Source organism: Ochlerotatus camptorhynchus, unplaced genomic scaffold, assembly GCF_037179485.1.
Source record: "Ochlerotatus camptorhynchus isolate MF236.1 unplaced genomic scaffold, CSIRO-AGI_Acam_v1.1 ptg000140l, whole genome shotgun sequence".
Lineage (NCBI taxonomy): Eukaryota > Metazoa > Arthropoda > Insecta > Diptera > Culicidae > Ochlerotatus > Ochlerotatus camptorhynchus.
The window spans coordinates 229,605-301,693 of NW_027040630.1; the positions used below are offsets into that span (position 1 = coordinate 229,605).

Consider the following 72,089-nt stretch of genomic DNA (forward strand, 5'->3'; position numbering starts at 1 on the left):
AAATTGATCACTAAGGTCTCATGATCAGTTTTTTTTTTTCAAATCAGTAACGTAACTGAACAAATGGAATCAAAATTGGAATTAAAATAAAAAAATCGAAAATGGGGAAAAATTAAGAAAATTGTACACAACTTAGAAGTGTACTAGTAAACATACTAAAACCACAATCAGTTTTCCTCATATTCAAGAACTTTTGCTCGGAAAAGCGTCGGAAAATTGACTCATTCTATGAGTGACCCTAGGAGTGACCTACGTTTTAGCGAATTTGAGTAACCTGATCTCAAATATGAGAAACTATTACTCAATATTGAGTCGTTCTCATTGGCCGTGCATGAAAAGTATGTCAAGTGCTTGTTACAACCTTTGTATTAAGTATAAGAAAAGTACGTTATCTACCCCTACATAGTATTAAAAAGCAATCTGTTGCATTACGTAACATTTTAATGGGCCCTAAGAATTCTTTCATTTATTGAGCATTACACGTTATTAATATGTGGATAGCGATAAATGATATGCTTGTATTACTCTGATATATATTTTAATTTACACGCATTGTAGTCATATAACTTTTTGTTTATGTATTTGAAGATATATTTTGGATATACGTAGAATCCCGCACAACTTGGACCTGTGAGAGATTTAAAAAAGCTCAATATCAACTTGTTGTTGATAAAAGTCTCTTATTCACCTTTATGTAAATCCAATCCAAATGATTCATTCCTGTGTGCTAGATCGAGAAAGTGCGAACAAACGTCAAAAAACTGCACCACACACAAGTTCTAATATCAATGCAATCAAAATGCATTTTACCGAAAAGGTGCTACGGATTTTTCATCGGCGTGACATAAATTTATTCGGCGGCGTGAAAGATTTTACTGCGGCGGCGCGCCGGCTCAATTTCATCGGCGGCGGCGGCGTATGAAAATCGTCGGCGGCAGCGGCGTGGCGCGGCGGCGCACAGGTCTATATCTTTTTTGAAGTTTTGAAACTTCTCTAAAGTGTTTGCAGTTCTCGTGAAGCTTGTTGTACTACCCTGAACTTGATTGAACTGTTCTTAAAATGTTTATGTTTCCGTCAACTTCTGGACTTATGTGAAAACCTCAATAATTTTCTCTAAAGTTATCTGAAAATCTGGGAACATTCCCGCTTAATTAGTGATTCTAATGGAACTGAACTCTCCTGAAATTCCCCTTGTTTTTGAAGCTTTGCCAAACTTAGTTGCAATGCTAGCAAAATGTCCATAAAAGTTCCTGAAGCTCTTGGATCTTCCTTTAACATCCATAGACTTTGATGAAGTTGTCGAAATGTTTCTGAAGATCTCTGTACTTCTGTGAAGTTTTCGAAGTTATTCTGAAATTTCAGGAACTTTTAGTTCCATCGTTTCGTAACTTCTTCATTAGTCTAGAGTTTCCTGACGTTTTTAAAACCTCCCGAAATATTTCAAAATTTCCTTTAAATTATCTAGACTGCTCTGAATATCTTAGTATTTTTTCAAACGAACCCACCATTTTACTGGAATTGATTGAATTGCCTGTAAGTTCTACAATTTTCCTTAAAGTTAATAAAGTTTATGAACACTCACGAAACTTTGCCATAAATCACTAACTTTCCCTGGAAAGCCTGGACATCCCTGAAGTTTTCTATGCTTACCTTAATTTCTGTAATAATAAAATCTTCTATAGTTTTAGGAATATCCCATAATTCCACAGAACTCATTGTAAGTCACTGCAAATTTCCTTTAGTTAATGGTATTTTTTCTGATGTAATCTAATCGTACTCGAAGTACTCGGAACTTCACTGGATATAATGAAACAATCAAAAATATCTAAATTTCTTAGAAGTTCTCATGAATTTCTTGAAAATATCGGTAGGGGAAACAGCCCTATTGTTGTTGTTCTTTATTAGCGACCGTTTAACCATTTCGTCATTCGGGTCGTTTTTGATAAATTACAGTAAAAATTAGTATTTGAATTTATCACTTCTTAACCTATTTCCGGTTGCCTTCTTGGATCTGGTCGGGTCTTCCTTAATTTGTAACGTTGTGCGTTTGTTTTCAATTGAGTTGGCGGTAAAGATTGTGGAAAAGAATGGAATTTGTAAATATTAGGGATGAGTTGTATAAGTTGTAAATATTAGGTAACGTGTGTTGTCATATAGGTTGTAATCTTGTGCGAAGAAGCTGGTTTGTGTCTAAGCTATGTTTTACATTTAGCTTTGTATATACATTTGTAAGGTTTTATAGCAAGCTAGCGTTTTTTATGGAACAATAAATAAGATGGCTAAAGAGGAGGATACGCGAAAGAGATAGGATTCAAATGAACACATAAATAAGATGGCTAATCGACATATGTTTTCGCGCCATATCCGATCCTTTTATCTTGAAGAAAACCTGTGGTTTCTTGGGGAACAAAACTTCTAATCTCGTCCATTTCGCTAACGAATCGGCTGGAAAGCAGATGTGTGTGACGCGGTTTTTAAGTTCGTAAAGTGGACTCTGTGAAAGTAATCTACGTACTCTAAGGTGATTAGTTTAAAAGGAGTTAATTGAGCCAGCTCAGTGATCTAACGTGTGGTTTTTTTGTACGTTTAGGTTAATTGTACTGTTCAAAGTAGTTGCGTCGCAGACATCTGCGATTTTAGTGTTTTATCGTACAAAAAGGTAATTTGTAAAAAATTTAAACATTAGCATTTTTGTAATTTCGTGTTTTTCGCGTTGGACAGCTCGTTCAACGGGCTTTTTTTGTACGGGCTGGATTTTTGACGAGTTCGGCAGTCATCATCGCCGGAACTTTGGCTTCGTGGCGTCATCAAAGCCACATTTTTCGTCCGGGAAGGACGGATCAGACCCGTGTGCACAGCGAAGGCCCGCCTCTCGTAGGTAGTCAAACGGAGGAGAGTGAAGACGCTAAATTTCTGCTTAGCGAATTGTTTCCCGACGGTCGCCAAAAGCCGTCGGTAAGGTCTCCATCCCGTTACAACCCCGGGGACCGTGACATTCGAGAGCTCGGACCGTAGGAGTACGAAGCCAATCGCGTACCTCGGTTCGGATTTCAACCAAAGAGGAGAAGATTTCATTCCATCTCGGGCGGTCAAAGCGGAAACACAGTACGCGAAGCCGTGTGACGGTACGTTGGTCTCTCTCTTCCGCGGAGCGAATCTCCCGGGAAAAGCTCGACTCCGTCGATGCTCAGCTCTCTAGAAAGAAAATCGGAAGCCTTTCGTCCAGCCGCCACTACCTCCGCACCTCTAATTTCGGCCATACCGCACACGGGTCACTTTTCGTCGCTGCACGCCATTTCCGCAGCTAGATCGGCGCCATTCCGAGACCGCCGCCATCATCACAGGTCATCGGAAGGTCGACAGTCGCCATCGCTAGGACCTTGGTAAGGTCTCCGGCCGCCATTATCGCTCCATCCATCGCCATCACCGATCCATCCGTCGCCGTTGCATCGCATCGTATCGCATCGCAGCTCACGGAACCTAAATCCTGCGCAGGTATGTCCGTATTCTTGTTTTCATGGCCATGAATTTAGTTTTTCCGTTGTTATCGGGTTTGTCCAACACAACACGAATGTAATTATCAAATACGTGAATATAGTTTGAATTGGTTGTTTTTTGTTGTAAAGTCTATAGTTTTCCTTCATACCGTTGCGTCTCTTAGCTGGTTTCATACGTCACTGTGTTTTCCATTCGTAAAATCTCTCTCTATTCACACATATTTATTTTTAACCCGATTCGTTGTGTTTATGATAGAGCTTAGCATTTTGGATCCTTTCGGGGTTGCAGGTTTTTCGTGATAAAAGGAAGTGCGGATAAAAGTGTTCATTTGATCTCAGGCGTTAGCGAAAATTCGGGGCTGATTCGTTGAGGGACTTCGAGAATCGTACCGTACGGGAGTCCTCTGAGATTTAGTCTCAAAGTGTCGGGCAAGTTTAACACGACCGGTGGTCTCTCTTCGTGGGAGTGGCGCTTAAGCCACCGTGTTTACAATTATCTCAGGAAGTTTTCCCGCACGGTTACAAATTAAACGTTGAGGACTGCTACAGATTTGGCAGCTTTGAGTGCTGCTTTCTTCCATTGTTTCCTTAGTATGTTGATGATACCGATGATTAGCTGGATTGTGACGAGGCTCGGTAGCTCAGTGGTTACCGTTTCTGCTTACTGAGCAGAAGGTCGGGAGTTCAATCCCAGGCCCGTCCCCTTCCTTGCAATTTTTCACTTTGCCTTATTCTATACCCACTAGATTTTAATGAAAACAAATTTTTCTTGAACACTGATCGCATCACTTACCACAGTGTGGGTCCTGATCTAAAAATAGAAATTTGAGTGCGCGCGCGTGTGTGTGTGTGTTTGTGTATTATAATCGCTCTACCAAAAACGATCCCTGCGTGTGCATGTGCAACCTTTCCCCACATCCAACATCCCAGTGATTTCTCGTGGAAGCGCAGAGGATTTCTCGGTTTCCTTCACAGCGAGTACCACGTCAACACATTCCTTCCCATTCCCTAGTTGACCTGCATTCGGACACGGCTGGCGCTGGTAATGCTAAAATATTAGATCACCAGTTCTTACACATTGAGGATTAATGTTAGTCCCAAACATCATCTGTTGGTTCTCTGTGTAATTGCAGCTGATCTGGTAATAACAGAGCAGCAACCGTGGGCGGTCAATCATGCTTCATGCTTTTTTTTATGCTACCGATGATTAGCTGGATTGACACTATGACGAGGATAAGTGAGAGCTTCCAGTTGTGGTCTTCTAGGTATCCCGTGTGGACTTCTTGATTCTCGATTATGGTGACGTCCTGGTCACCGTTTTGGGTGGTATCTTTGCTGTCTGCGTTTCCCATTGTATGAATGCTGGATGTATGGTTGTACTGTAGTTGAACCGTGGATGATTTGAATATGACTCTTGCTTGATTGCCATTTGTCGGCTTTATAAGTATTGCATTTTGCTGACAGGTCTCTTTGGTGGTGAATTTTGTTGCGTTCTTTTTCTGTTGAATCAGCATAGGTTCGATGTTGATTGTGGTTGTTTATATTAGCGTATGGATTTTGCTATCCTTCAAGAACTTGATTGTTTTTTCTATGGAATTTTCATCGTCTCCTAGTATTTCATGTAAAGAGGAGCTCTTTGGTTCCACCATGGAACGGTTTTTTGGGGGACTTTAGTAGATGTTTTTGGTATTGCTGATGAAGCTGCAGATTTAATTGCGTCTGTTAGTTCTTCTATTGTGTATGATTGATGTGATTTGATTGATTCTTCAAGCTTAGCTTCAAATATGTTCCAGTTTGCTTCGTGCATTTTCCACCAGGCTGGTCTTGATCTTTTGGAAGATATGGTGGTACCAATTAGAATTGGAAAGTGGTCACTACCGTGTTGGTCCTCGTGGATTGACCAGTTAATTCTGTTAGCAATTTCAGCTGAGCATAGAGTAAGGTCAATGTCGATGCGTTTGCCGAATGTATGAAAGTTGGGCTGCCGTCATTCAGTAGCATAAGCTCTTGTTCCTGTATTATTTCGGCGATCATTTTTCCTCTGCAATCATCTCTATTCGATCCCCATAGACTATGGTGAGCGTTGAAGTCTCCCGTTATAATAAATGACTTGGGGATAAGGTTAATTATGTTGTCAAGTTCTTTTTTGTTAACTATCTGATTTGGTGACAGATATTGCTGCAGAGAGTCATTTTTCGAGGTAGGTTAATTTTTATAGCTATTGCTTCAAGACTTGTGTTAAGTTGAATTTTTGAGTATTTTATTCCATGTTTGATTGCAATAGCAACTCCACCTTGTCCTGAAGGATGGTGGCAGAATAAGGTATCGCAACCAGGAATTGAGTGTTCGTTTGACCTGTTTGTTCTTGTTTCTTGTAGACTGATTAGAGATGGCTGGTACTCATTAATCAATATCCGTAATTCTGCGTCTTGTTTTCTGACGCCATTACAATTCCATTGAATAATTTTGGTTGATTTTCGGCTTGCTGTTGGATCCATTCTAGTTGTTTTGATGACGATTATTGGGCTTAGGGTTGCATCTCATCATCGCCACCCTCTTGAGAGCTGACATCCGATTCTGAGTTAACGTACTCAACCGTTTCACATTTTTTCATCTTATCGTTACCTTTCTTTTTTCTTGGGGGAGATTCGATGGGATTGCCTTGGCTCCTGGTGTGTTTTCCTGATGGTTTGTATCCGTAGAGTTTCAGTGTGTTCTCCAGTTTGGAATAATTCTCTTTGAGAATTGCGAGCCCCTTTTCTGCCGTTTTTCTTTTTTGTTTTTCTTCTCTGTGGGCATTAACTGCCTGTTCAAACTGGCTTTGCATTTCCATGAGCTTATTTTATTTTTGTTCGAACTGTTTCTGCAGATCTAACCTTAGTGCTTCCGCGTAGGATTTCTTTTCTTCATTTAATTGTTTGATCTTCTCATCAAATTGTTGGGTTAACGCACTTTTAATGGAATCTGAAAAGTTAATATTTCTGTCCACTTTCACTTTGGTGATAGCTGCTTCTTTCTTGAATGCTGGGCACCCTTTGAAGAATGCTCCATGAGAATCACCACAGCTAACACATTTTTCTGCATTTTCCCAGATTTCATGGAATGCCTCACCGCATTTGTTACACTTTTTTTTTTCACTGTTACAGTGTTTTCCGATATGCCCGAACTTATAGCACACGAACCACCTCAAAGGGTTCGAATACCACGGTCTTGTTTCCAACAGAATGTACCCAATTTTTACTTCTTTAGGTGGAACCGTACCCTTGACAGTGAGGACAAAAATTCCAGTGGGAGTTTTGTTCTCATCGCGTCCATTCATAATCTGCCAAACTTCAGTTATTCGATAGGTCTTCGAGTAAGTCTTGGTCACTGTAAAGCTTTATGGCCTGGCAAAAAACCACTACTTTGCACGAGTTAAGAGTTTTGTGCTCGTACAGTTTGGTGAAAATTCCTTGAGCCAGCTTTTCGATTTTAGCCAGGTTTCTGGCCTGGCTTTCACTTTTAACGTGGACGAGAATTTTCCCGTCTTTCGTTTTTTTTTTGCGCTTGCTACTTCCCCGCAGTAAGCTTTAATTGTTTTATCGACGAGAATCGGAGAGAATCCGTGGAAGGATTTGTCCTCCTCTCCCCTTTCCATAACTAAAATCTTTCCACCACCTCCACCAGAGGTTTACTAGAATTATTCATCTGGTAAATTTAAGCCACTGCGTTAGGTGAACAAATTGCACACCGGGGGTATTTAATTGAACACAAGCGAATTAAAAACAGCGACTGTACTGAACCGTGGTCAAGCTAATACTGAGCCCTATTGTTGCGGTACGTTAGCAGCGTTAGAAGCCTGTTGTTGTGTATGGAGGTCTCCATACACAACAATATGCTTCTAACGCTGCTAACGTACCGCAACAATAGGGCTGTTTCCCCTTCTTTAAAAAAGTTCTCGCATTTTTTTTAATGCATGGAACATTGTTGATGTTCTCTAATCAACTTAGCTAAATTTTTGAATATTTTCAGATCAAGACATTTCCTTGATATAACACGAATGAAATACTCTCACATTTTCCTGATGTTCACATAATTTTTATTGCGTTCTAGAAATTTTCTCTTAGCAAATCGAACTTTCCGGAAGATCCCAAAAAATTTCTTGAAACTTCTTTAAGGTTTCTGTAATTTTTTTTACCTTTCTTTTAATTCACTGATCTGTCTTGATGTTCTCGGAGCATCCCAAAAGGTCTCAATTCTAATAGAGATATCGGTTCTACTTTAAAATAAATGGAACTCTCGTGAATACCTTTAGACTTCCCTGGAATTCTCTGGATTTCTGTGAAGTTCCTGAAATATTTCAGAAGTTTTCATAAATTTTATGAAAGTATATTTACTGAATCTCTTGGAACATCTTAAGGGTTCTCAATTTCTTTTCAGCACATCATGGATTTACTCTGAATGTGTCTAAACTCACGCCTGTAGATTTTTAAACCATTCCAATAGTCTGGGCTCAAGTTTCGGCGAACTCCTCTTAAGATCTTTGGAATTCCCCAAAGATCTCTAGATCTAGTTTTTCTGAGATAAATAGAACTTCTTAAAAGTTACCACAATTTTGCTAGTTCGAAACTTCAATACATTAAAAATTTTGCGATCTTAGACTTACTTAAATGAAGTAAGTGTTCAATTTCAACATTTAATTGATTTTATAGTAAAACTGATTGTCATGTCTTAAAACGTTTGCGTTAATTGCTATTGTTGTCGTTTTACAAAAAAAAAAAAACATATTTTTAACGCATTTCATAAATAGCTTTCGATCACTCGCAGCATGGGATGTACTCCATTTGGTTTTCAAATTAGCCAACATTAATTTCACCGGCGGGAAACCTATCGACGCTAGACCTGTTCCTGTGAAATACCAGCTTTTCCAAACCGGTAGCCTTGAACGAACGCAGCTCCGACCACCAACCGGTAGTGGCTGAACAGGGCTACAACGTGGCACCTGCTCCAAGCCTGCGCAAGGACTACCACCGCGTAAACTAGGCCCAGTTGGAACGCGTGGTAGACATCAGGGCGTCACAATATCAGCTTCAATCGACCAAATCGATGCGACGAAGAGACTGCTGGCTTTCTTTTTCTGTTAAAGTCGAACAGCTTCGCAGCATTCTAGAACCTCAGTCGGCGTGCACAAACAAATATTCAATCGCTTGTCTCTCTTTCTCCCGTCGCTCCATTGGTCTTCCTTTCAAGCTTCGTCGAAATGGATGAGCGAAAGAGCGCTCGACTTTGATAGTTTTCTCTTTCATGAAACACATCAACAGAGGTTTCATGACGTATATGACGGAAAATGAAATAACACATTTAAAGCATTTCTCACGTCAAAACACTTGAAGATTACACGTCATATTTCTAATTTATCTTCCATCCATATATCTATCTAAAAAAAATGATCGAAAACGGGACATAACGCATTTTAAACAAATTGAAAGAGCGGTGATAGAGTGTTCGTGAAAGGGGATTGAAAGCCATAATGAAGTTCGTTTAACTAGAAAATCGACGTTATTTACATTGAAAGCGATGAGCAAAGCAACGACGAGAAGTTCCACAGCCAGCCTTTCCTTCCAAGCGTCCTTCTTTTTTATTTTCGTTTCTTGCTGATAGTCTAGCTAGGCGTTATAGAAATGAAGCGTCGAACACGTATGTATGAGAGAAACAAAACACGAGTTCATTTTAGAGCTTCGAAATTGTAGAGCCCTGGTAGCCATACACATCATCGACAACCTGCCGCTTGACACCGTGAAGGATATCGACCGAGGGACTCCACCAAGCCATAACCGTGACTGACAAGGCGTGCGTCCGATGAGTTCCTGTGAAGGGCAAGTTTATTGCTATTGATTCCCACACCCAACTCTTGATTCGCCTGAGAAATGTTCGTAGACGCAGTTCCAAAGAACCGGAGCTCTAGCGAGGAAACGTGAAATGGCCGATCTGACCAAGAAGATTGCTTCCAGAATGGTCTCACTCCGGAACGAAAGTTTCGGGGGCGGCTCGTTCTGGAATCTAAATCTGGACGACCGCTCCAGACTATTCTGGAAGGTAGCCAAGGTCTTGAAAACTCATCCCAAACCAATTCCACCACTCAAAGATGAAAATGTTGACGACCGGCTCTTAACCACCCGTCAGGAGAAAGCAAATACGATTGGTGAGCATAATGCCAAATCACACTCGCTTGGCTCCAACATCCAAAGCCCGCACGAAGAACAGGTTGAGCAATGCGTACTCAACATTTATTCCTTCCCTTGTGCTATCCGTCCAGAGGATAGAATCGCAGTGGACTCAGCGCTGAAATGCACCAAAAACATGAAGGCCCCTGGGTTCGACGGAATATTCAATTGAAACATCTCAGCATGAAGGTTCACTCTCTGCTGGCTGCTGTCTTCAACAGATGCTTGGAACTGCACTACGTTCCAAGTATTTGGAAGACAGCGAAAATCATACCTATCTGCAAACCCGGAAAGCATCCAACATTGCCTTCAAGCTACAGGCCAATCAGCCTCCTTTCAGTGCTGAGCAAATTGTTCGAGAAACTTATTCTCAATCGTTTGCTCAAGTTTGTCGAGGAACACAACATTCTCCTTCCGGAACAGTTTGGATTCAGGAAGGGGCACTCCACAAATCACCAGCTAGTACGGGTGATGATTAACATCCGAAGTAACAAGGCTGTATCCAAGTCTACAGCCATGGCATTGTTAGACGTTGAGAAAGCGTTTGACAATGTTTGGCATGACGGACTTGTGTACAAGCTTTGTCGCTTCAACTTTCCTTCACATCTGGTTAAAGTCACCCGTAACTACCTCCAGCAAAGGTCGTTTAAGGTATCGTTGAATGGTTGTCTTTCAGACACGTTTTCCATCCCAGCAGGAGTCCCGCAAGGCAGTCTGCTGGACCCCTTGCTATACAGCATTTACACTTCCGACATTCCTCCCCTCGGTGACGGTTGCGTGTTTTTCCTGTTCGCAGATGATACCGCAATAGCCGTCAAAGGAAGGATGCCTCGAGAAATAACGAACAAACTTCAAAAATGCCTTAACGCCTTTGCTGATTATGCCACCACGTGGAAAATCAAAATCAATGCCTCCAAAACACAAACAATCTTGTTCCTCCATCGACAATCGCCCAAACTGAAACCGGCTCCATCTTGTACTGTAATCATGGATGGCACAAGGGTTGAGTGGTCTGCAGAAGTAGCCTATCTCGGGATGTTGTTCGATGAAAAGCTCCTCTTCCGTTCGCATGTAGAGAAAACTGTAGTCAAGTGTTCCGCCTTCGTTAGGTGTCTGTATCCGCTGATCCCGCCTCTCAAGGGTGAACAAACTGGCTGTCTCCATACAAATTATAGCACCTGCGATCTTCTATGCAGGTGTGGGGATCATGTGCAAAGACTCAAAGGAACAAAATCCAGGTCGCTCAGAATAGGGTGCTGAGGATGGTTCTTGATCGTCCCTTTGACACAAGAATTTCCGATCTCCATCGGTAAACGTTTCTAAATTAGATTTCAAAATTGATGACATTAAAATTAGGTTTGTGCAGAAATGCAACTCATCAGAACATGCTTTGAAAAGCAATTTGTACATAGTAGGTTGGGTGTATATAGTAGTTGTAGGTTAGTTGTAGTTGTAAATAGTAGTTATAAGTAGTCTCCTTTTTCGAATTCAAAACGAACCAATCCCACCAAAGTGGTCATACTCATGCCTAGTAGGACTAGGAACTGTAAATAATCATTAAAATTTCAAATGTACTAAAGCTGAAAAGTCGCATCAGTGTCATTTTATAATTCATACATGTTAACCAAACAAACACAAATACATTTTTTTTAAACGGGGAGAAATTAGAATTTAAGTGTAAAAGTAAAACCACGCTGCTTTAACTGGTTCAGACAAAAGTGCAGCACAACTGAAAGATTAAGGAAGGTGACCTCGGCCTAACTTAACGAAAGTTCGATTTTCCCGTGAACTTCTTCGAACTAGATCGGCAATGGCAGAGATTATTCCGATCGCTGGTCTTTCGTTCAAAGTCGGATGTAGCTACAACTCTCTCTTTTCCGAACTTTCCCAAAGATTTCACTGGATTCGGCCTTGGGAGAAATTGCAATTCATTCTCATTTTCCATTAAATCTATCTGAAGTTACACATAATTTGTTTTGCGTTTATTGTTCACAGAGGATACTGCAGTGTAAAACATGTCTGGTACCTCTATATAAGCATTTAGATTAATATTACAAGAACCTCATTTTTTTCATATTTTACAAAAAAATGCATATTCTGCACACAAAATACTTTCTAAGCCCCGCCCCTGACAGGATTTTCAGCATGTTTTATGAATGGGGTGGGTCAGAAAGTACCTTTTGTGCAGAATATGTAAAACATGTAATCTGAATACACATTTAAAGATCCCACAGGTTTTTTGCAATGTCAGGTAGTCTATTTTGAAGTCTGTGAAAGGGGAATCACAAATCATGTGTCATCAAAATACATGGCATGTTGAGAGATTGAGCTCATGAGAGATTATTTTCTCTCTCAAATTTGATTTTTTAGGCTCTAATGAGTAAAGTGTGGGGTTGTGTACAAGACACGACCGCATGGTTGACGTAGACTACGTTAAGCTGTTTAGTGACATTCATGTGCATTTTTCTTGATATTGATTTGAAATACAGAACAAGTAACCTTTCGTTAGTGGCACCACTGGTGTATTGGTAAGCATGATTGCCTCTCACTAAAAAAGGCCTGGGTTCAATCCCAAGGATCTTGTGAGGCATACAATCTCTGATCTCGCGAAGTAAAGTCGTTGGTTCATGAGTTGATGGGTCCAGGTGTGGGAGCTGCCTCTCTGGCGTCGGTAGCATTGGTACTCAGTACGGAAAACAAAAAAAAAAGCAACCTTTGATTTCGGTCCTGTGTTCATATTTTGGATTTCATACTTAGTAAAACTTGGTTAAATTCAGGACCTCATAAAAATGCGAATACATATTCTATTACATTTGGTTCCTAAAGTTCAATCAGATATGAAGGTAGGGCTTTCTTCAGGTGATTCCTTGAAGCGTCCGCAATGGCCGCCATGATGGCTGATATGCCCTGTCACTTGGACACTGTTGGTAACGCTAAAAAATGCACATTTCGTAATTGATCGCTAATATCTTGATTAGCCATAAGCCCCTCCAATCAATTATCGGTCACCACCGAATAAGAAACCGTTGAGATGACCCCTAGGCTTTATAGACGGCCCAATACAACTTAATTTTTTTCGGCCGAAGCATACGGTACTGGTCGCTTTTGACGAAAAATCGACTTGACACCAGGTTTGAGCGTGAACGACACCTTTTTCTTGATACAGAGTCCATAGATATTCGATAAATACGTTGTTGTACTTCTCCTTGAAATGGTTCTCCAAATCTACCTACTTTGGATATGACTTCATGGAATCTTGGTTGCACACCGCGTTAAACGACGCGTCCCATAGTCCAAAGAGCTCGATCCACTCAGTTCCAAATAGATTCAGATCGTTTGCTCTGGAGACGAAACACCTTCCTCGCTTGACAATGTATTTAAGCGTGATGATAGGTCTTATCTTAATACTATAATTAAATGATGATTAAATGACGTTATGCACATAAAAATCGTAATTTCTGAGAATTGAAAAAAAATCTTGAAAAAATTGTGCATCTTACATTGGACCCCAATAAATGTGTAAACATTGTTAAAGGGTTGGGTTACACTACATTTTATTGCTTAAGAAATATTTGTTCTGCTATGACTATGAAAAATCGCCTTTTTTTCGAAAATCACTTCGGGGCTTCCTCTACATCACGTTTTTCAGAGTAGCCGCCATACAAAAACCTTTTAACATCCTCCTTGGCTATCATTTGCACAGTGTTATCATTCTACGAGGTTAGGCAATTTTATGATATTCATATTTAAATTTGCCTCAGTATTATGGTTCTTTAGTTCGATACCGACCTGACGAGTTGTGAAGAGTTGACTATTATATCAAATAAAAACTGTTATGGGAAAAATACGCCAGCCGGCCCAGAGCTGAGTGTAGCAATTATTTTCACTCATTGCTGGTCGCTTGCTGGTTGGATTAGTGTCCTTTCTGAACGAAACAACTACAGGAGAAAAACTAACGGGACATCATGAAAAATGGAAACCATTTCTCGAAGTCCTTTCCAAATGCCACCACAACGACAAACCTTCCGGTGGACGCAGCTTCATCCGCATTTTTTCCCAAGTAAAAGTTTTGAGGTTCGTTTTTCGGGTTCCTTTGTCCGTTCTGTTTTTCTTGCTGTCCCACAATTCGGTTTGTGGTTAATGTCACACACTACTGTTTCAAGAATGCTTGGAAAATGTAGCGTAGATTCTGTCTGTCTCCACGCGCAAAAAAACGGGGTGGACAAAATTAATTACCAACCCGTAGCAGGTAGTACTTGTGACGGATGTTTTTCGCTTCTTACGCCGTGCTTTTGGTTGCACGGTTCGGGACACAGAAGACGTGAGATTCAAAATGCACTTGCTGTTTTCAAAATATTGGATCAAATTTCGACCTATTCTATTTTATAAAACCAAAAAAAAAAACAGGAAGATCCAATCGGAATAGATTTTTAATGATGTAGGATGAAGATATATGTTGAAGCTTGTAGAAAACCCTGCTAAAGATCATCGAACCTTCTGTGCATTTATTCTCCGAATGAGAACTAGGTTCTCAGCCACAACATATGCCACTTGCAGGCGCATTCTCTCATCATGTTTCAGGGGCTTGTTTCGACTAGAAAAGAGTGAGTTCCAAAACTCCTTAACTAATGCGACCATCGAACCCCTTCAAATCATCAAATTTCCCGGCTAATGACAAATTGACTAATGAGGCATAATGTCCATTCCACTTCGATGCAAACATCCTAAGTATTTTTTGATTTTGCTCTTATAAAAGTTACTGTGGGATCAAAGTAAAATGAAGGAATTTGCATGCCAAAATAAATTTCGTCCCTAATGCCAATGTAGCAATATAAGCGAATTTTATTGATATGCGTCTTTCATCAAACAACAGCGTTCAGTGCGTGAATCTAATATTACATAAGTTCCATCATAAGGAAGCCATTACCCGGAAATTTCCCTGACTCGTTCCCAAACCAACGCAACGGGTCTAAGTTTCCAATGTTTTAATAAAATCCAATATCTCCGATGAAAATAACATCAATATGGCACTTCTTGGAAATGGCTTTTTCCAACATGCTGTTCCGCACCCGGAAAGAATGCCAACCGTAGAGTATGCATGTGTAGTTCAACTTGACAAACATTCAGAAGCAACAGGTTTTTTGACTTAGGACTACGTCTGTGATTTCTATATGGGGGTAAGCTTTGTGAAAACCGAATATTCAACATGTAACGAAATTATGAAAGATTTTGAACGTTAATAACTCAGCTGCCCATGGATCAATTTCAATAATTTTATCACTAATCGATCAGAAATATTTCTGCACATCTGTTTAATTTAAGACTTTATCATTTTTCAAAATGTCACTATTGATAAGTGCACGAATGTGCAACTGTTGCTATGATAATTAAAATTATCGGATCGAAAGACCCGGGTTGGCTAAAACGCACTTCAACACCTTGCTGACGATCCCTGATTCCAGTTTTTTCGTAGGTCTGCTGATTCCTTTCTACACTCAGGGTTTCCTTGAGCACTCGACAAACTGTTGTTTTCGGCATCTTCAGCACTTTAGCCAGCGTGGTACCGGACCAATCCGGATTTTACCGATGAATGTGCACAAATTTTTTTCATCTTTTGAGTTCCATTTGACGTTATTTCTGAACGCGATCGACTACTTCAGGATTATCTCCAAGTTAGCCATGCAAAGTTCGCACAGGAAGGGGAATAGAGGATTTCCCATTGGGACTCCTTTCGTCTGCTTTTAGAAGTTCCCTCGGAAAGCGAAGTAGTTCTCTTCCATAAAAAGGTCTGGTCAGGGTAACTTTCCAAATTATATTCCGTAGCTTGATCCATAATAATCCATGAATATGGACAAATTTACGTACCTTAGAGAGGGAAAGTTACGAGTCGCTTAATCGTCTTATCAGCGACATCGAATAAAACCTGCTGATGTTGGAGAAGGTTTCTGGAAGATTCTGGACAACACGCCCGAAACTTTTATTTGGGAGTGAGTCCATTCTGGAAGCAATCTGCCTGTTCAGATCGGCCATTTCACGTTTTTGGTCCAGATCTCCAGTTCTCTGAAACTGGCGTCAACGCACATTTCTCAATCGAATCAGTAATTGTATGTGGGAATCAATAGCAACAAACTTACCCCTGACAGGAACTTGTCAAACACATGTCTCGTCAGCCATGGATATGTCCTATTGGAGTCCTTCCAGCGCCCGGTTGACGTCATCTACGGTGTCAAACTGCACCCAGTTGACGTGGTGGTAGTCTTTGCGCTGGCTTGGAGCTGGAGCCACGTTAATGACTTCAACTACCACCGGTTGTGGTGTCGGAACTGAGATCGTTGTGCACCTCCGGCTTGGATAGTCCGATGTTCGACAGGAAAAAGTCCAGTGTGGAGGGATTTCCTGCCGGAGAGATGAATGTTGGTTGGACCGGAAACTGCACAGTGTTCAGCCCATGTTGAGAGTTGTCGAACATCCGTTCCGGTTCCGCTGGTAGTTCCGCCAAGCTTCATGACGAGCATTCAGGTCGCCCCCAACGATGAATCGGGATTTAGTACGTGTGATGGCGGTCAGGTCATTCTTCAATTTTCTTACTAATCCGTTGTTGGTGGCACACGGCCGAGGGCAGTAAACAGCGATGAACCGGACATTTCCAGTTGGTGATTCGACCTCCACACTCTTAGCTTCGATAATAGAAGTGCGGATGTGAGGCAGGGTGTAGAACTTAATTCCTTTCACGAGGACGACCGCAACACGCCCCCCCCCCCTCCATTGTGATCAAGCCGGATAATGTTGTGGTCAGACAGCCAGAAGTTGTCGCCGGACTTGAGATCGGCCTCGGTTAGAAGGCCCACGTCGATGCTGTGCTTGCAATCATTCCAGGTGATGTTAGTTAGCGGTTTAGACTCCATACTGGATGATGAACTTACCGAGGACTTGGATCTGCTCGGGCTTATTGCAGAGCACCGGTCATGTTGACGAAGATTTCCATTAGTTCATCTGCTGGGAACAGATCGGGGTTGTTGCTTTCCGCTTGTGGTTATCTCCAGAATCCAGGGGTGGAGATCTTTGTCCAGCAGAACCACCGGAAGCTTCTTGAGGGGGGGGGGGGGCGGTTTGCCACATGCTTTCGGATGCGTTTGAAGTCCTCGCGTTTGGAGCACTGTCTGTTGGAGCCTTGATTCGCACCACCACAGTCTGCAATGGCGTGTTCCTGACCGCAGTTGCTGCAGCGTGGCTTGATGTTACAGTTGCGGGTACCGTGTCCAAAGATGAGGCACCGCTGGCACTGCGTTACGTCACGATGGCCACCACAGTATAGTGGCTTGCAGCGCATTAAGCGTCACCTCACCGTCCCTTTCTGGAAGTGCACCAGGAAAAGGCAATCCAGGTACGTCTTCAAGTTTTCGTCTCTGCTCGTCATGCCAGCGATTGGGGCCAGCTTGTACCGGTCCTTGATTCCGGCTTCCACCATCTTGGGGTCGAAGTTTGGTAAAACCCTAGTAGGAGAGACTTACAATGCTTATCTAAAAGCAAAAACATAGGTACCTTCCGGATTTTTCAGTGATAGGCAGTGACGTCACATATAAATATTGATCTGTCATCAAACAGATTGATTGAGTTACATCAATATTTAGATGCAGATATCTGTATATACAGATTATTATTTTTAATATACAGATTTTTCAGATTTTTCAGATTTTGTAAATATGCGGAACACATTTTAAACACTGGATTATATTTATTCATTCCGAGAGATAATAATTTTTTCGTATTGAGCACCAAATTCGTTAATTTAGAATGGACTTCTGGTGTTCAGATGTTTTGATTTCTGATTGATCGTTAGAAAGGATGTTAGTTTTTCTTTCTTATTGATTTCTTTAAAATGGTGACATGTACTAAAGTAAATTCAATTTTTTAATCGGTTGAATCAGTAAATATGCCGTTTTATCAACCCACAAACTGATTGATTATAGTTTAAAAAGTGATCAGTCAACTACTTACCGACCAATCAACTCATGGACTGGGGAACAAAATAAATTGTGGAACGTTTGGTAAATTTTATTTCTTCAATAATAGGTAGCCGTCTTCATCCTCTAAAAGTAAAATATCTTTTTAGAATGTCTATTGAACCACATTCAAGTTACAAGTAATTCCTTATCAAATTCAAAATATGTTTATGCCTTCCAATAAAATAATCACGTTAAGGTATTGGATTTCTTATTTGTATATAATTAGAACAACTGGCATATATGCCTCCGCTTACGACTGCGGCTCAAGTTCGAATGATTCATATTTTATTTAGCCTCTGAGAAGAGAGCCTTTTAGAACTTGATAATTTAATTATAGCTAATACACTTTAAATTAAAACTGCTAGAATGATACAAATATAATCTGTATTCAAGTTACTGCAGTCGGTGATATTCTTGAGCATCCTCCACCCACCCCATTCCAACTGCAGTCTGTGTATTTGCCGCTGGACAGAGATTGTCTTGTTTTAAAAAGTAATTTAATCGCAACATCGAAACAACCCATCTCCAGAAGCAATAAAAAGTGTTTGCTTTTTACAACCGAGAATAAAATCAATTTCCCATTAAATTCAAGTCCAAGAAAAACAATCAGCGAACTTTGTCCCTTCCCGAACGCAAAAAGTTGTTGCCTTTAGTGGCAGTTTAAGTTGCTTCCATCGGGTTTTTTTTCTCCCCGGACGATCAGACCGACTCAATTTCATCAACAATAGATTTGCTGAAAAGTGAGTTGAATATTTCCGGCATCAAGGTTTCAAATAATCATTTCAGCTAACACGTGTTTTTTCTCTTTATTATGAAATAATTAGATGCTATGATCATATTTTGAATTGGTAAGATACAAGAAGAGGTTGCAAAGAATGTGTTTGACATATTAAACCTGTTTATTTCACTTCATGAGAGTCACACACATGTGACTCATAGAGGGCAAAATCTACAGGTTTTATATTTAGTTAGTTTAGTTACAAGTAAAACATGTCATCATACCATCTTTTGGTTTTATTATTCCAAAAAACATTATTTTAGCTGAAATGAGTATTTGCAACCTTGTCCGGCATTTCCAGAAAATCAAACTCCTCGAATATGAGGAAAACCGATAGAGGTGTCACTCAGGCTATTAGTATCATCCTAAACTGAGTAAATTTTTCGTGGATTTTCCTCATATTAAAGAAGTCTCGAAAAGCTCGGAAATTTAACTCACTTTTGAGTAAATTGACTTTTGACGACATTGAGACCTTCTGATCGTCCGAGTGTCATAGAAGATAAAAGGAAAAGACGCGCGAGAAAGGAAACCTACAAGTAGGACGATTTAGGGGACCAATGCACCCCGGGCAAAACACCCGATGTGATTTTCATATCTAAATTTTTGAGCATGAGCATGATTGACCGCCCACGGTTGCTACTCTGTTATTGTCAGACCAGCTGTAATTACACAGTGAACCAATAAACGATGCTTGAGACTAGCAATCATCCTCAATGTGTAAAAACTGGTTATCTCAAATTAGGCAATACCAGCGCCAGCCGCGCCTAAACGTAGGTCACGAAAGGAATGGGTAGGAATGTGTTGACGTGACACTCGCTTTGATGGAAGCCGGGGGTGTTGGGTAATAGGGTTGGGTTTGCAGCTGGGTTCGTATTAGCAAACGATAAGCTGATGTCCTAACGATCATATAACGCGAAGAAGCTTGGGATTGAACCCATGGTTTTCTTCTCAGTAAGCAAAAACGTTTGCCACTAGGGAAACGAGTTCCTTTTTAATCATCGAGTTGCTGTTATTACCTTGTAGTCATGTTAACAAATAAAACCATTGTAGAATTTTGAATGTGGATGGACTTGATATTAGACTCATGATGTTCTGCTCAGTAAGCAAAAAAGGTTGCTCTAAGGCCACCAAACCCCTCATATCACATTATATCGTTACTCAAGTTGTTATAACTATTCAAACCCGGAACCGTCGACAACGAAAAGTTTTACAAAATACACGATTAACTAGCGATCTTACCATACATTTTTAATATGAAAGGACCTGGGTCCGCATTTTTCTGCTCAGTCAGTAAGCAACTGCAACCGACGATCTTTCAAATCCGAAAACTAAAAGCTGCGAAAGAGTACTTAGGCCTTCATTAAGTTCCACTTTCACGCGACGTTCAATGTTTCGATTTGCTCTTTACGCATTGTTCAGGCTATCATAACAAGCTATGACCGGCGTGACGATTGTTTAAGCCCTGGTTAAACAAGCTATTCAAAAATTACGTCCTCGAATTTCACTTCGTATGTTATGAACAACAGAAATGCGCGATAATTCATATAGTTTCAGCGGTTGATAGTTAATTTTAAATATACTAACGGTACTGCCTACGGCGATTTCGACGGCGAATACGAGGATGATAACAGCGAATTTGTAACTTACCATTTGTCTAGGATATAACACCTTTGCCCGGCACCTCCACTTGAGCTTAATGTCTGCTTGAATGGTTTATTGGGTCAAGTTGGGACATATCATCGGGAAAAGTTCCTCCGAGACAATTGGCACCGTTAGTTTATTTGGAATGCATTCTGGTCCTTCTCACCCGCATTTGGATTGTTTGCCTGACTGGCGACGTCGACTTATTCCGTGGTGATGAAAAATTGTCACGGAGCAAATACTCAAAGACACACAAACGTGTTCCATTGCAGCGTCTGATCTCCAGCGCCGAAAGGTGATTAATTTTAAAGTACAATGGAGCAGTTTTATGCCGCGTGAGAGTTACGACGAACGTGAACCCATTACGCGTGAAACATCAGCCAAATTATGTTTCGCTCCTGGGTTAGGATGCCATTATTGTGGATATACCACTTTGTCGAAGATAGACTGGCTGGCTAATGTAAACACACTGTGCTGGGGCAAAAGTCCCATTAACACTAATATTGCATGAGCTTGAACGAGTACGTGGGAGGCGTTGCGACGGCAATGATCGAGATTATGTTCCTGTTTTGGATCATGAATGTATGCATATCCTCGGGGCTCGTCGTGGCACCAGCGAAAGGTAATAAATATCCAGTGGCACGGTGCCCGCGCCTTCACCGGAAAGACGACATGAATCACAAATTCATGAGATAGGATTGCCTGCCTGAACTTTACCACCTGGAAAAAGGGAAATGACACTTCCTGGGTGTCAGCGTTTTTCAATGAATGTCAACTCTATCTAAACACAAATTTCCACCCGAAAACAGCAGGTGTTAAAATATTCGAAACCATCCATTTATCTCAAAGGCTGCAAAGAATGCTGAAATTAATGCCCTTCGGAGATCGAATCTCATTCCTGGCAAAGTCCGGAAAACTACAAAGACGATCTCCGGGCGCACATGACTAATGGCTGTGCTCCGTCATGGTTTATTGCCACACGGTTCGCATAAATTTGAGCGATGGTGGCGAGATAGTTTTTTATGATAATGAGCGAACGACCTGCTCGTGGGACGTAGGAAGCACATTTATCACCTTCATGTTTGGATCTTTTGGGTGGTGCCTGTTAGGGATAAGGAAAATGTTTTGCTTTGCTAGCATCCGGGGCAGGATTTTGTTCGTAGCTTAGCTTGTTTGGAATAAATCTTGTTTCATTAGTTTTGGCTGATCCTCGCTGGGAGCGGACATTTTCCATTTCAATTAAATTCAATTGCTGTGGGATGAGCTTTGCATTTGTTGGTATGTAAATTAGTACTTATCATCTTCCTTGGCATTTCTAATTATTCCTACATCTAAAGCAGCGCTACCAGTCTGTGCAAACGCGTCAAGAAATTGCAAGTTGCTGGACCTGATGCTTGGCTCCGTTCAATCGGATCCACCAATCGACTACAGCCGAATATCTTTTATCCCAAGCCGAAGGATCACTACATTTGAACACTTCAAACTGGTTCTACATAGGACGGGATTAGTTTATGTTGATCCCCCTCAAGCGAACCGTTTTTGGTTGGAACTACAATGCAACAATAGCACGGATGCTTCCTGTGGATCTGATTTTATCTGATCTGATTCTCATAAATTTGACAGTTTTCTCCACGCATCCCATTTTTTGTGTCTTTGAATTCATCATTGAACGCCAAATGGATTGTCTGCACATTTTTGAGCATGTGATGGAACATTACTGTAAATCATATATGTTAAAACATTATATTATATACTGGGTTGGGGGGCAGCCTAAGGGAATCAAAGGATTTGTTGACTGGACGAGGGTTCGTGAATTTGCCAGTCCCTTGTCACGTGATTACAGGTGTCCATCTGGTCGTTTTGTCAAAAGGTCTTCACTGAAACTGGATCACCCTGCTGCAATAAACCATCAGGCAGAACTTTGCAACCGCTAAAGAATCTGCAGACATTGGTTATCCTTGCATTGATGGTGGGTTCCATTCACATCATCACATCACATCACACAACTACAGCTAAAACAGCGGTACTTGCTTTTTCTCATCACTTAAAATACGTTGTAAATGAGCAAACACTTACCTTTTTTCGGAACACAAATAATGGTAAAAAGTATCCCTCCATATCCCACCATATGAGTAAACCCATCATCCTGAATCATTCATCATCAGTGTAGCACGTGCAAGCGCGAGCGATCCAGACAAGGTAACGACTTTCGATTAACGTACAGCCGGCAAATGGGAGAAAAGAAAACCAACATACATCCCAACCAACCAACCAACGAAAACCAAAACTTCTCCACTTTTGCTGCTTGCCCTAATCGACTGATAAGAAATTCAATATCCTGTCCGACGGAAGTGCTACTCCTTATTTCTTGTAGGCTTTTACGCTTCAATAGCGAGCGTTGCCGACTCTCAACTTAGTGTTTCAGATGCCCTTACACAGTAATTAATTGTGAGTTTTCTATGCCAAACAATGCATAAATATGTTTATTTTATGGCAAGCATTATGATACCACAATTTGGAACTTGAAAGTTGATCGATCTGACAAAGAATGTATAACATGCAAAGTGTTTTTGTGTTACTTCATACGCGAGGTTTGTGATTTTCAGAGTTGGTTGGAAATCCTATTTAACATGAAGCTTTAGTGTGATAATTTATTAGTTAGAGAATGGTCTTAGAAGAGGGTAGGTAGATAGTTCCGCTAGAGTACGGCAGTTTTGAAAATTGAATAGTAGTTGAAAATGAGCGAGGGGCCAATAATGCGATAGTACAAAGTCAAACGCACACTCTTTGTCTAGCTCGTACGATGTACGCGGAGATTTGAAGTATGTCTTCAAATCTACAGACAAAAAGTGTTCGCTTGACTTTGCTCAAATACTGCCTGCGGATGTGGAATAGTTCTAGCGACGTTTTCATCACTATCTAAAGCCCCACGTGCCGAAAGCATTTCCAGTCGATGGTGTGTTATAATGCAATTCTTCTTCACCCAACTATTGTGTTGCTCCTCTCGTCATGACCAACGTAGTCATCTCAGAGAGAAAACGGTAGGGTGGTTGTAGCAGGCTGTACCATCATCAGCATTGTTAACGGCTACTCCCGCCTTGAATTGTTACATTCAAAGTGTTTTTGTCTTGTACTGTCGCATTAATGGCCCTTCGCTCATTTTCAACTTCTATTCAATTTTCATACTGCCGTACTCTGACGGAACTATCTACCTACCCTCTTCTAGCTAATAAATTATCACACTAAAACTTCATGTTAGATAGCATTTCCAACCAGCTCTAAAAATCGCCAGCCTCGTAGGGTCCGCAGGTAGCCTTCTACTTGGTCAATGCACCTTTCCCACTGCGCGCCTCTTCTTCTTGTTCCTGTTGGGTCGCTTTCGAAATCCATTTTCACTGGGTCGTCGTGCGGCATTATAACGACATGCCCAGCCCACCGTAGTCGCCCAATTTTTGCAATGTGGACGATGGATGGTTTTCCCAGCAGCTGCTGCAATTCGCCTCCTCCACGTTCCATCATCCATCTGCACTCCACCGTAGATGGTATGCAACACTTTCCGTTCGAAAACGCCAAGGGCACGTTGGGAGTATGAAGTGTTGGCGTAGCGAGGTTGGTAGTGTCAAGGTTGCCAATGCGGCCGTCTTGAGTTTGAGTGCAGGTTCTGGTGCATGGGTAATAATTTGGTGGTGTACTTATTTATATCTAATTTCGAGTAATTTGATTCGCAGCTAAATAAAATCAATAAAATTCCCCATCAAAAAAGTAAACAATATTTCTGTGTAGTGATTATTGGATAATCAGAAAAAGGTTGAATAAGCGCCTTTCAAGATAAGCCACAACTAAACAGCAGAATAACAGCTGTATAGAAACGTAAATGGATATGCAATAAGAGCTTGCCGCAACCGTCCCAACAGCCGTAAGTAGTTGGATAAGTTCGCCAGATTTGCTTGTATAGAGGTTGAGTAAAGGTTCTTTATATCGAGGCTTTATAAATGAAATGAGCAAAGCGTTTACGTTGTGAAAATTGTTAGCTGGGTGCTTTCCTGATAACCTTGAATTCCCTCCGGTAATTCTCATTAAACTCCGCTTCTAAGACCAAAGGGAGCGTGGAACATTTGTCATAAATTGGTATGCATTATTTTCGCTCAATACCAACATTCTGTACATCAAAATACGTTCACAGAGTTCCACTTGACAAGTGAGAAATTGTGAACACATTTTCATTAACAAAACTTACAGTGTATCTCAAAATTGATCGTACAGCTGTACTTAAATTTTAGAAAAACGGCTCTAAAAGAACAAGTTAAAAAGATACGCCTTTAAATTCTTGGCTACTGACTCAGCATACATTAACCAATGATGGGATAAGTATTGGGCATATATGGTTGAGTTTACAAGAAGTTAGATCAATTTAAGGAAAACGCCTGTTTCTTGAAAAACCTTGATGTTTTCTGAAATGTTTTCAAAAGAATTTCATTTGATGTGTTTTAGAATTGACCTTCTCTGATTTGCATTAGACATTGCATAATTAAATTTAACATTTGTGCTTTAATTCGGCCATGTTTAATCTAAATACATTTTATTTTTCAATATGGGGTACTCGACATTTATTAATAATCGTAGCAAAAAAAACGTCACATCTAATCGAAATAAAGTTTAAGGCAGCTATAAAAGTCTTTCTCGGAAAAATATACCAAAAATAGAATGTAGTTTAAAGATCTTAAATCATGATTCATGGACTTGGGCAGAATTTCAACATTCCAAACTTTCTTAGAGTGATTCAGTTCTTTCCAAAGTAAATCAGAACTTACGGAAGTGATTACAAACTTTCTGGAATGAGTCAGTACTTTCCGGAGTGATTCCAGACTTTTCTAAAGTAAATCAAGATTCTGACACTATGAAGCATTGGCTAGAGAGTTGTAATGAGAATACTACATGAGTTTTAAGGAATAATGTAAAGAAATTCTGAGGAGAATTCAAATGGGATTTAACTATAAATTTCAGGTTATTTTGAGAAATTTTAAATTTAAAGCAAAATTATAGATGATGTGTAATATATTTCTGAAAACGCTGTTATAGAGATTATGAGTAGAATTTCAGGGAGCTCTTAACCAAATAAGATGGAATTTCTGGGAACATTCTAATCGAATTCAAAGTCTCCTTCCTTAAAAGTTAATTAACCCAAATTTTACTACATGACTACAATCCTGAAACTATGTCTAATCATCACCTTCGGCTGAAAATCTCGTAATTTATGATTAATCAATCAATCAAAGATTAATTCTGGGAAAAACTGTTTGCTCGAATTGTAATTGTTAATGTTTCTGGTGCACAGGTTAGGTCGACACCACTGGAAATATGTAAATTTTGGTGCTCAGAGAGCGACATATACGAGCGTCAATTTTGACATAAATTTGAGTCATAACAGACGCGAAACATAGCTCAATCAAACGTACTTTTCGTCGAGCAAAGAAGTTTTCAGTCTCGGGGTACGTAATATTACATGACATGTTGATCTTCGTCAAGCTTCGTCTACAATTTGGACTTCTACATCAACACATGTCAAGCTACCTTCAGGTTCGATTGGCTAAACTTGGTGAGTTCGTTCCATTTAGTAATTTTTTATCTTTTCAAACCAGTTACGTTGGGAGCTCACCTTTTTGTGGTGCGTTACTGGTATAAGATCTACCACCGAACCCTAGTCGTGACAACTTCAATCTGGGGAATCAGGATTTTCCAGTAATCAAAGGATCACATTTTAGTTCTTGTTACTTTTTATGAGTTGTTATGCATTTCTATATTGTATATTTCAATTCAAAAATATTGTTTATGTTCATAAAGTTTACATAATCATTTTCCCTCTGTCCTTCTCATTTTCCTTTCCCTCTTCTCTTTTACCTTTCCCTCTTCTCTTTTCAGAAAGCGAGTAATGACGCTATAGCCATAAGCCTTAAAAGGCTAGGACAAGAGCTAGTGCAAATGGAGCATAACTTAACCTTTCTAGCTTTGATGCTTCCAACGACCAACCAACCAACCATTAATTAGATTCTGAAGCATCATGTTTAAATCTTAGATTTAAACAGGCCCGATGTTTTCTGAATCAACTTGCCCCTTAAATGCTGCACAGTAGGCTTGGCCGTTTTGATATGTGTGACGCATCTTCAATGTGAAACATATATCAAATAAACAAGAAAAATGATGGAGGTATATCCATCACTTTCCAGGATGCTTTCAAGAACTGGCTGTGTTGGTGTTAGAATAGATTAGAAAACACCAAGGGCACGTTGGTCCGCCACGAGCATAGTCCAGATCTCGTGGCCGTAGAGGACCATCGGTCTATTCAGCGTCTTGTAGATAGTCAACTTAGTGCGTCTGCGAATTTTATTCGTCCTCTGGAGTCCAAAGTAGACACGATTCCCTGCCATAATGCGTCTTTGAATTTCTCTGCTGGTATCATTTTCAGCGGTCACCAGTGAATCCAAATACAAGAACTCATCGACCACCTCGATTTCGTCACCCTCAATCAGAACTTGGGGTAGGAGGCTATCATTGTCTTCACTAAAACCTCTTCCTTTCATGTATTTTGTCTTCGATGCGTCGTTGGCAAGTCCAATCCGCCTAGCTTCAGCCTTCAGTCTGATGTACGTTTCCGCCATCGTCTCAAAGTTCCATGCCATGATGGAGATGTAATCGGCAAAGCCAAGAAGCTGGATGGACTTCCTGAAGATCGTGCCACTCGTGTCTATCCCAGCTCTTCTGATCACACCTTCTAACGCGATGTTGAATAGCAGACACGAAAGTCCATCACCTTACCGTAACCCCCTTCGAGATTCAAAGGGACTCGAGAGTGTCCCCGATACTCGAACAACGCACATCACTCGATCCATCGTCGCCTTGACCAATCGCGTCAGTTTATCCAGAAATCCGTACTCGTGCATAATCTGCCATAGCTGATCTCGATCGATTGTGTCATATGCGGATTTGAAATCGATGAACACATGATGTGTGGAACCTTGTATTCGCGGTCTTTCTGCAGAACCTACCGAATCGCGAAAATTAGTTCCGTGGTAACGCGGGCACCCATGAGTCCCGCCTGATATTGCCCTACGAACTCTCTTGCAAATGGTGACAGACGGCAGCATTGAATTTGGGAGAGTACCTTGTAGGTGGCGCTCAGCAGTGTGATCGAACGGTAGTTGCAGCAGTCCAAATTGTCACCCTTTTTGAGGATTGGGCATACGACACCTTCCATCCACTCCTCCGGTAATATCTCCTCCTCTGAAAGCTTGGCAATTACCCAGTGCAGCGCTCTAGCCAGTGCTTCACCACCGTATTTTAATAGTTCACTTGGTAGTTGATCTACACCAGTTGCTTTGTTATTCTTCAGCCGACCGATCTCCTCCTCAACTTCTTGAAGATCAGGGGCCGGTAGCCTGTCGTCTTCTGCGCGTGCTCCAAGGTATGTTGCCGTGCCATCTTCGTTTTCTGCTGCATCACCGTTGAGGTGCTCGTCATAGTAAAGGACGAACACGAAATTATTGCGACACCGAAAATGTCATGCCAATTTTCTTATAATGTTTAGAATCAAACCAAAATTTTAGGGTAGTTTTATACATATATTTACTTCAAAAATCAAAAGAAAAGTTAATCGATGGAGCCTTGAGTGTAAAATTGAACGCATTTTCGCTTGATGCCCTCCATCAAAGTCTTTACAGTGTCATCCGGTACCAGTTTCTCAGTTTTTTTCCATTTTCTTAACATGTCCTTCTCGTCTTTGACTGTCTTCTTGCTCTTCCGAAGTTCCCGCTTCATTATTGCCCAGTACTGCTCCACCGGGCGCAGCTCCGGACAGTTTGGCGGATTCATGTCCTTTGGAACAAAATGGACAGAATTGGCCTCATACCACTCCAGGACACTTTTAGAATAGTGGCATGATGCCAAATCTGGCCAAAATAGCGGAGCTTCGTCGTGCTGCTGCAAGAACGGCAAAAGGCGCTTCTCGAGGCACTCAGATTTGTAGATCTCGCCATTTACTGTGCCCTTTGTCACGAAAGGCTCACTCCTCAGTCCGCAAGAGCAGATGGCCTGCCAAATGAGATATTTGGAGGCGAACTTCGACATTTTCTTCTTCTTAAATTTGTCGTCCACATCGAACTTGCTCTTGCCGGTGAAAAACTCCAACCCCGGAATTTGCTTAAAATCGGCTTTTATATACGTTTCGTCGTCCATCACACAGCAGTCATATTTTGTCAGCATCTTCTCGTAGAGCTTCCGTGCCCGAGTTTTAGCCGTCGATTGTTGCCGCTCATCGCGGTTTGGGAAGTTCTGTACCTTGTATGTATGTAGTCCAGCTCTCTTCTTTGCATTCTGGACGTAGCTCTGTGACATGCCGATCTTTTTAGCCAAATCACGGCTTGAGACGTTGGGATTTGCTTTAATCATCCGCTTCACCTTTCCCTCAGTCTTTTTGTTCTCTGGTCCCGGTTTTCTTCCAGCTCCTTTGCCGTGGTCCAACCTCAACCGCTTCAACACTCTGGAGACGGTTGAATGGTGAATGTTCAACATTTTCCCCAACTGCCGGTGCGACAGGTCAGGAAATTCCAGGTGTTTGGAAAGAATTTGTTCTCTCAACTCGCGTTGGTTCACCTCCATTTTCGTTGAATCGAAAAACATGACTTCGAATTTGACAGCATGTACACAATACACATCAATGAGAAAGTATGCAAAATTTGGTTGATTTTTACCCAATGGTAAAAAAGTTATGCCCTGTTGAATGTGTCGCAATAATTTCGTGTTCGCCCTTTACTGCTTCTACCTCTCAATTACCTCACACTCGTTCGTGAGAAGGTTGCCGTCCAAGTCCTTGCACACATCTAGCTTCTCGTAGAACTTCCGTGTGTCGTTTACGCGGTACAGATTTTCCATCGCCTCGCGATCTCGGTCTTCCTGCTGGCGCTGCTTCCTTCGGAAAACCGAGTTTTGTCTGTTCCGCGCTTGTCTGTATCGCTCCACATTCAATCTTTTGCGGTGTTGCAGCATTTTCGCCCGTGCTACATTCTTCTCCTCTACTAACAGTTTGCACTCGCAGTAAAACCAGTCATTTGTTTGGTCCGGGATGGCAGTACCTAGTGCCGCTGCAGCAGTATTAAATACCTACGGTGGAACGGATGTCCCTCCTGCCATATTCAAGAGTAGCTGCGCTAAGCTGCTCTTCCGCTGGCCAACTCCGGAGTCTCGTAATTGCTCAATGTTGGGTCGCGGCGTTCGACTTTGATGGGTGTTATGCACCGCCGAGAGTTTTGAGCGGTCCGAATCTATGTTCGCACTGCGGAACGTGCGGACGTTGATATTGTCGGAGAAGAATTTCCCGTTGATTAGAACGTGATCGATTTGGTTTTCTGTGTGTTGGTCAGGTGATCTCCAGGTGGCTTTGTGGATATCCTTGCGGGTGAAAAAGGTACTTCGAACTACCATACCCCGGGAGGCTGCAAAGTTCACGCATCGTTGGCCGTTGTCGTTCGATACGGCATGCAGGCTGTTTGGCCCGATTGCCGGTCTATACATTGCCTCCCGTCCTACCTGAGCGTTCATGTCGCCGATGACGATTTTGACGTCCCGTTGCGAACAACCGTCGTACACCTGCTCCAGCTGCGCATAGCACGCTTCTTTCTCGTCGTCGGGTCTCCCTTCGTGTGGGCAGTGCACGTTGATGATGCTGTAGTTGAAGAAACGGCCCTTAATACTCAACTTGCACATCCTCGCGTTATTCGGCTGCCAACCAATCACGCGTTGGCGCATCTTACCCAGCACTACAAAGCCGGTTCCCAGCTCGTTGGTGGTGCCACAGCTCTGGTAGAAAGTAGCCACTCGATGCTCGCTTTTCCATACCTTTTGTCCCGTCCAGCAAAGTTCCTGCAGTGCTACGACTTCGAAGTTGCGTGGTAGAAGTTCGTCATAGATTAACCTATCGCAGCCTGGGAAGCCGAGCGATTTGCAGTTCCATGTTCCGAGTTTCCAATCGTAGTCCTTATTTCGTCGCGTCGGTATTTGCAACTCTATGTTTTTTTCCAGGGCGGCTTGTTGGGCCTGTCTCGTCGGGGACCATCGTGCACAGCTCTGTTTAGAGTCCCACGCTGACGGTGATCAGCCACTCCTAACATGGAGAACAGACACCATTTTGTACCGCAACTCCATGGTGAAGCATTTCCTCTATCACCTATCTTGTTTTCCGTGCTGCACCAATGCTACCGACGGCAGAGAGGCAGCTCCCACACCTGGATCCTACCTATCGACCCATCAACTCATGAATCGGGGACCAACGGCTTTACTTCCCTTCCGAAGGAAGACGTGATCAGAGATGTTATGCCTCAGAACATCCCGGCGGCGCCCACTGGGATTGAACCCAGGCCTGCTGGGGTGAGAGGTAATCACGCTTACCACTACACCACCGGCGCCGCTAAAGGGGTGGATGTTTCTCAGAGTCTTAAACTATTTTAATCATCGATCGAGTTTCCACTTGCTGCAATTACGGCTTCCGGAATGCACGGCAGGTTCTAATAATGTTGTCTGGATCAATTTCTCTCCAGGTACGGGTCAATGTATGTATGAGGCCTACTGTACTCGGGTGGCGTTTAGAACAGGCCTTGGCCTTCATGACGCGCCATATTGAGTAATCCAGTCGATTAAGATCGGGGCTGGATGGCGGCCACATATCCTTCGCCCAGAACGGAAGATGTTCCTCCACTTCCAAGTGCGGTTCGAGGTGTGGTACGGAGCCCCATCTTGTTGAAGTACAACATTTGGCTTCGGACCGTACTGTTTTTTGATCCACGGAAGAACATACTTACTTAAAATCCCGATGATACCTCCGTGTTGACCTTGTCGCCTTCTGGAATGAACACCGGGTCAATTTGTTTGCCATCGGAAGCCACCAATTCAAACACGATAACGCTAGCAGGATGCTTGGAAGATACACGTTCTTGTGCTCGTCGGCCACGTCTTTTACCGGAAGAGAACTAATATACCGGTTGGTTCTGGAATTTGATAAAGGATCGATGGTAAACATGCTCTCGTCGGTGAACATGATTACCGGATTTTTTCGCTTGAGGAAGTCAAGATTTTCTTGCATCGTTCGACTCGTAGCTCCCGGATGCGGTTGGTAATCATGTGAGTTTTTTTTTTCGAGCCCTCGACATCGCCCCGCAATCTTCCTTTACGATCTTCCGTGCCGTAAAGTCACTGATCCCGTGTTCCTTTGCCATTTCCTTATCGAACGCACTGGATTCACCCTAATCTTCCTTTTGATAGCAGCGATAACCCTCGAAACCCGAGCTGACCTCGGACGACCTGTGGCCACCTTCGCGGATAGTTGTCTTTTCTTTTCTCAGTCTAAAACCCTTTTGACGGTCCACCGGGACACTCCCACGGCGATTGAAATGTCGTGGGACAAATCACGAATACGCTGCCACTTCGTCATGGTGCAACTGTCAAACTAAGTAAATCATTTTCTTTTATACACAGTCTACTACGGTATGAGCTATAGGTTTCGTGCATGTAAAGAAAACCAAGGCAGATGTACGATGGTGCAAACATTATCACGCATACGGTAGGACATTTCAGGGTAGGTGAGTATGTTCTGAAGTAGCATCACCCTGCCCTGCTACGCTACTGTGTGCAACTCCATGAAGTCGGACCATCTCCCATCTCTTGCGAGCAGCACTACTACGGACCGGACAGAATATATGAGGTGGCGATAACGATTAAGGGATATCGGGATGAAAGACGTCACAGCAGTGATCGTCTACCTAGTTATTAGGGACTAACAATTCTCGCGTCTTATTCACTGTTCTCATCATCCAATACGCTTAGTAATAATTTATTTTAACAGTCTATCGAAAATTTAGCCCGAAATATGAATGCAGCCAAGTTGTTAACGAAAGAAAGAGTCGATGAAGAGAATCGATCAATGTATATTGCAGCGTTGCCAGATATACCAATTAATTGAATATTTTTGAATACTTCATATTTTTTGAGCCTTCAAAAATCTAAACAATCATCTCTTAAGATGCCTTATGTTTGATACTCTTTCGACTATTATTTGCATTTCCTCACCGTTTTTGGCTACCCATCAATCGAGAAATAGTCGATGGCTCTTTCCGGTAATTCCTAGGGAATCGAGAAATATTTAAAAAAAATTAACTTCCTGAAGTTTCATCCAACTTTCCCTGGAATTTTCTTCCACCCTACCTTGGAAGCTTCTTCAGCCTTCGCTCGAATGATTTTTTCATCTTCTCCCGCCAGTTTTTTCAACTTCCCCGGAACTTCAACGATGCTATCAGTTTTTTTTTATTGCGGATCCACACTAGCTCCAGGCACAATAAATTCAAGACAGTTTCATTAACTTCTGTTAAAATTCGAAAACCCAGAAATTTCAGAAAAGTCCAATGAACTCCAATGAACTTAAAGAAACATCATAAATATTTTGGAAACTTCACAAGTCCAAAGAACTTCAAGGAAATTTAATGGTTTTCATGAAATTTAGTGAAGCTCAGAGAACATCAGGACCGATCAATTAATTTCATTGAAATTGCTGAAATTATAAAGGACTTCCGAGAACCTCAGGCAATTTCCGAAAACTTCAGCAATGTCGTGAGGAGCTCATGCAAATTTAGGAAACGTGAGAAAGATTATTATTATTATTTAACTTTATTAGGAAGGCTTTCAGCTTTGGGCTGGTTCGCCTCCAACGTGAGAAAGATCAGAGAACTTCAATGCTGATGTTACAATAAATTCAAGAAAATTGTGAGAGCACTTAAGAGATTTCGTAATCTTCAAGAAAGTCCAGAGACCTTCCAAGATGATTAGAGATATTCCGGTTCTGAGCACTTCGAGGATTACCAGAGAACTCCTAAACAGCCCCTAATTTCAGGAAAATTACAAGAACTTTTAAGGAATTTCGAGGAATTATGGAATATATATATATATATATATGAAATTGCGAAGTCTTCAGAGATGTTTCATGAATATCAGGAAAAATTTTCTGGATCATTAGAACATCCCCCAGGAATCTCTTTCTTCTGGAATTGTCCTTGTTTCTTTCGACTGTTCCGTAAGTGCTCTGGCTTCGGACTTTCTTCAGATGTTTCCTCCAATCTACCTTAGGAAGTTTCTGTCAGCATCTCCAGGAAGTCTCTTTCGTCTTCTCCAGGAAGTTCATTCAATTCTCCCAGAAATTACTTCTTCTGGAAGTTTGACCATAAGCCAAAGGTTTTTTTCGTCCGACTTCTATTGGAAGGTTTTTTTAAGCTTCTTCTGGCTTTCCCTGGAAATGGCTACTTTTGAAAATTTATTCCGGTTTCCGAAATTCTTCTGGCTTCCGTTATATGTGACATCCGATTTTTTTCCGATAGTTTATTTAAATTTTCGCCACAAGCCTCTCAATTAGTGTCTTGGAAGTTTCTCGGATGCTTTTCCAACTATTTTTAGAACTTTCCTCGAACTTCATCCAGAAGAGCTTCTTTCGTCTTTCTCTGGATGTTTTTTCGGCTTCGTTCAGAAGCTAATTCAAACATTTCCCGGAGTATTCTTCCGGAATTTTCCAATCATTGTTCAAAAGCTAAAATTTTGCTTTGATTAAAGGCTTTCTCAGCCTTAAAGGGTGATACGGTCAAAATTTGGTCAATATCAACTTGACGTATTTCTTTCAATTTTGCATTTAAAAAACCTGAACACCCCTCATTTTGAAGGTGTGTGTGTGTGTAGAATGTTGCTCCTATTTTGATTTTGGAATTCACTCTTCAGTTGTCAAAATACCGTCCAAGCAAGAAGAGCAGCGTATCAAAATTTTGCTCGCGCATCGCGAAAATCCGGGCTACTCGCACGCAAAGTTGGCAAAATCGCTAAAAGTTGCCAAATCAACCGTTACAAATGTAATTAAAGTGTTTGGGGAACGTTTGTCGACAGCCAGGAAGTCTGGATCGGGGGGAAATCGAAAACCGGAAGCCGCTGAGACGACAAAGAGAGTTGCCGGTAGTTTTAAGCGAAACCCTAACCTCTCTCTCCGAGATGCCGCAAATAAGCTGGGTGTATCGTCTACAACCGTGCATCGAGCCAAAAAACGAGCCGGACTATCGACTTACAAGAAGGTAGTGACTCCAAATCGCGATGATAAACAAAATACGACGGCCAAAGCGTGATCCCGGAGGCTGTACACGACGATGCTGACGAAGTTTGACTGCGTGGTAATGGACGACGAAACCTACGTCAAAGCCGACTACAAGCAGCTTCCGGGACAGGAGTTTTATACGGCAAAAGGAAGGGGAAAGGTAGCAGATGTTTTCAAGCACATGAAACTGTCAAAGTTCGCAAAGAAATATCTGGTTTGGCAAGCCATCTGTACCTGTGGCTTGAAAAGCAGCATTTTCATAGCTTCCGGGACTGTCAACCAAGAAATTTACGTGAAAGAGTGTTTGAATAAACGTCTGCTGCCTTTCCTGAAGAAACACGGTTGTTCCGTACTGTTTTGGCCGGATTTGGCATCTTGCCATTACGGTAAAAAGGCCATGGAGTGGTACGCCGCCAACAGCGTGCAGGTGGTTCCCAAGGACAAGAACCCTCCCAACACGCCAGAGCTCCGCCCAATTGAGAAATACTGGGCTATTGTCAAGCGGAACCTAAAGAAGACCAAAAAAACTGCTAAGGGCGAGCAGCAGTTCAAGGCAAACTGGCTTTCTGCGGCGAAGAAGGTGGACAAGGTGGCTGTACAAAATCTGATGGCAGGGGTCAAGCGTAAGGCCCGGCAATTCGGATTTGGAAAAGCGGAAGCCTAACTGAATATTTTTCCTGAATTTTATACTAATTGAACTTGAAAAAGAAATTTAATTTGATTTTTTAAATAAACGATTTCACCGATTTACACGCGTTTTCCCTTGACCAAATTTTGACCGTATCATCCTTTAACACACTGCAACGACTACTATGTAATCTGCTTGACATTTTGGCCATGGGTTGTGGCTTTTTTCAAATGAAAATATTGTTTGTCGTTATTGTCAATAGTTATGTCGTTGTTGTGGCTGATTTTCCATATTTTGGTTTAATTTAATGATATTTAATTGAAAAAAAAACTACTTTCTCACAATTTTGATCACCACTTCAGAACAACGATAATTTTAAAAATTAAATTAAAAAAATAAAGGCTGTATTAAGACTGAGAAAGCCGTTAAACTAAGCAATTCTCCTCAAAAAAGGCAAAAATATAAACTAAATAGTAAATACTGATAAATACCGATTTTTTAATACCTTTGATACCGATAAGCTTTAAAACAATCTGGCAACGCTGGTACATTGGTCTATTTTGCAAGGTGACGTGAGAGTTTTAAAATAATTAGAATAGGACAGTCGATTCTGACCCTTCACGAGGATGGGTAGATTAGAGCCACAATGGTTTTTAATATGTTATGTGTGATGTGTGATGACTGTTAATATGTTGGTGTGTAGTAAAAATTATGTTTTTCGCGTTTTGTTATATTTGAACGGGACCCAAGAGGGAAATAATAAAATATTAAATCCCTGAAAATTGCTCACTACCGCCGATTTATCTGTAAAAAATTGTCATCATGAAAATGATCTCCACTATGTTGCGGAGATGAACCAGCTTGCGGCTGAAAATCTCCTAAATAGAGATAATAATAATAATCCACTATGTTGTCCGATACGAAAATGAGCTTTGGTACGACATCGTTCTGAACTTAAAGCTTAAGCCACACCTGCCCGATATCATCCCGTCGTGTCTTCACAAATGAGACATACATATGAGAGCGACATAAATTTTACCACTGACTTACTATTTACTGGTACCACGCCATCCGATGTGAAAATGAGCAGAAGCAGTAGTAGTAGTAAAGTTATGTCTATTTCTGTTGATTATGATAGTTAACATTTTAATTGATTAGTCTACCTGGCTCTTCATCTTTGTTTAAATTGATATTCTGTTTTAATATTTGCGTTTTTCAAGTAGAATACCCCTTTGGGGGTGTGTTTTGTTTGAATTGAAAAAAGTGATAACCTACCTAACTACGAGTATAACTTAACCTAACGTGTTAGATCACGTATGATCTGATGATTTGATCTCAGACAGGTGTCTCTGAACCTTTCCAGGATGAATACTCTCCGTTTTTCTAATGTTTGAACTCCAGCCAAGAGGTGGATCTCAGAATTTCTAGTCCTCGGGGGACTGTTTAGAACCACCTTAAGGATCTTGTTTTGGATCCTTTGGAGTTTAAGGTGATGGCATTTAGCGCAACTCTCCCGGATTGGCATCCCGTATTCTACTACGGGAAGGATGATTTGTTTGTACACAGCAAGCTTAATTTTCAGGCCTAGAGTAGACCTCCTGTTGAGGAGTGGATACATTGAACGGTCCGGTGAGTGGCATACAATGAAGGTACAATTCTCTTCTCGTTTCGGATCACATGATCATAACTTAGAATGCTTGGTGTTACCCAAGTTGATCGTTTGTCTACCAACAAAGACGGTAGATATTAGCACCTGGAAAATTCCTAAGCATCTATCGTTAGCAGATACTCAATTGAACGTGAGTCACAGCATTGGTGGTGTCCACTAGGGTGTTTCATTTTGAAAAAAGTGATGAATTTTTGATAGGCCACCCTCCAGTTCGATTCATAGCCCCAAAATATGAACCTGTGCAAAAAATGGTAAAGATTGATGAAGGTTTAGAGGTCGCGCCAATGATTTGGATTTTGTATGGAGATTTTGGTGAATTAGTATGGGAAATTATTGATTTTCGTTTACATTGCTCTAACTTTGGTTGTAGTTGTCCAACCGTTGAAAAAAAAAATATGTGGTTGTCATGACAATGATCAACAAGCCTGTTGTTGTTGCGATGAAATTGGCGTTGTTGCCTTGTACATATTCATCTGTCAATTTACCCTATTTTGCCATTTTTTCACATTTTTATAATTCTTGATACGCTGCAAAACTGAGCGTAGCAACTGTAGGCTTTTTGTTTATTGCCATAGCAATAACATACTAAATTTTTTCGACATTTGGACAAGTAGAAGCAAAGTTATAGCGATATAAGCGATTTTTTAAATTCTTCCATAGTAATTCCCATACAAATTTCAAATCATTGGCGCGACCTCTAAACCTTCATCAATCTTTACCAATTTTTGCACAGGTTCATATTTTGGGGCTATGAATCGAACTGGAGGGTGGCCCATCAGAAATTCATCACTTTTTTTCAGAATGAAGCACCCTAGTGTCCACTCTTGACAGCCTAGACGCTCAAGTGAGGAGATTCTGGCAAGTGCAAAACTTCAACCACGGCAAGACGTTTACGGCCGAAGAACAACGATGTGAAGCTCACTTTTCCAAAAACCACACCCGCAACGCTGAGGGACGCAATGTAGTCCGTATACCAGTTCGCCAAGAGATGTTACCTCTCGTCGGGGAGACATATAGAGGAGGTGAAAACGCCCGTCGCGTTGCCCCAGTTTTTCGTGCCCCATCACGCAGTTCATCGTACTGATTCGTCTACAACCAAGATCAGAGTCGTGTTCGATGGTTCGGCCAAGAGCAGCAACCAGCTCTTCTTGAACGCCCTTCTGTTAACAGGACCAAAAGTTCAGCCTTCAATGTTGTGCATCGTCATTCACGCTCGTTTCCACCGATTTGTCATGAAAGCAGACGTGGGGAACATGTATCGTCAGGTTTTGGTTCATCCGGACCATCGACCACTACAGCAAGTTGCTTGGCGCAGAAAGGAGTCAGAGCCACTGAAAACCTACTGTTTGAACACCGTCACATACGGCACATATTGTGCTCCAAATCAGCTGGCTGACGATGAAGGGCATGACTTTCCACTGGCCTCCATGTTGTCAACGAGGACTTTTATGTTGACGATGTCTTAAGCGGAGCCGACAGCATCAAAACACTGGTCGTCACAAGCACCCAACTGGACGACCTCCTACAGAGAGGTGGTGGTTTGAATCTGCGCAAGTGGAGTGCGAACCATCCTAGTATCCGGGAAAATTTTCCAGACGAAAAACGACAATTTTGCGCTTAAAATTCCTGATTTTCCACAACTACAACGAGTTACCAAACGCATTGTCCTGTCGAAGATGTCGCAACTTTTCGACCCTTTGGGTCTCATCGGTTCAGGAGCAACTGAATTGGGACGATGGACTTCCGGATACTCTTCAATCTTGGTGGCTGCCCTTTCGAAAATCGGTCTGTGTCATTCGAGATTTTCGTGGTATGGTACGAACAGCACTGCTTTGTCGACTAACGACCGGTGAACGGAACAGCTGACAAAACGGCGTACTGGGTGTAATGGACACTTTTCGGGCATTTGATGAAATAACGCGTGTGGTTTGCTTGATGTACTTTTCAATTCTGGATCAGTGATGCAAAATATCATGACACTCACTCGACACTCGCCAACGCATCAACCGACTATCGCTGACAGAAGGTTTTGTCATGCAGTGAGAGGTAGAGCCATAGCAAACAACAATCTCCAGTAATGGTCGCTGCTCACAGGCAACACGTAACACTCGCTGCTGATGATGTAAAGCACATCGAAAACAGTGAAGACTTCTGCAGTATGATGAAGAAAAAGCGAAACGACAGGAGAAAATGAAAACAATATCTACGCATTCCAAGTTCGTATCGGTACGTGCGACTGTGTTAGTTACAAACAAAGCTGTCAAAATTAAACGGAAGCTGTTGGGGTCACTCACCAACATACTCACATAAGCAAGCAAAGCAGCAACTGCTTCAAAACAAGCACAGATGAGTGTCGTGATTGTCGGGAATGACCAGATCGGTGATGGATCACCACTGAAGACGACATTCGCTAACTCCTACCCTTGTAGACGATGGATATGTCATCTGCGAACAGAGACAACGATCCACTATCAAGGAGAACCGGCATATCGGAGGTTGAATAGAATGGGGCCAAGGATGCTTCCTTGTGGAACCCCAGCACCGATGTTGAAAGCATCAGATGTAATGCCATTCAGAGAGACTCGGAACGTCCTGTTCGATAGAGATAGTTGTTAATAATCTTCGCTGCAATTTGAACACCAGACCATCATGCCAGACATTGTCGAACGCTTTTTCAACGTCCAACAACGCCATGACAGATGTTTTCGAAACAGACTTGTTCCGTCTGAGAATGTTTGTTACTCGAATCAGCTGGTGGACGGTCGAACGACCTTTCCGAAAACCAAACTGTTCCTCGAGCAACGAGTTGTTTTCTTCGGCAGCTGTTAGGAGCCGGTGATAGACTGCTCTTTCGAACAGGTTTGATAACTCTGCGAGAAGGCTGATTGGTCGATAACTTGAAGGAGAGGACGGATCCTTCCCAGGTTTCCGGATGGGTATGACTTTAGCTGACTTCCAGCACGAGGGGAAGTAGCCAAGTCTGAGGCACTGATTAAAAATCAGTGCCAGATGGTTGTAGAATCTGGACCTCAGTTTGTCAGCCTTAACATCGGATTCCTCGGAAAAGTATTGGGAATCTGATGGAGGTTGGTTGCGTTTTCAGCAACGTCAGCTTCGTGAGGGCTGACGATGTTTTGTCCGAGATTATGAGAGCTGACGAAGTGTTGATCTATCGCGGCAGCCTTCTCCTCAGGAGTTATCAGATGAACCACTGAGTAGTCGGGACTATCCAGTGGGGTCAGTGGTGGAATGGGTCTTGGCTTATTTTTAAGAATTTTGGTTAGTTTCCAAAAGGGCTTTGCATAATCTGGGAGAGAGCGGATCATATTAGCAAAGTTCTAATTTCTGATGTCCACCATCCTGGCTTGGATGGTTTTTGTAAGGCGATTACAGTGGGTCTTAAGGACAGGCAGACCAGAGCTTTCGTACTGCCTTCGGATGGTGCTACGGAGTCTTATAAGGTCTTTGGTAGATCTGTCAAGGTTCAGAGTATTGCTCACCTGTCTGGATACTGGCACGTGTCGTTCCCTGGCCCGGGATATCGCCTCCGCGATGGAATGCAGACACCGGTAAACGTCTTCGGGCGTCTCTGGAAGGACACCGTAGTCGACAGTGGTGTCGACACAGTGTTGAAACTGATCCCAGCTGACGCGATGGTAGTTGCGTCGGAAAGCTTGGAATCGGTTGACAGATGAGTCCACATCGGCCACCACCGGATAGTGGTCCGAACTCAGCTCCTGGTGGGTCACAGATCGGCTCAAGTGGGTGGGAGAGTCCGGCGCTATTATGGTGTAGTGAGCCTCTTGCAGGTCGTCGTTCAGGATTGTGCCGTTTTGGTTGCGTCGACTGTTGCCCCAAGCCTGGTGTTTGGCGTTCAGGTCACCAGCGATGATGTACTTCTCACGGCGTCGAGTTAGTTTGATGATGTCTCTCCGTAGGTCTGCTGCCGACCCGTCCCTGATGGTGACTTGTTTGGGACAGTAGGCCGCAATGATGGAAACCAAGTGGTACTCGATTATGACGACTGGGTTTGGGGAATACGTTTATTTCATGAAAACAGTTATAGAATTATCATTTGAACATTTGTCAAAAATTTTATGGAAAATTGAAAAAGTATTTAATTCAGCATATTTGTAGAGTTATTTCCTATCGATTGGTGTATTTGGATTTTAATTTCACCCTAAAATGACAAAGTTACAAGCGTTCAAAACCTAACACTATTTCGCCACGTTTGCACCCCAGACACCCCAGACGAAGTTCTGCGTCAAAATATGGGGTCACCATAAGTTACTCATAAAACGTGATCCAATAAAAATAGAAAATTTATTTCCTTAGCAAAGGGCCCATGCATTAATTATGTCACGCTAAATCGAGCAAAAAATTACCACCTCCCTCCCCCTATCGTGAAGCTTTTCCTATACCTAATGCATTGCTTGTCACCAAATCTTAGACCCCCTCCCCCTCCCCCTTAGAGCGTGACATAATATATGCATCAACCCAAAATTACTTCAAATAACTAGTTCAGTAGCTTTGTCAAGCATTGTTGTGCTGATCTATCTTCACCACATCACACCAGTCGTTGCAAACAAGAGTGGAATTTGTATGCATTTACCGGGATGCACATGAATGCAATTTGTTTTGTGTTGGACGCACAATTTCATTTATAATAACATCACGTGGATGTCGACTGGGCGGTAACGGAGCTGGTGATGCAATGAGATGGAGGTGAAATTGATACGACAAGTGCTTTTTGCATTATGTCCGGTCGCTTGAAGTGCATATTGAGAGCTGTATTTTGAATGAGTGGAATTTAATTTAGGACGCCATCACGATAAACGGTGGGATCAAGTGAATTTGGCGGGTATTTATGCGAGCGAGTTCATTTGGTTACACAGGTTTTTAATTTCGTGGTGTGTGGATGACAATAAAACAACGATAGATAATTAACTGAGTGAATGTAAATATGATGCCAAAATATAAACAGTTTATATTTAAAAAATGCAATGAAAATCCAATCAATTTCCAACCCGTCTCAATTGGATTACACTTTTCTTCATTTGATGTGATGGAGATCCCGTGTGAGAACCAAATCCCCCGGACCGTAGTAACCTTCTTATGTTCAGAAGCAGCAGCAACGGTGAGGCCATAAATCCCATTTCGGCACCATTATTTAGCGCAATTTGCAACGGGAAAATCTCGCGCGTTCCATTCCAGCTCCATCGGTTTATCGCTTTTGAATTCGGTTTCCCTCAACTAGTTCAGAGGCAAGCATCGTCTTCAAGCTCAGGTCCAACAAGGGGGTGTGGAATTTCCCAGGTGGTCCGCAAAATTGATGGCGTTTTGATCAGTGGTTTCTCATTTTTTTTTTTCGCATCGTGTCTAAGACTGCCTTAGCTTCCGAAACGCGCAGGAGGTGGTGGGTTGTAAAGGATTCAATTGTAGTCCATGTTCAACACGTGCAACGACAGTAGGCAATAAGTTTCAACCGAGCGGAGAATTATGACCCACCGTCGTCAGTCGCTGCTGGAGTATTTCGTCTACCGGTCGGTTCGAGCTGTTTACGAGCACAGTGGGATCCACATCGAGTTATGCACGACAGACATGATTGCAATTATTGTAGCTGTGAAAATGTGGCTCTAAGGAATAAATTGAAAATTTTGGCATTTGGAAATGATGCCGGAATGTCGCCCGTAAGCCAACCATCACCAAGCGATCCGTGTCAGTTGGGTTCGGAGAGTACCGTTCAGGTTGATTTACAATGGCAGGTAAGAGTTCTCTGGAAACACCATCCCGGTGTCGGTGGGTGATGTAGGTGGATTACATATTTGAGCAGAATGAAGCGAATGCCAAACAGAAGCGTGTTAAATGGGTTCAATTACCCGTGTTTGGGAGAAATGAAAGACGACTGAGGTTAACCAGGCAGCAAAACACGTTCTGATGGTTCGACTGAAGATGAAAAGGAAATTCCTCGTCGTGCCATTGAGGTTCATTGAGTCCCTCCTTTGAAGGTGTGATGTTTGTCGATTGTGGAAGAATGTTCCTGGAATAACGTTCTGTGGATGGGTTGGAACTTGTTATGAGAACTTTGTTTAAAACGATTTGAACCCTTTTCAGTCCAATTTTGAAAAAGAACGAGTAGTAGAGCGATCCAAAGCTTTAATTTTTAGATATGTTTTTTGTAAATCATTCATAGTCTGAAGTCTTCAAAAGTCAGGTGTTGTATACGAAATCATTAAATCTTTTCAAAATCAGAGATTGTGAATATTTTACTCAGTCCAAGATCTTACGAAAATGAAGATTTAGTTTTGAAATCCTAGATAGCATAGCATTGCATAGCATAAGCCAGGTTGCACAATGTCGTAGGTGGTACGAACTCCAAACTGTTGTTAAGAAGGAGACCCACCTTCATCTGTTGCTGTTAGATAGTAATTTGTGATTAATAACTATCTCTTAGATAAAGGATGTGTCTCTCTCCAACAGACCAGAGCTGTCTTGGCCACGTCCTTGCATCTGGTGGGGGAACGGGGAGGAATGTTAGTCCGACACTTACTTAAGAGAGATGCAGAGAGCTCTACGACCCCTTAAGTGTCACGGGAAGGGAGGATTTTTGTTAGTAGGGAGGGTTAACCATAGGATACGCTCAGCCGGCGTTGCTGGTAATCGTTATATCAATCATTTAATAAATAGAAGCTGTAAGTAGTTTACCTGGCAGTTGTTTCCTTACATTATTCAAGACAGTCTTCAGATTTGGTAATTAAGAAACGTTATCAGCTCGATCTTGTTGCTCTTTTGCGCCTGAAAATGTTTGTTGATCCTAAACATATGCACAATTCATTCTGATCGATAGAAGGTTCTCATGTGTAAAAGGTTATTAATAGTATGTGGAATCGTAGAATAAAATGAAGATTTGTCCTTGGCCTAACTCCCACTGTCTGGCAGGGGCATTATGCCTGCAATCATTTCTTATGAATTCAAGAAGCTTGAACCCGGGAGTTAGAAGGTGACAGCTCTACCACAGCTACAATAGCCCATTTCAAGAACGCAAGCTTTCCGAAGCTATGTTCACACACGATAAGCCCCGCTCCAATACATTTTCGATGCAAATATACACCATTGATAATGTACTGACACTTTCAATCAAGCAGTAGTGCAATACTTGATTGACGCGTATTTAGTAAGTTTTGAAATGATCGTTTTTAATTAGGTGGATATTTCCTATCGAGCACAGAGGAACGAAAAGCTTAGCTAAGCGTAACAACGCGTACGTTAGAATAGTCGGCACCACATGCAACGGAAGAGAATTTGAAAATTTTCACTTAATGCACTTCACATTCAAATTAACACTTTTTAAAAATGAAATTGTAAATTTTAAACATTTTCACTAGAACGAAAATGACGCACGTCATTTTCGCAGCGCGGCCTACTTCGATCCCATTTAGTTTTCAAATCCTAGATCTACACTTTTGCATGAGATTTCCAAGTTCCATATACATCGTTTTACTCATACTGTTTTTAATAACGCATCCGTCCTAATAGCTTTTGACTAATAATGATGACATTGTTTATGCGCTACAGTAGTTGTATCCTAATCAGTGCTGTAAATTCTCAAAATAATTTGAACATTTTTGATGAAAATAAAAACAGTAGCTATTCTCTATCAAAGGGGACCTCTTCTGAATGGGTGATATCAGTTGCTTAGTCATTTTACGAAGGCATGGATCTTTCTCATTTGAGAAACGCTATATATCATTCAATTATTTATTTGATTTGAGTAGTAGTTATTTTGAAGATCCGCGAGATGTCACCCCTTCAGTGGTAGGAAAATCATTTTTGCAGTATGGAGAATATCAGAAAATCCTAGGTTTGTGACTAAACATGCTTTCACAGAAGGAAACAAATAAACGAGTGTTTACCTTATCACCATAGTAATGTACTCGTGCAATTTTTGTGCATCTAAAACTGCCCATAAAGACGATAATGAATAAAAACTGAAAATTGTCATGCATTTCCAAATGGTTTCCTACCATTCCCATACATTCGAAAGTGAATGGCCCTCTGGATGTGGATGATGTCAGAAACGACAAAACATGATCAATTGAGTGTAACCTACACATAAACGGAGCTCTGGTCGACATTCCGGCGAAAAAGCTAAGCCAACCCGACACCAACCTGACTTCTACCAAACCCCAACCTGATGTTGACCCGACATTGACTCGACATAAACCCAAAATTGACCCGACAACAACACGACATTGGGTCGAAATCGACCTCAAATTAGCCTTACATTGATCTGACATCGGGTTGACTTGTCTGTTCGGGACCATTTTGCTGGATTTCTTCCATACTCCACTGTCGTTTATCAAATGATAGTGAGTGACTCAATTGACAGTGACAATGAGCTTCGAATGAGGAAGGGGCTCTTCAAATTATGGTCATGTGAGAATTCGTTTACACAGAATTGATTGAATGGTTGCATTGGTTCATCTTCAATTGAATGATATGAAAATTTACAGCACTGATCCTAATTGCTTCGGTAATTGGTTTTCAGCCAAAGTAGTAAATCTACTCGAACAAATCCATCACGCAAAACAATCCTCGCCCTTTTGATTAAATAATATCTCAAATACCAGCCCGATGGCCTTTGTTTGTACACAGTTTGAATTAATTTTCTACGAAATGCCATTTTCGCTATCATCTCGCAGCGATATCCACCGGATAGACAATTCCAGATGATTTACTTACCGCATTGCTCGAAGGCCTCGAGCGAGTTCTGCAAACATCCGCTGATTTCCTTCATCTACCGTGCCGTTGTTGAAATGCATTTTCCAAGCCGACGTTTTCAGCTGAGTTCTACCGCAAAGGTAAGATTGTGGGTGTATGTGGTAATGGCGCACTCTCATTAATCACACACGCGTCATAAATTCAACAGAATGCTCTGGTTGTTGCATCTGGCCGGGATTCTCGTTGTGGCTGGTACCAAGGCAATACTCGTCCCTACCCACTATGATTGGACAAGCCAATTTCCAGACGAAGCATGAAATACAACTAGGGTTAAGATTTTTTTTTGTCAAACTAAGCAAAACCGTACTTAACCTCTCTTTTTCTAACTGGTTTAAAAAAAAATATTTGAAAGAATGTTAGATTTGATAAAGAGTCACAAATTGTTAAGATATTGTTAAATATATAACAATGCTTCTCGATTCCTTCATCCGTCATGCGAGCTCCATTTCCATCCAAACACATTGAAACGTCCTTGGATTCACTTTGGCATACGAATGAAGGCAGACAAAAAATTAATTTGCTAAGCACTTCTTTTGTTTTCGAGAAGAATGGACAACATTTATTTAAAATTCATATTGTGTGTTCCTATAGACTTCTGAACTAAACTATTATACAAGAGTATGACTGATCCGAAAAACGTGTAACGGCAAGTGCAATAACATACGGTCTGTATTCACATTAATCCGGACACATCACAACCTAAGTGAACACAAATTTCGCATTACCCTCAATTGTAGTTGTTTATTTCAGATTCATGGTATATGATTTAAAAATTCACGAAGTCAAAACATAGTTATTCGGCAGTGCATACAATTTTCGAACTTTGCGCTTAACCCCATCCATTTGGGTTTGTACAGACTCCTCATGATACCGTGGAGGCCGTCTTTGCCTAAATTTGTTAGAAGTGATTGATATATTTGATTCCTTGTTTCTTTCAAGAAAGCTTCCGCTTCATCAGAGCGCAATATCTCTCGATTGGACGTAACTCTGGACAATTTGGTGGATATGCGGTTTTTGGTACAATATTCATTTGATTACATGATTACATCCAAATCGGGCCAGAACAAAGGGTTTTATTTGTGGCTTTTTTTATGAAGGGTAACAATCGCAGCTGCAGGCACCCTTTCTGGTAAATCTCCTTGTTGATTGTGCCTGTAGTGACACAAGTTTTACTCTTTCGACCAAACGTCCAAATTGCTTGCCAAGTAAGGCATTTTTTTTTTGGGAAATTTCGATGCCTTCTTCGTCCTGAAATACTCAGCTGTAGCATTTTTAGCCATAGCAGAATAGAAAACCAGTCCTGGAAGCTGCTTGAAATCCTCCAGGACATAAGTTTCATCGTCCATAACAAACAAACGTCGAGCCGTTGCGATTCGGAACTATTTTATACTTTATACGACTTCAGTCCCAAAAGTGGTTTTGATTTTTAGACAACGCCAGGTGAAATTTCTGTTTTGCGAGCCACCATTCGAACAGAGAGATTCGGGTTTTCCTTCAATATCATCTTCACCTTTCGGTCCATCACAGGATCAGCACGTCCAATGTTTTTATCACTTCTCGGTTTCCTCTCGACCGTCAAACGTTCCGAAAATGATTTAAGCACACCGTGAACAGTACATTTAGATAAGTCTGGATTTGCATAACGTCCGTGCAAAATCCGCTCGCGCACGTGTTTTTCATTCATCGCCATCTTGAACACTAAACATGGAGTGTAAACACCAATCATAATATTTTTCATCAATGACTCCTAGACATACCTCAGCGAAATGTTTCCGTTGTACGTGCAATATTTCAAAAGTTACAGTTATTTGAAGGTGTCCGGATTAATATGAATACATACCTTATCTTATAAAGGGTGTCCCACATCATATTGAATCACGGAAAAGACGCTGTAGAAAATTACCCATTGGGTATTTTCTCTTAAACATTTGGGGAGAAGTAGTTTAGAGTGTATTTTTATCGCTGTCAGTTTTTCGAAAGTTGGAAAAATGGCGTCACCTGAAAAGCCAAGTCGCGACTTGATTTTGCGCAAGCAGCTGGAAAATCCTCAACTCTCTCATCGGGACATCTCAAAACAACTCGGAATCCTACAGTCAACGGTGAGTCGTATGATTAAACGTTACTACGAAACTCTGTTAGTGATCAGGATCTCTCTGAAACTCTATTAGTGATCAGGATCACAAGCGTGTCGTGAAAGCGTTTGAGCGGAATCCCAATGCTTCGGTCAGGGATGTGGCCAAAAAGTTGATTATGTCCAAGTATTTCGTTCAGAGAGGCAAGGACCGGGAGAGACTGCATACGTACAAAGTGCAGAAGGCTCCGAATCGTGACGAACGGAAAAATACGGTGTAAAAGTCACGGGCCCGGAAGCCTTACACCCAGATGCTGACGAAGCCTCATTGAGGAGACTTACGTCAAGGTGGACTTCCGGCAGCTTCCGGGGCTACTGTTATTCACCGCCCAGTACAAGTTTGATGTTCCAGAGGAAGTAAGGAGAAACTTTCAAAGTTTGCCAAGAAATACATGATTTGGCAAGCGATCAACTCATGTGGCAAACGGAGTGCACCGTTCGTGACTACCGGGACTGTAAACAGGGAGATCTACCTCTAAAAGTGCCTACAGGAGCGTCTGCTTCCTCTGTTGAAGCAAGACGATGGTCCTACGATCTTCTGGCCGGATCTAGCTTTGTGCCACTATTCAAATGTTGTCCTGGAGTGGTATGAAGCCAACGGGGTTACTTTAGTACCCAAGGATATTTGTTAAAGATGTGTTTAAATGTTCAGCTAAGTGTTTTTTTTTTTAACATTAGGAACTTAAGAAATAATTTGGGGTCGTGAGAAAAACATTGACTTGGGTGGCCATAGGACCATTCTCTGGAAGATCCGAAAAATCCGCTAAAGTGGTAAATCCACGAAACTTATCCTAAAGCTCCGTCGTTTCTTCAGAAACACTTGGAACTGTGATAATTTAGGGCCGTGACACATACATGGACCTAAATGTCCTTTGGAAGATCCAAAATGTGATGAGCTAAACTCTTCCGGGAAATCACCCATTGCAGGGTATGGTACACTCGGATACATGTCTTACCTGCTCAACACTTTCACACTCGAATGATAGCTTGCGTCCAAACCATCTCTGTTGAATGGTTCCAAGTCGATACAGAGGTTTTACGTTATAGAATGGCGAGCAGGTATGTTGAAAATACCCACACATCTTAACCCTCGTCTTAACCTTCAAGGAAACAAAAAAACATAGTATCCTGAGGCTTGAGCGGTTCTACTTGTTTGACACAATGTCCTTTGGATACCAGTTTCATTGTGAATATCGACGCAAGAAGACCTAGTTTCACTTTCTCCTGAATAGAAAAAGGTTCAAGAGTCATCAAGAAATTAGTTCGTATCGTCGATTCCATTTCCACGGTCAATTTGTAAAGCAAAAAAAAAGAAGCATCCAGTTTCATCAAGAATTTAAATGTTGTCAAGGCTCTTAGAAAATTAAAACACTTAACAAATCCACGGGTAAATAAAATCAAATAATTATTGAATAGTGCCAAGAAATATTCATTTGAATCTGTAGGAACCGTGTCCGTTACTACACTTATTGCAGATAGTGGAGGTCTTTCTCAGTTGAACGTACGTATTTGGAAAGATATGATGATGCTCGTCTCTCCCTTTCCGGTGGCTGAAGAGAATCGTCGTTAGCAGTATCATCGGGATTTAATTGCTGCACAGGATCTTGTGCATTCACCTGTTTCGTGTTTCATCATTGCTGAACCTTTTTTGTCTGTGATACATTCCGCTTGAGTTGCTGTCCTTCTGGATCACAAAGAACCAAACTGCCATTACGCTCCTCCACCCAAGTAACAGTTTAAGTTTTATGAAATAATACAAAGCTACAACATTCATAAAACCCTGGTCAAGACTGCTTTGCCATTGATGCATCCACCAAAACCTCATTGATGCTAGAATCTGTCTAGTTGGTCAACTCTGGAGAAGGTTTTGAAGAGTATATTTTCGAAGCTCTTCAAGATTGATTTACTGCAAAATGGTTGTACGATAAACGCATTTAGATCCATTTAAAAACCGTATTTCACGCGTATAAACCAATTTAATTTTAAAACAAGACAGTTTTTGACTTCTCGCCAGACTGTAAAAGGTTTTTAAAACAGCGAAAAGGTGAACTACTAAGCAGGAACGTTTTACACTGTGAAATGCTGTTTTTAAACTAAATAGCTTATTCATTGCTATTATAAAACCATCATAAATCAGAGTGGATGCCAAATGATTGCAGAATTGCTACTTGGGCAATACGGTAAAACGTTTGATTCCAAATCTGCTGTCTCCTTTTGATTTCGATCGGCGTTCTACAACAACTGTGTCACCTGGCTTGACTCTACTCGTCCTAGCTCCACGACGAGCATCCTCTCGTTCTTTGGATAGAATCTCTGCTTCACGGTCTCTGGCATCCAATGAATGTGCGTCGTATTAAGACTTCTCGTGTCTGACTTTACGGCCCAATAAAACTTCCTCGGGTGGCAATTTAGTAACAGTATGATCTGCTGCATTGTATGCTTGTACTGCAGCTTGTAATTCTGCTTCATAGTTTGCTCTTGTTACCAATGCAATTTTCATAAACCCTTCAACCAGACCGTTCTGCTGTGGGTAAAATGGGGTTGAAAATATTGCTTGAATACCGCGAATAGAACAGTAACGTGCGTAGTCGTCTCCATTGAACGATAGTCCATTATCGGATTTCATCGCCCTTGGAAAACCTTCTCTATCAAAAATAGTATCCAGTGCAGTTTTAGTACATTCGAAATTGGTAGATTTCATAGGACGTGCTATTGCGTACCTAGATCTGAGATCTATAACAACCAAAACTAATATTCCTCCAAGCTTATGATACGGTCCGTTAAAATCAAGTGCGATGGTATCCCAGACGGCTTTGGGAGCGAATGATCTTTGCATTGGAGTTGGCCTTTCTGGCCTCCCATTCACCGCACAAGAAATACACGTTTTTACCCATTCCTCTGCATCACTTGCCATTCTTGGCCACCAGACACGTCTGCGCAGAATACTCTGTAACTTTGCTTCTAATGGATGACCTGCGTGTGCTATTTCTAAGGCTTTTTTCCGAAGGCTGTGGGGAATAACGGCACATCCATTTTTGATTAAAATTTCTTCTTTATAAACCAGATCATTAGCAATCGATTTATACCTCACCACATTTTTCGACCACTTTCTCGTTTCTAACGAGCAAATTACCTGGCAAAGCAAAATTTTGTAATATATCACGTGGGTGCATAATCATTAAATTATAACTTTAATATGAACAAAAGCATTACCTGTTGAAGGATACCATCCTTCTTCGTAAACTCTTGAATTTCTTTCTCTGTAAGAAAATCGTTAGAGTGTGGCTCCAAACGGCATATTTCCCAAGGGCTTACTTTTTCGTTGAAAGCTTCATCTTCACCTTGGTATAGCCGTGACAATTCTCGTCCTCGTAAAGCCCAGCCGTCAGCTCTTGGCAAGGCCCGTTTCGATTCCTCGCGTGATCTATTTAAAATCAATGTCAGACCTTGATCATCTGTGCGCAAAACAAAATGTCTCCCCAGCCAAAAATAGGAGAAGTGCTCCACGGCCCAAATAGCGCTTAAAGCCTCCCGCTGGTTTTGAGCGTATTTTCTTTCCGTTGTAGTTAGCGACTTAGACGCAAAACTTATGATCCGCGGCGTTCCACCCTTGCAATGCTGAACCAACACTGCACCCAATGCGTGTGGTGAGACATCTGTAAAAAAGATGGTTCTCTCATGTTCAGAGAAGTAACCTAAGGATACGGTAGAGCAGATTATCTTATCCTTCACAAGTTCAAAATCCTCTTCTTGCTCCTACCCCCAGCTCCAATTTTTAGTCGTTACAGCAGTCCACAAAGTACTAGATATTTCTGCAAAATTCTTGATGTACTGACATACAAATGAAGCTAGTCCCAAAAAACTTCTCAGTTCTGACGCTGTTTCTGGTTGCCGAAAATTCTGAATATCTCGTATCTTAGCTGCCTCAATATTAAAACCTTTTTCGCTTAATTCGTGTCCTAAAAACTTTATGTGTGTTTTATCGAACTCGCATTCGGCTATGATTATCGGCTTGTCAAAACCAACTGCTTCAATTGTAGCCCTGAAGTCACACTCGATTTGCATATGCTTGTTTGCTGGCGTAAGCTTGTAGATGAGTGTTAGTGGCGTTTAATCTTGGATGAAACACAACTTTACGATTTTTAAGCTGTTCTTTCAAGATGTTCCAATCGTTATCGCCAATAACGTTCTCATCTGCGCCAGAGTCAACAAACAACTTGATTGGGATGGATGAACCGACACGACAAACGACATTGATTTGCTAAATAAGAAAGAAACAAATGTTTTGATATAAAATGTAAGATATATTTCCAAACAAATAAACATTCAGTTTGTTACCTGATCATTGTTATCTTCATTCACTGGATTGCACGCGAGACCTTCTTGCTTTACCACATTGACATTATCGTTACGGCATGCCACATGTTCCTATTCATAGCTGGACACTCCTCGCCTCAATGCGATGGACGGAAGCATCTGGAACATCTATTATGACGACTCGACTGGGTTCTGTTCATGTTGTATCGTGAGCTATCCTTGAACCGTTTTGTTGAACTTTGAATCGTGTGTTGAACTTCTCCTCTGCGCTTGTACGGACGTTGGGATTCGCTGTTCTGATTGTACACTGCCCAGACGTTGGGCTCCATCACTGAGGCCGTAATTTCAGCTTGAAACGCTTCGACTCGGATCGCAGATTGAACAATATAGTTTGAATCGTAACCGAATGTACGTGCCGCCTTCTTGAGTTCCTGATTACGAAGTCCTCTTAAGAGCTGTGTTCGAACAAAGCGTTCTTGACTGTAGTGACACAGGCGAAGCTTTTCCGTCAATCGTGCGTGCGAATTAACTGCGGATTAATTTTCTTCCTGGTGCATATTTGAAAATACTTCGTGCTCAGCAGCGGGGTCAGTCATGGACTTCAGGTACTGGTCGATGTTCTTCACAAAGATTTCAAAACAAGTGTCATCCTTTGAACATGGTTGCAACTTGGCCACCCGAACAATACTCTTCAGCTCATTGCCCATGGAAAGTGTAAGCAGTTCGACTTGACGCTTTGGATTCCTAACGTTTGATAATGACCCATCAAACAATTTGAGCTGATTAAAAGCTAAGTAAGTTATTAATAGCTGAAGAAGCATATTTTGCCTGAATAAGCTGTTATTCAGCGCTCAATGTTCATTGGGGAAGCTGCTATTTGGAAATCCTCGATGAAGCCTGTCCATGCTTCCCACATCTTTGTAGCCGGAACGTTTTTTGGGAATGGTTTAATATTATCCCATCTGATGCTCCCGTCATTGGTAGATATTGATGAAACTCTTGGTGTAATGTCTACATCGGTCGTAGAACTGATCTTAGGATTTTCTACTCGAGCTCTGTCACGAATACTACGCAGCTCTTCAATAACGTTTTCCAGCTCGTTTATTCGTGCCTCCAGCTGTTTACTGTCATCCGACTCGACGAGTTTGTTATAATGTACGTATTCGTCACTGGCCAACTCATCTTCAGCTTCGGAAAGCTGAGCATGTTGTGCACGCACATATCTTCCGTGACCATTAGTTTCCCCGTATTTTGAGTCATGACATAAACATGCACCAGGATGGTCATGGGATCGTCCTCCGGAAGATCTGGAACACGAAGCTGATCTTACTGTCTTACCGAATATACGTTGTATCTGGAGAAACATGAACTCGTCTAATTTTGCACTGCAAATGCTATGTTAATTTAGACGAAGTACTTTTCCAACGCCGAATATAGGTTAGGTAACACAATTGAGCTCGCGGTTTTTTTTTTTCGGAAATACTATGATAAAAAGAGGAATTTGGGGCCGTGGCCATTATGGACATAAACATGAACTCTGATGGCTATGGGATCGTCCTTCGAAAGATCCGAAACATCCGTAAAAGTGTTGGCACTATGCACGAAACTTATCCTAGAGCTTCGTGGTTTATTCGAAATCACTTGGAACTGGGGATTTTTTTTTACTATCGGACAAGTTTGGGCTGATGGTTACTTTGAAAAATCATAACTCAAAAACCAAGCATTGTAGAACAAATTATGAACAAACAAATTATCTCAGAAATCCATATAAAACATAATCTGAAAAAAAAATTACACCATGATGGAAAATCACAAAGAAGAACAGGAAAAACCATTTTCTGAGCGACGACAATTTTTGACGTAGGACTAGGTCCTTCTTTAAGATACTCGGGGTCACATTAAGAAATCGAAAATAAGACTTGTTACGAAAATGGGGGGTCTTTTCCCATGCATATTTATCCAAAGCAAAAATGTGAAATATGTCATGCAATATGCCATTCGACGACGAATTTATCCAGCAATGTTGTGGTGTAAGTACATGTAGTGAAAATTGTTAAACAGCTAAGAAATTTAACTGTAATATCATAGAGGGTAACATACTCTCGGGTGTAAACATCAAGTTCAAATGTGGACTAATGACTTCATTTCTATCTTTCAATAGTGTGATGTGGAATAATACGAATTGTACAGTGTTAATACGTTGCAGACTAAGTTGCAGACACATAAAATTACTTAATTTTAAGAGATGAAATTAAAAATATCGACTTCGATCATTTTTACGTTTGTTTACGAAAAAAGATAGGAATGACGTTACTATGCACATGAAATTTACCGGAATATCTCACCTTCGAAAGAGTTCTTCATTATATATATTTACCTCCCCTTCTCAAGTATTCGGCCAAACGGTATTCGGAAAAATTACCCATTCGGCCAAATGATCGGAATTTGGGTATAGTTTAGAAGCCAATGAGACCGAGTATCGTTGGGTTGAATAGTAAATCAAGTCAGATGAACATTGCATCCTTAACTTATTCGTTTCAGCAAAACGATAACTAAATCTAATGTCCAAGGCTCCAAAAGTGGCAGCAGAATAACCCGTATAAGTACTTATAACTATCGCCTATCAGACACTGTCCATATTGACCGCCATATTCCTCTGTTTGAACTCCTTACATTCTTCATCTCACATCCTCCACAAAAAAGCTTTCAAATCCAAACGTGTTCAACAACCAAGAAACTCACCCGCAGCTACAAATCCCACTCACCCAACAGATAACAACAGCCTTCGTCGGTGCCTGTCCACACCGGTACGGGGCTTTATCTATTCGAATAGGTGGCAGCAGCAACCCACAGCATCGACAACTTAAATACACCACTACATACTCCCTGCGGGTCGGTTTTACACCTACTACAACGAAGGTGGGTGGGGGAAGAACCAGGATCACCAAGCGGTGGTGAGTTTCCCACCAAAAACCCACCACACTTTCCCTCTGAGAGCGAGGATCTGTTCTCTCAGCATAGACTCACGCTCGCAGCATCCCAAAACACCCCCAACTAACCGGGACCCGGCGATGGACGGACGTCGTCGGTGCATCAGCAGCCAGCATCCTGTCAGTTCATTTTGACCCTCGGAGCAATACAGATGCTACTTTTTCGACGTTTTCGGAAAGTTAAGTGTGTTGAGTCATTGGAGCTCCGAGTGTGAAGCAATAGAAATAACGCTTTGCTGGTGGTGGCAAAACGAAAGTGCGGTGTTGCCTGGAATTTGTCTCCGGAGCTGTGGGTAGAAAAGTTGTGCCGCGCACAGCTGTCACGGGAGTGGAAGTTTTTCCCTTCGAAGCGCCAGGCATAAGGAAATTGATTTATTCACTCTTCTTGCCAAGGACGACTCCGGTGCGGGAAACCCGGTGGTGGTGAAGTGAGGGGAAGTGTGTAAAAGTGTAATCGTGGTAATTTTTCACCCGAATCCGGTGCCAAATGACGACGACTACGACGCAATGTGGGGGATAACTAGGCCACTAGTATCATAGAAGTGAGTGTGATTGGGTGAAGAGGCGGTTTGTTGACGAAGAGCAAGGGAAGCAACAACTGGCACAACCGATTCGAGTAGGGAAAGTTTTGTGTGTGTCAAACGGGCCAGCTGTTCGGAGCGAAGAGCGGAGTTGCTGCTGTCAGGATTTCCGCGAAAAATAGTGCCCCAGTCAGTGGCGTCACTCGAAGCAGAGAATGGGAACATCGCTGGCGAAATTGAAAGTAAGAGGATTGTAATTTAATTTCTAGGCTGCTTCGATGAAGCTGTGATTTTGTTGGTTTCCCTTTTTGCCCTTCATTCACGTCCCTAACGTGGCGGGTGGTTAATCAAATGGAATTTGGGGTTATATTCTATGAGAGGTAAAGGTAGTAAAGAGGGCTTCTCAATATGAGCTTAGGGGGTTTCCCAAGAGTGTCGTGCAATAACCGTTGCTTGCTTGATTATTTGGTAATCAAATGTGAGTTTGTTCATGACTGTTTGAAGACACCAGCGAGGTTCAGACGATTTTCATTGGCAAAATGGAAGGGTTTAGGTGAACCTATTCCATATAGTTCGCATCTTGGTGGAATTGCATGATCTGTTGTAAAATAATACTAAAAAATAAAATGACTTAGAACTTCACACCCGGGTGCGTTCCGAGTGTTTGCTAGCCAAAATGTGCCATGAGCCTAAATGTATCGCATGGAAATTCAGACGCCCACATATCTTCCAGGAAACATCTTACTTCTCTTGTTGCATGTGAACTTAACCTATTTTGTTGGACTCTAAATAGTTATATCTAACCACAGGAGGATAAATTCAGAATTTCAGGTATCTGCCACGACGGTGGAGTTGACTTTCGGGTTTGTCTATGATTTTCATTTAATTAAAAATAATTAGCAAACAATTTTACGATGGAGAATTGTCAGTGTCATCGCTGTGTCAGAGTCAGTCATTTGTCAGATTGAGTCAGACAAGTGAGTACAGTGTGTCGAAAAAACAGAAATGATCGAATAATTCCTAATGAATGTCCATCGATTGCTTACTTTTCAATTTATTTCTGCCCAAGATAGAAGCACAAGCCCAAACCTCGTTCTACATCAAGCAATCGGCATTCAGAAGATGATGTCGGTCGTTTGAAGGAAACTTCCCAGCCCTCAAGTGCACCAATAAGTACCACAAACGGCTTTGCGGTTTCGTTTCTCATTATGTGCTCTTGGCGTCGGCATGGGCAGCAGGGTGAACTTTGAAAAGCGAAATACAGCGAAGTACTGAAGTAGTTGAGCACTTACCACAAAACCATTTCGCTTTCGTCTTACAAAGTCGACCGTTTGATTGAAATGCATTCAAGCAGAACATTGCATTAGGTCCTAAGTAGCAGATTCTTTCCGTCCACTTTCTCTTTGTATCCCCACGGCCATGTAAAGGCATTTCCGTGTATTTTCAGCTCACAGATCGATAAAAGAAGCTTTTACCTAGCATCTAAATAATACAACAGATACAACAAGAAACGGTTATGTGCTCAAGTTATTAACGAAAGAGAAACTCGACGAAGAGAATCGATCCGTGTTACTTAGCTACACACACTCCTCCCTTCATGAGTAGTTTCATATAAAGTAGTGACACTCTCCTTTTGCGTAGTTTACCAATGTCAATACCTTGAAAGCAACAAGCAAATGACGAATTATTAACGAAAGATTAATCATATATCACTTGCACCACTGCTTCCAAGTTTTGTTACAAGATTACAACTCTGGAGAACATTTTGTGTGGTCGTCGGGGGCGTGTAGTTATAAATATTGACAAACGGCTCTTACTCGCTGAAAAGGGTTGTTTTTTCCCAAAGGGGCTGTTCATAAACTACGCAGACGGTTTAAGGGGGGGGGGGGGTGACTATTATCCACGGCCCATAGAAATTTAAAAAAAGTTGGAAGGGTTGTATACTAGATACGACCGCAGGGTTGGCGTTGGATAACGTCTGTTATGTGTTGTACTTAATTGTGTATATTATATTTTAGGAATATTCCTTAATAACTCTTTTGCGAAAGTTTGGTGGTCCTGAAAAGGGCCGTTTTGTTGGGCTGATGTTGTTGACAATGATGGAACGGGCGACCTTGTTGGACGCTTATATAGTAGAACAGAAAATATCAGAGGTGTCAGATACTCGCATCTGATGTCTCGGTTGGAGAAAGTATAAGAATATAACAAAATCAATCGATTTTCACCATATTTAGACAATGGTTTACTTTTAACCATTTTTCAATAGTTTACAGAATGAAATCAATAGTTTTGAAACATTCAGCAAATTGCTAGAAATATTTCCAATCGATTGATGCCATTATCTCGTAAATCTATCGAGAGACGGTTGAGTTATTATCGTTCAAAATCTTTAATTTTTCGTAACGCATCCAAAATGACTGTTTTCAATTGTGTACCCCCGCATGTTGCCGAAAGACGTTATCCAACGTCAAAAATGTATGGACAATTGTCTAAGCAGGGGGAGGGGATTAAGAATCCTAAAAAACGGTCTACGTAGTTAATGAACAGCCCCAAAGTAGGTGATGAGTAAACCTCCGAAACCGTAAAGAGTGCGTCTCTGTCGCTTCAAAGCGTAGATGACATCCATGACCGGTTACGCTTGGCGTGCAACGACCAGTCATTGTTGCTTGTTTGGTAGAAGAGTGAACTACCTAACCTGCCACCACCTTCCTACTGCTGTTATTGCTGCTTCTGCTGCCTGTTCACCACGCCGTCCGAAGCGAAAATAAGTTGAGGCTATAGTAAGTGGTAAAATTCTTCTTCCTTTTGATTTGTTATGTGGTTTACAATTGCCAATACAGGGCATGAGGTTAGCCAGAAGGGCTCTTCATCTTTGGTGAACTTTTTGATTTTGTGTTGTACATGTTGTGTTTTACTGTGTAATGTTTTTCAATTTTCTTCTTGTGAAGTATGTTGATTGAATGTTTTAATTTGTCCACTGACGATCCACGATCCGATCTCCTACAGCAACCTCAGAATTTCTAGTCCGCGGGGGACTGTTAAGGATCGTCCTAAGGATATTGTTTGGGATCCTTTGGAGTTTGAGGTGATGGCATTTGGCGCACCTCTTCCAGATTGGCATCCCGTATTCTATTACGGGAAGGATGATTTGTTTGGAGATAGCAAGCTTATTTTTCAGGGACAGGGTAGACCTCCTGATGATGAGTGGATACAACGGTCTTATCAAGATGTTGCACTTGGTTTTGGTTTTGTCCACGTGCTCCATGAAAAGAAGTTTGCTGTCTAGTGTTAGCCCGAGGTACACGACCTGTTTGGACGATTCCACCACTGAGCCGTTTGAGCAGATCTTATTATTCTCAGACGGAACAAGTCTGGGAGATTTTGAGTGTGGAAAGATGATGACCTGGGTCTTTGCCGCGCTGATACGGATCTTCCAGCTGTTGAAATATTCAGGCGTCCAGGCCTCTCTGAAGTTTGGCAGTCAGAGCTCCGATAACCCTACCCTTGTAGACGATGGATGTGTCATCTGCGAACAAAGACAACGATCCACCATCAGGGAGAGCTGGCATATCGGAGGTGAACAGGTTGAATAGAATGGGGCCAAGGATGCTTCCTTGTGGAACCCCGGCACCCCCGATGTGATGCTATTCAGAGAGACTCGGAACGTCCTGTCCGATAGATAGTTGTTAATTATTTTCACTAGGAAGATTGGAAGACCGTACTGCTGCAATTTGAACACCAGGCCATCATGCCAGACATTGTCGAACGCTTTTTCAACGTCCAACAACGCCATGGCAGATGTTTTCGAAACAGACTTGTTCCGTCTGAGAATGTTTGTTACTCGAGTCAGCTGGTGGACGGTCGAACGACCTTTCCGAAAACCAAACTGTTCCTCGAGTAAGATGTTGTTTTGTTCGGCAGATGTTAGGAGCCGGTGGTAGACTGCTCTTTCGAACAGTTTTGATAACCCTGAGAGAAGGCTGATTGGTCGATAACTGGAAGGAGAGGACGGATCCTTCCCAGGTTTCCGGATGGGTATGACTTTAGCTGACTTCCAGCACGAGGGGAAGTAGCCAAGTCGGAGGCGCAGATTAAAAATCAGTGCCAGATGGTTGTAGAATATGGAACTCAAGTATTTGAGTTCCAGATTCAGGATGTTGTTGAAACCTGGGGCCTTCATGTCTTTGGATGATTTGATACAGGTCAACAGTTCGTCAGCCGTTATCTAGGATGAAGATTGGTTGCATTTTCAGCAACTTCAGATTCATGAGGGCTGACGATGTTTTGTCCGAGATTATGGGAGCTGACGAAGTGTTGACCTATCGCGGCAGCCTTCTCTTCAGGGGTTATCAGATGAACAACTGGGTCGCCGTAACAATCCAATGGGGTCAGTGGTGGAATGGGTCTTGGCTTATTTTTAAGAATTTTGGTTAGTCTCCAAAGGGGCTTTGCACAATCTGGGAGAGAGCGGATCCTGTTAGCAAAGTCCTGGTTTCTGAGGTCCACCATCCTGGCTTGGATGGTTTTTGTTAGGCGATTACAGTGGGTCTTAAGGACAGGCAGACCAGAGCGTTGGTACTGCCTTCGGACGGTGCTACGGAGTCTTATAAGGTCTTTGGTAGATCTGTCAAGGTTCAGAGTATTGCTCACCTGTCTGGATACTGGCACGTGTTGTTCCCTGGCCCGGGATATCGCCTCCTTGATGGAATGCAGACACCGGTCAACGTCTTCGGGCGTCTCTGGAAGGACACCGTAGTCGACACAGTGTTGGAACTGATCATAGCTGACACGATGGTTGTTGCGTCGGGAAGCTTGGAATCGGTTGACGGATGAGCCCACTTCGGCCTACACCGGATAGTGGTCCAAACTCAGCTCCTGGTGTGTCATAGGTTGCGAGATTTCGTCTCCCATGTTGCTGATGAAGATGTCGATGATGGAGTGCACACCGGACCGACTCAGCCGGGTGAGAGTGTCCGGCTCCAGGATAGTGTAGTGAGCCTCTTCCCAAGCGACACACTTCGATCGAAATAAGTTGCTGCTACTTAATTGTGACCGGAATCAGTTGTACACAAGTAACCACAATTGTTCAGTGACAAGTGTGCTGCTAGGGTTGCAGGTCGTCGTTCAGGATGGTGCCGTTTTGATTCCGCCTTTGGTTGCCCCAAGCTTGATGTTTGGCGTTCAGGTCACCAGCGATGATGAATTTTGTACGGCGTCGTGTTATCGTGACAATATCCCTCCGCAGGTCTGCCGCGGATCCATCCCTGGCGTTTGCTTGTTTCGGACAGTAGGCCGCAATGATGGTGACGGGGCCGACGGGTGTGAAGACTTCCACTCCCAATGCTTCAACCATTTCCAGCTGGAAACTGGGTAACAGCCGGCAGCAGGTGTTGTTCCTGGTAGCGACCTCCAGAGCTTGTCCGATCCAGCCTCACAAGCCATAATCCAAGAATAAATACGTTCATCTCCGGTTTCATATGAGTTTCGGTGATGATAGCGATGTCGATGCTATGTTCGTTGAGGAAGTCAATTAACTCGATAATTTTGCTCTTGAGCGAGCAAGCGTTCCAGTTTGCGATTTTGATGAGCTCACGGTCCATAACTGAGCATGAAGATAGCCACAGCTTGGAGCTGGTCGGATTTGTTTTTGATGGTGTTGGCAATGTCGTGCATCTTGAGGAAGATGATCATTGGCTGCGGTGAACCAAGAACTATCGTTGATTTGCGATAGGGACGATCCATCCTGACGCCAGCTTAGCCCAGGGGCACCGTCATTCAGAACGGAGAACCGATTGTTGTCGAGCAGCTTCTTTGCGGCTGTCGAACTATCACTGTTGTCTTCAGGCCTAGACCGTTTCCCGGGATTGCTGGCACTCGCGCCACCACGCGAGCTGGCTGGGTCAGCGAGAGCGTCACTATTCAACGCGAGAAAAAACGGAACAACGCAATCGAACGAACGAAGAGAGCGAGAGAAAAAAAAATGTCGGCTGTACTGCTCAACAGTCTGGCAGCGAATGTTGATAAGTTGAGGCTAGACTGCATCGCTCTTTTATATCTTTTCAGGTTAAAACTGAATGATGTGCAACCAAGTGGTACTTGATTAAGACGACTGGGCTTGGGAAGAACGTTTATTTCATGAAATTAGTGATGAAATTATCACTTTTTATTTGTACATTGGACAATGCTCTACGTTACCACATAGCATTGCATGCGTAGAAGTATTTCTGATTGATTGGTGATAAAATTATTTAAATTGGTCCAGGAGCAGCTGAGTTATTTATGCTCAAAAAAATTATAATTTTGTTACATGTTCCATTTTCGGTTTTCACAAAGTGTACTCCCATTTAAAAATCACAGACGTAGACCTCCGTCAAAAACTTTGGGAGCCTAATTTCACCAATATGTCTAGGAAAGTTCCTAGAAAAGGATCAGGTTATTTCCGGAAGTTTGAAGAAGTTGATTGCATTTAAAAGCCAAATTTACTTCTTTAGAAGAACCAGTACACCATCAACGACTGACCATCTGGCGGAGAAGAGTAAAGTGAGCGTGGCCCTCAAATTCATGAAACATTGTCGAAAGTTTAAAAACATACCAGCCTTCTAGAGATCTTACGAATAGATGACAATCGAAATAACAACCGACAGCAAACCACTCAAACTGTTAGTTAGCGGATATTAGCGGTTTTCCGATCCAAAGCAGCGATTTTATTTGGCGAAAGAATCAACTCTTCGAAAATTTCATTCAAGCGTACATCCCTGCATCGTTGAATGGTGGACTTCTGTAACCATCCGGATCTTTTTCGGGAACGATTGCGCTTCCATCTGTTTTAAATGCGAAATGTTGTAAAACAGTATCGCAAACTATATGAGTATCGGGAGAAAAACGCCTAGAAGAAACCTGGATCCCACAGCGCAACTAAATATCGAAAGATAAAGAAACTTTGACGTTTAACTTTTTGCAGGCAACATTGCCTCCATAAATGCTGCCATAAATCTGAACGGGTTAGGATCAAGCAAAATAGCTTTAGATAAATACAATTCAGCCTGCAAGTTTTCTTCATAAAAGCCATTTTAAAACCTTATGAATTTGTTAAGAATTTCTTGAAAGCAAAACAACTTTTTCACAAATGACCCATGAAAATCAACTTTTTGCCACCGCCATGTTTTTTACAATCTTCAATTTTCAATCTATATTTCCTTGGATATAACTATGTTTTAGTAAATTTAGCAATGAGCAAAATGCAAAAATCATAAAAGAAATCTCGGCCAAGCTCGACCTGAAGATTTTTTTTCCATTGTTAAACAATTAGTCAAATCGACGTTTTACGAGGGCGGACTTATTTTTTTTTCGATTTTTTTACGTACATTTCACATAGCATTTAATAAGGCACTTAAAACTAGGCCACTTAATGAGAACTATTGTAATAAATTTGGATATTCAACAAGATTTTTATACCATCAGTTTCAATTTTAATTATTTTGATAAGCTCCGATTCATAAATCCTTTTCTATCTTGATTGATGCTTTGCTAGTGGATTTAGCAAGCGGCTACGGGAAATGGCTCAAAAAGGGTTTTTTTTTTTATTTTAGCTAAATAGCTTTTATTGCAGCTTTCAAATGGTTCTCAACACGTTCGTCATTCAACCTTTTGCAGTAAACTAGACTTATTCTAGTCTTAATGAGATTTTGGTGGATGCATTAATGACAAAATAGCCTTGACCAAGGTTTTATGAATGTTGTTTTATAGATGCTGGTCAAGCAGGACAGGGTTAATTGGTAAATGAGTGACCAAACGGGTTCCACACAGTTCGCCACTACTGTTATCTTTGTTATCTTCACGTAGGCTCTCGGTCTGTTTCACTTTAAGAAACGATCGATAGATAACAGTAGTGCGAACAGGCCTTTTATCCCGATCGCTTCTCGATCGTCAGCAGCTGTAGCCGGTCAGCTGATAGTGTAGATAGAATATAAGATAGAAGTTAATAAACCGTCGCGTGTACAACACGTATTTAAATACCATAAAAATATATGTTCTCTGTTCGCGTAATAAAATAGTTTTATAAACAGAAGTCCGCCGCGTCATTTTAAAGTGTCCGAAGGAACCTAAAGAAAGTAGTGTCGCGCGAACATTTGGTCCTTCGAACCGGATTTACGGTGAAGGTTCACGGAAACCCGGTGGACAATTGTCGCGAAATTTATTGTGTGAAGATCGCGATGGACGACGATCCATAGTTAGACTATTGTGACGGTGTGAATAAGTGACCCGGTGAATAGTGTCACCATTTTTCGACGCTAGTGATTCGCCATCGCGAGCAGGACCTCGTGCCAAAGGAGCCATCGTGAAATTGCACTTGATTGGCAGTGTGCAGCCATTTGGAAGCTGCATCAAGGAAAGGATCGAACCAGGAACAAGTCATCTTGAGGCTGTAGGAAACTGGATGAAGACAGCGACTCGTGTAATTCGGAGCCAAAGGAAATCCAGGGAGTAGTGCATGTTGGTGGCGTGTTGCATGAGACGCTTTCAATACTCTGTGGCTGATTTTGTAATAAATTATGAAATGCATGTGAGTCGATCTTTATTTATAAGCAGTAGCCTTGTTGTCCGCTCGCCATAAGTCTCGATTGGTCTAAATTTTCGCTGGTATTGTCGGCTTGTTGGTTCTCCCAAGGTTGGTCCTCTTACTGCAGTCAAATTGGTCAGGTCGATCGTCAGTCAAGTCGTAAGGTCCGGTGGGTGGTACGTTGAGTCGATCGGTAGTGCATTGTGGTGTATGGCAGTGCAGTGCAGTGAGATTGCAGAGAAGTGCGTCCTGTAATCACATAGTGTGAATTTTAAATTATTAGTGCAGTGCTAGTGCAGTGAGTGATTCATTATGGCAGACCTAAGGACTTTGAGCAAACGAGAACATCAGTTGCGAAATTCTTTGGACGGGATCCAACAATTCGTCAAAAACTTTCAAGCAGAAAGGGATGCTCGCCAGATTACCGTGCGTCTCGAAGCGTTGGAGAATATTTTTACGAAATTCGTCCAGACCCGCGAAAAAATTGAGTTGCTGCTTGAAGATGTCCACGAAGAAGAAGACGAGGAAGTAAAAGATGATGGAAAGCAACAGGAAAACGATCAGCTCATGCAGGATTTCGAGGATCGTTATTACGTTTTGAAGGCAGATCTGCTGGATTTCCAATCGATTCGAATCTGTGAGACGGCAGTTTCTGGAAACCAGCAATGGGGCGTGCAAGCCGCAGCTCCATTCGCAAGAGTAAAGCTGCCTGAAATTAAATTACCTTCATTTAGTGGAAGGGTTCACGAATGGGTGCCGTATCGTGACAGCTTTCGGAGTCTCATACACAACAGTACTCTACTCTCGGAAATCGACAAGTTCACCTATCTTAGGTCTTCTTTGTCCGGTGATGCGCTACAGGAACTAAACGCAATAGAGCTTTCTTCCGCCAATTATGTTGTAGCGTGGAAGGCGTTAGAGAGTCGCTACGAGAATAAGAAGTTGATCGTAAAAGCTCATCTCGACGCTCTATTCGCGGTGGAAGGCCTCAAAAGAGAAACATACGAAGGGCTCAACCAGTTGATTGGAGACTTTGAGAAAAATTTTCAGATGCTAGAGAAGATCGGCGAAAAACCTGCCGACTGGAGTACCATCCTGGCCTACATGGTGTGTTGCAGATTGGATTCGGCCACAATCCGGCATTGGGAAACACATCATAACAGCAAAGAAGTCGCCAAGTATGCAGATTTGATGGTGTTTCTCAAGGGTCACTGCTCAGTCCTGCAATCAATCGCTCCAGCAAAATCTGCCAGCTCGAGTCCACGGATACCACGCATCGCAGTTTGCCACACAGCCATGAAATCAGTTGGAAAATGTCATTTTTGCAGTGAACCACGTCACTCAGTATTCCAGTGCATTCGATTTCAACGGATGAAGTTGGCGGAGAGAAATGAGGCTGTCACTAAGAACAAACTTTGTCGGAACTGTTTGTATCCTGGGCATATCGCCAGAAACTGCGAGAAGGGAACGTGCCGCCATTGTCATCAGAAGCATCACACTTGGTTGCACAGTGATCAACCTAGATCCTCCGCTCCACCCTCGCTGTCAAGACCTTCGACAGCAAACCAACAGTCTGGACAGCCACAATCCAGCCCACCAAACTCGAACCATCAGACACGGACCGCTAACACTGCAAACTCACAAGACTCACACACTCAGCCAGCCACAGAACACGCCACCACAAGCCAAACACATGTAGCTCTCCCCATCACACCTACACAAAACATCGTTCTCTCGACCGCAATGGTCAGCATTAAGGATCGCTATGGCAATATTGTGCTTGCACGAGCTTTGCTCGATTCATGTTCACAGCACTGCCTTATGACAAAGAGTTTCGCTAGCAAGCTCAAGCTAGAAGAAACACCAGTCTTTCTGTCAATCCAAGGTATTGGACAATCTCAAGCCGTTTCGACGAAGTTAGTCAGTGCTGTAGTGGGTCCAAGATCGCAAGATATTTCATCATTCACTGAAGAGATGCAATTCCACGTGTTGCCGAAGCTAACTGTGTCACTTCCAACCGCAAGTTTCCGCATCACGACGTGGAATCTTCCCGATCGTCTGCATCTAGCCGATCCTAAGTTCTTCGAGACAGGACCCATCGACATCATCATCGGAGCGGAATATTTCTTGGAGCTGCTGAAGGAGGAGAGGCAGAAGGCGACCGAAGATGGCCCGACGCTTCAGAACACCGTATTCGGTTGGATTGTTTCCGGTCGTATTCCTGAAAATCCTGCAGGCGCATCGTACACTCTAATCTGTTCAACAGCGCAGATTCAAGATCAGCTTTCGAAGTTCTGGGAAGTTGAAACTTGTCAATCCACCAGTACGTTATCAGTCGAGGAATCAGCATGCGAAGAATTCTTCGATAGGACAACGGTCAGGAATGAAGAAGGGAGATACGTGGTCACGTTACCGAAGAAGGAGGCGATTATCCAGCAGCTCGGTGAGTCCAGATCGACTGCAATCAAGCGTTTTATGGGAATGGAGCGTCGTTTTTCGATGAATCCAGAACTGAAAAGGCAGTACGTGGATTTCATGCACGAATATTTAGCCATGGGTCATATGCAGGAAATTTTCGAAGAAGATACGAGTGCCCCGTCATACTACTTGCCTCACCACGCCGTTTTCAAGCCTGACAGCACGACGACGAAGCTGCGAGTAGTATTCGACGCTTCTTGCAAAACGTCCAGTGGCATTTCACTCAACGATGGACTAATGGTGGGACCCGTAGTTCAAGACATGATAGTGGATATCACTCTCCGTTTCCGTACCCATCGATTCGCTCTTGTAGGAGACGTTGCCAAAATGTATCGGATGGTGCCGCAGAGTTTACTGGATCGTCTGCTGCATAAAATCGTCTGGAGAGATAGCGTCGCAGAACCCATTCGGACATTCGTTCTCAATACAGTTACCTACGGCACTGCATCAGCACCTTACTTGGCTACGAAATGTCTGCAACGCTTGGCTGATGAAGGCAAGGATTCGCACCCAGCTGCTGCAAATGTCCTTAGAAAGGACTTCTACGTGGATGATATGTTGTCAGGGGTAGATGACATTGAGGAAGGGAAGGTGCTCATCAAGGAAATGATAGAGTTACTGCAATCAGCTGGATTTTCGTTACGAAAGTGGAATTCTAACAGCAAGGAATTGCTGTCAGAGGTGCCGGTGGATTTGAGGGACGAACGCTCGATTTTAGAATTGGATTCTTCGAGCTCGTCTGTGAAAACGCTGGGTTTAACCTGGGAGCCAAGCACAGATTCCTTTCGATTCAGTTCGCCGATGTGGAATGAATCAACGGAGATAACGAAGCGTTGTGTCCTATCAGATGCGTCCCGACTGTTTGACCCTTTGGGACTGGTAGGACCAGTAATAATTCAGGCGAAGATCTTTCTGCAGGATCTCTGGAAGCAAGACTGTGGATGGGATGATCCACTCGAACTGCAGTTACAGGAGTACTGGCGAGAGTACAGACGGAACTTAGCAAGCTTAGACGGGATAGCAGTACCTCGATGGATTGGAATAAGCCGTATCGTCGTAGCAGTAGAGCTGCATGGCTTCTGTGACGCCTCGAACAAAGCGTACGGAGCATGCGTATACGTTCGCACTACAGCTATAGATGGAAGCGTGGCAGTACATCTTCTGACCTCCAAATCTCGAGTAGCTCCACTCGAAAATTTGAAGAAAAATAAGAAATCATTATCGACTCCTCGCCTGGAACTATCGTCCGCATTGCTCCTAGCGCACCTCTACGAGAAAATCGTCAATAGCATCAACGTTACTGCCAAATGCTTCTTTTGGGCAGACTCAACCATCGTCATTTGCTGGCTTTCGTCGTCGCCATCTAGATGGAAGCAATTTGTGGCAAACCGTGTTTCCGAAATCCAACACATAACGAAGGGAGGAATTTGGAATCACGTCGCAGGAGAGGAGAATCCTGCGGATATTATTTCAAGAGGCATGACCCCAGTGCAGCTGCAGTACGAACCACGCTGGTTTCACGGGCCTTGCTGGCTGAAGTTAGATCAGCAGTACTGGCCCAAAGTGCTAGAAATCGATGAGAACAAGTTGAACATAGCGGATCTGGAGAGTAAAGCCATTGCAGCAGCCCTTCCAACCGTCAGTCCGAGTGAAATTTTCGGCCTTCGATCGTCTCTGGTAGATCTTGTGCGACTGACTGTCTATATTCAACGGTTTAAATGGAATTCGTCTCCAGTGAATCAACTCTGCAGGAAGGTGGGCTACATCACTTCCCATGAGTACGGCGATGCGATCAAGGTTCTCGTGAAATTGTCACAGCAAGAAAGTTTTCCCCAGGAACTAGCAGACCTTTCCAAGAGAGGTCAGGTGCAAGATTCGTCCAGAATATCTCCGCTCAATCCGCAACTTGCTGATGGCTTACTCTGCGTTGGCGGCCGGCTGAAGAACGCTGCTGAACGCTCCAGGATGTAGGGAAACATCCCTACATCCTGGATCATCGGCATCCCTTCGCACGAGCAGTTGTAGCTTACTATCATCAGAGGCATTTCCATGCCGGTCAGCAACAAGTAGTTTCCAACGTCCGAGAGCAGTTCTGGCCTACAAGCATCAGGAAACTGACTAGACAAGTCATCCACGAATGCGTCAAGTGCTTCCGCGCGAAACCTAAAATCCAGGAGCAATTAATGGCAGACCTACCTCCCGAGCGAGTAACGCCATGCTTCCCCTTCCAGAAGGTTGGTGTCGACTACTGCGGACCGTTTTACGTAGTCTACCCTCAGCGTCGAGTGCATCCGATCAAGTGCTTTGTGGCAGTGTTCGTATGCTTGGTTACAAAGGCAGTGCATCTGGAGCTATCAGCGGATCTCACTACTCAAGCGTTCCTGGCTGCGTTGAGGAGGTTCACATCTCATCGTGGAAAACCGTCTCTCATCATGTGTGATAACGCGAAGAACTTTGTTGGCGCCAAGAGCGAATTGGATGAACTCGCACGGTTGTTCGACAGCCAACAGTTCAAAGAAGCAGTATTACGACATACGGCAGAGGATAGAATCGAACTTCGGTTCATTCCGGCACGATCACCGAACTTCGGAGGGCTTTGGGAATCAGCGGTTAAATCATTCAAGATCCTGTTCAAACGAACGATTGGCCCCCGCAGCCTGGTATACGACCAGATGCAGACCGTGCTAGCTCAGACGGAAGCAATCCTGAATTCCCGACCCCTGACACCTATTAGCAACGATCCAGACGACTTCGAAGCGCTTACACCAGGACATTTCTTGGTTCAGCGGCCTCTGACGGCCATTCCAGAGCCCAATCTCTGTGCAATTCCCGAAAACAGACTTTCAGCTTGGCAAATGGTGCAAGCATATACCCAAAAACTGTGGAAGAAATGGTCGGAGCAGTATTTGTCAAATCTCCACAACAGGACAAAATGGACGCGTCAGAGGAACAACATAGCAATTGGAACTATGGTTGTTCTCAAGGAGGAGAATCTCCCACCGTTGAAGTGGCAGTTGGCAGGGGTGACAGAGGTTCACCCAGGATCTGACGGAAACATCCGAGTTGCAACCGTCCGGACCAAGGATGGCAGTTACAGACGAGCGATCTCAAAGATCTGTGTACTACCAATCAGAGACAATCTTCCTATGTCAGAAGAGGAGAACTAGGACTCCTCCAACGGCGGAGGTCGAGAGGCCTCCGCACACCCAGTTAAGTTATGCATTATTTCTATTTTCTAAAAAGTAATCGCTCATTTTTCTCCAGTCAAACCTCAGTGTTTTTGGTCAACCCAAAACACCCGACACTCCTTCGCCAAATTTGAGTTGTCTAGCGTCCAATTTCGAGGTAATATGTGTCGTTTTCGGTGGTGGTATTTGCATGTGCATCCAGTCTTGTTGAGGTCCAGTCAAGACGGTGTTTAGCAATGGTGCTAACCGTCAAATTTATGTTCAGCTCGATTCGAAATTCACACTCCCAAACACGTTTGATATTTCGAGGTACGACCAAACAGTGACAGCAATCCTGAGGAAGAAATGCGCAATTCGTCCTCCTGGTTCTACGCTGTGATCGCCAACAGGTATGGCCAACCTGCTTGTACTTTCTCAGCAATGTGGGTCCAACATCGCAGTCACCGTAGTTCAATCGTCGAATGTCAGAACGTCGTCTCGAATCGAATCGTACGTAGAGGGATGGTCGACGCCACACGGGCGTCCACCGGAGGCCTTAGGGCCTCCATCCAGGCAAGTCGTTTTGTTTTTCAGTAGTTCAATTGAAAAAGCCCCCTCTTATTTTATTCAGAGATCACATCGCACGCACCGTGCGGATCGGCCGTGAACATCGTCACGCACCGCACGGATCACCTCAGTATCGCATCAGCTACAACATCAATCACCGAAACCACACGTACCAAACCACGGAAGGCATCGTTCCTGTTGAGCCGTCGATCGGACGAAAGCATAGTTCCAATCCTAGAAGGAAAACACCACCAACGTCAGAAGCATGATCGAAGATTCACAACAGAGCAACCGAAATCAAACCTGGATAGATAACCAATGTCGAGCCAATCGGACAATTGCAGAAGCAGAAATATTTCTGCCAGGTATGTTGTTCCGATTTTACACAACCAAACTGCACGACACTACATCCGTTCCATGTTTACCGAGGTACACTGGCAAATCAACATCAAACATCCAACTAGATGAATCGCACGGCAGCAGCTGATCGAACAATAGGCAGTTACAGCAGTGGAATCCAGAAGTTCGAATGTAGGCCAAGGTCATCACGGTCAGCAGCAGTTATCGTATGTGGGTCAACTGTTCGATAGTCAGCAGCAACAGCGGCAGCGGCAGCAGTAGTATATAAGATGAAAATGAATTCTATTGTAACTATATCACACCACACATTGAAGTTTGAAAACACACAGTAGTAAGAGTAGGATAGATTGAAATCGATAGGATTCCAAGGCGGCCGGCTTATGGTCAAGCAGGACAGGGTTAATTGGTAAATGAGTGACCAAACGGGTTCCACACAGTTCGCCACTACTGTTATCTTTGTTATCTTCACGTAGGCTCTCGGTCTGTTTCACTTTAAGAAACGATCGATAGATAACAGTAGTGCGAACAGGCCTTTTATCCCGATCGCTTCTCGATCGTCAGCAGCTGTAGCCGGTCAGCTGATAGTGTAGATAGAATATAAGATAGAAGTTAATAAACCGTCGCGTGTACAACACGTATTTAAATACCATAAAAATATATTTTCTCTGTTCGCGTAATAAAATAGTTTTATAAACAGAAGTCCGCCGCGTCATTTTAAAGTGTCCGAAGGAACCTAAAGAAAGTAGTGTCGCGCGAACAGATGATTTGTAGTATTTCATAAAACTTAAAATGTTACTTGGGGTTCTATCCTCAGAACTCATTGTCCGGTTATCCACCATTCCGGCGGCGATCGGACTCCTAGCGCAAAGGTGAAATTCCCGTACTTAGAGGTTACATTCGACCGCATCGTGAGGCACTATGTTGCTTGATATGGTTATGAAAGATATCAAATTTGACCAAACGCTCATTATCTCGGAAGTGATTGTTTTCTGAAAAGTTTTGAAGGAAGATAATCGATTGCTGTTCGGAGAAAACGGATCGGTTCAAAATGCTTGAATATGGTCAATCCAACACAGCGAATTGAGGCAGATTCTTCATCTATTTTAAACCTTCAAATTATGAACGACGAACAACGTTCCTGTATCGATTCTTTATTCCAGGAATTCCGATCGATTCTGACAAGCCGTTGCCCCATTTTCCTATACCAAGACACGTCAATCATTCTACCATGAATTTCAACATTTTGTTTTGCCGTCTCTTCGATTTCTTCGAACTGACTAACAATGGAACATCCTTCGGACGAGAAGTCGCAACATTGCAGAACCCAAACGAGACGAGGGTCACTTTCACTAATCAATGGTGAAAATTGGAGCTCGATTCCAGTGAAAGAAATTCAATTCAAATTCAAGGGGATGTGCTGTCTGGCCTTGAGCGGTGCAAACAGAGGTCCCGAAACACCGCAAAACCAATATTCCCAGAGAGAGATAAAGCTGTGGAAAATCGAAACCTGTCCGCAATGGCAATCGTGCTGGCTCAATAGTTGTTGATGTGGTCGATCCGGTAAACACGATTGGATAATTGCGTATAATTTGGTTGGCGTGAGCCTAAACAGCCACATCACAAGCGAGATT

The 72,089-nt window shown here is 42.4% G+C and overlaps 1 pseudogene; it reads right to left on the reverse strand.

The window, feature by feature from the left end:
• Positions 1 to 6,024: 6,024 nt before the first annotated feature.
• On the reverse strand, positions 6,025 to 13,750 carry LOC135700658 (uncharacterized; annotated as a pseudogene).
• Between the last annotated feature and the right edge of the window lie 58,339 nt (positions 13,751 to 72,089).